This window comes from Leiobunum rupestre, chromosome 2 (genome assembly GCF_980474605.1).
Source record: "Leiobunum rupestre chromosome 2, qqLeiRupe1.1.hap1, whole genome shotgun sequence".
NCBI classification, from domain to species: Eukaryota; Metazoa; Arthropoda; class Arachnida; order Opiliones; family Sclerosomatidae; genus Leiobunum; species Leiobunum rupestre.
Genome location: NC_143385.1, coordinates 52,745,989 through 52,817,469, shown reverse-complemented (window position 1 = coordinate 52,817,469; position 71,481 = coordinate 52,745,989). Strand labels below are relative to the sequence as shown.

At 38.3% G+C, this 71,481-nt stretch overlaps 5 protein-coding genes across 8 annotated transcripts; 2 read left to right on the top strand and 3 right to left on the bottom strand.

Annotated features, from left to right (window-relative positions):
• Positions 1-12,952: 12,952 nt before the first annotated feature.
• Positions 12,953-39,925, top strand: LOC149958363 (potassium channel subfamily K member 18-like). 3 transcript variants are annotated; one of them, XM_090165797.1, is made up of 5 exons: positions 12,953-13,179; positions 16,081-16,133; positions 17,409-17,782; positions 31,687-32,116; positions 36,439-39,925. In XM_090165797.1, exons 3-5 carry the CDS (start codon positions 17,491-17,493, stop codon positions 37,073-37,075), a joined length of 1,359 nt encoding a protein of 452 aa, XP_090021923.1. In that variant the 5' UTR covers positions 12,953-13,179; positions 16,081-16,133; positions 17,409-17,490; the 3' UTR covers positions 37,076-39,925. The 3 variants fall into 3 exon arrangements, with proteins under 3 accessions (XP_090021923.1, XP_090021922.1, XP_090021924.1); XM_090165796.1 differs by lacking the exon at positions 16,081-16,133; XM_090165798.1 differs by lacking the exons at positions 12,953-13,179; positions 16,081-16,133 and adding an exon at positions 17,213-17,337.
• A 1,535-nt stretch (positions 39,926-41,460) lies between these two features.
• Positions 41,461-43,556, bottom strand: LOC149958362 (nucleoside diphosphate-linked moiety X motif 6). Of its 2 annotated transcripts, XM_090165794.1 has the most exons (7): positions 43,371-43,556; positions 43,262-43,303; positions 42,807-42,945; positions 42,550-42,744; positions 42,383-42,487; positions 42,103-42,305; positions 41,461-41,969 (listed from the first exon to the last, which is right to left on the bottom strand). In XM_090165794.1, the coding sequence occupies exons 2-7, from the start codon at positions 43,280-43,282 to the stop codon at positions 41,805-41,807; spliced, it is 828 nt and encodes a 275-aa protein (XP_090021920.1). In that variant the 5' UTR covers positions 43,283-43,303; positions 43,371-43,556; the 3' UTR covers positions 41,461-41,804. The 2 variants fall into 2 exon arrangements, with proteins under 2 accessions (XP_090021920.1, XP_090021919.1); XM_090165793.1 differs by lacking the exons at positions 43,262-43,303; positions 43,371-43,556 and adding an exon at positions 43,006-43,207.
• On the top strand, positions 43,546-46,420 carry LOC149958361 (uncharacterized). The gene is made up of 4 exons (XM_090165795.1): positions 43,546-43,824; positions 43,899-44,178; positions 45,659-45,717; positions 46,084-46,420. The coding sequence occupies exons 1-4, from the start codon at positions 43,777-43,779 to the stop codon at positions 46,288-46,290; spliced, it is 594 nt and encodes a 197-aa protein (XP_090021921.1). The 5' UTR covers positions 43,546-43,776; the 3' UTR covers positions 46,291-46,420.
• Positions 46,421-51,213: 4,793 nt separating this feature from the next.
• Positions 51,214-52,119, bottom strand: LOC149958360 (uncharacterized). Its single transcript, XM_090167156.1, has one exon. The coding sequence runs from the start codon at positions 52,117-52,119 to the stop codon at positions 51,214-51,216; it is 906 nt and encodes a 301-aa protein (XP_090023282.1).
• A 9,334-nt stretch (positions 52,120-61,453) lies between these two features.
• LOC149958359 (uncharacterized) lies at positions 61,454-65,264 on the bottom strand. Its single transcript, XM_090167155.1, has 6 exons — positions 65,164-65,264; positions 64,208-64,757; positions 63,453-64,145; positions 62,982-63,380; positions 62,741-62,902; positions 61,454-62,683 (listed from the first exon to the last, which is right to left on the bottom strand). The coding sequence occupies exons 1-6, from the start codon at positions 65,262-65,264 to the stop codon at positions 61,454-61,456; spliced, it is 3,135 nt and encodes a 1,044-aa protein (XP_090023281.1).
• Positions 65,265-71,481: the final 6,217 nt, after the last annotated feature.

The window sequence follows — 71,481 nt, the reverse complement described above, 5'->3', positions numbered from 1 at the left end:
AAACGCACCTGTGGTTCCCTCTACAGAGTGCTTACGATACGACCCGGGGTTTTTTACATTGTCCATGAACGGATATTGGAATTTTACAAATAAACAAAAAATAAAAATCTTGGAAAATACATTACTAAAATACTAAAAAAAATACTATTACAATACACTGAAAATAGCTCACTAACAATTGTAATGGTTAAATTATGATATATTAAAGTGTTCAATAACACCAGAAATACATGAACCGAAATTATCAACGACCTCCTTTTTATTAAGGGGCATTTTCCCATAGTACAAGGAGAGGGATAAAATAAAAACCGAACGGATTTCAGGAGAGGAAAAATTCTAGTGCATCACAGGTAGATTACTTCGACAACTAGTGAGAGGAAAGAGGCAATTTTTTTTTGATTTTATGTTTTAATTAATGGAAGAAAGCTCAACCCTACATAAAAAACATGTGGAGAAACTAATTAATTATTTAAAAAACCTAAACCGTCCTTTTGTTTTGGCAAGAAAAGAGTTGTTCGGTCAATATTGGAATCTCACAAACCCCAATCTATGTACTGGAACACAGGGGTCAAACCCCGATCTATGTACTGGAACACGGGGTCAAACCCCGATCTATGTACTGGAACACAGGGGCCAAACCCCGATCTATGTACTGGAACACGGGGTCAAACCCCGATCTATGTACTGGAACACAGGGGACAAACCCCCATGTTAAGTCTATGGAGAGATCCCCATGTTATAAGTCCATAGAGGTGACCCCCATGTTAAGTCTATGGAGAGATCCCCATGTTATAAGTCCTTAGAGGTGACCCCCATGTTAAGTCTATGGAGAGATCCCCATGTTATAAGTCCATAGAGGTGACCCCCATGTTAAGTCTATGGACGCGACCCCAATGTTATAAGCCTAAGTATGTTACCCCCATGTTAAGTCTATGGACGCGACCCCAATGTTATAAGCCTATGGATGTTACCCCCATGTTAAGTCTATGGACGCGACCCCAATGTTATAAGCCTATGGATGTTACCCCCATGTTAAGTCTATGGACGCGACCCCAATGTTATAAGCCTATGGATGTTACCCCCATGTTAAGTCTATGGACGCGACCCCAATGTTATAAGCCTATGGATGTTACCCCCATGTTAAGTCTATGGACGCGACCCCAATGTTATAAGCCTAAGGATGTTACCCCCATGTTAAGTCTATGGACGCGACCCCAATGTTATAACCCTATGGATGTTACCCCCATGTTAAGTCTATGGACGCGACCCCAATGTTATAAGCCTAAGGATGTTACCCCCATGTTAAGTCTATGGACGCGACCCCAATGTTATAACCCTATGGATGTTACCCCCATGTTAAGTCTATGGACGCGACCCCAATGTTATAAGCCTAAGGATGTTACCCCCATGTTAAGTCTATGGACGCGACCCCAATGTTATAAGCCTAAGGATGTTACCCCCATGTTAAGTCTATGGACGCGACCCCAATGTTATAAACCAATGGATGTTACCCCCATGTTAAGTCTATGGACGCGACCCCAATGTTATAAGCCTATGGATGTTACCCCCATGTTAAGTCTATGGACGCGACCCCAATGTTATAAGCCTATGGATGTTACCCCCATGTTAAGTCTATGGACGCGACCCCAATGTTATAAGCCTATGGAGGTGACCCCCATGTTAAGTCTATGGACGTGACGCCAATGTTTTAAACCTATGGTGGTGACCCCAGGTTAAGTCTATGGACGCGACCCCAATGTTATAAGCTTAAGCAGGTGACCCCATGTTAAGTCTATGGACGCGACCCCAATGTTATAAGCCTATGGACGCGACCCCAATGTTATAAGTCTATGGAGGTGACCCCCATGTTAAGTCTATGGACGTGACCCCAATGTTATAAGCCTATGGAGGTGACCCCCATGTTAAGTCTATGGACGCGAACCCAATGTTATAAGTCCATAGAGGTGACCCCCCTTTTAAGTCCATGGCGAGACCCCCATGTTATAAGTCTATGGAGGTGACCCCTATGTTAAGGCTATGGACGCGACCCCAATGTTATAAGCCTAAGGATGTTACCCCCATGTTAAGTCTATGGACGCGACCCCAATGTTATAAGCCTAAGGATGTTACCCCCATGTTAAGTCTATGGACGCGACCCCAATGTTATAAGCCTATGGATGTTACCCCCATGTTAAGTCTATGGACGCGACCCCAATGTTATAAGCCTATGGATGTTACCCCCATGTTAAGTCTATGGACGCGACCCCAATGTTATAAGCCTATGGATGTTACCCCCATGTTAAGTCTATGGACGCGACCCCAATGTTATAAGCCTATGGATGTTACCCCCATGTTAAGTCTATGGACGCGACCCCAATGTTATAAGCCTATGGATGTTACCCCCATGTTAAGTCTATGGACGCGACCCCAATGTTATAAGCCTATGGATGTTACCCCCATGTTAAGTCTATGGACGCGACCCCAATGTTATAAGCCTATGGATGTTACCCCCATGTTAAGTCTATGGACGCGACCCCAATGTTATAAGCCTAAGGATGTTACCCCCATGTTAAGTCTATGGACGCGACCCCAATGTTATAAGCCTATGGACGCGACCCCAATGTTATAAGTCTATGGAGGTGACCCCCATGTTAAGTCTATGGACGTGACCCCAATGTTATAAGCCTATGGAGGTGACCCCCATGTTAAGTCTATGGACGCGAACCCAATGTTATAAGTCCATAGAGGTGACCCCCCTTTTAAGTCCATGGCGAGACCCCCATGTTATAAGTCTATGGAGGTGACCCCTATGTTAAGGCTATGGAGAAACCTTTATTGGGTCAGATGATACACTAAAATTCATGATAATATGATAGACTCAATATGAATATAAAGAGTAAGCCGCCAGGATTTTTAACTCATTTCAAGACCAGCGTCACGTCCTACAGATTCAATACAAGAATAAAAAGGTGGAAACCGTATAATAGTGAGACCATATTTAAGAAGTTCACCACCCATGCCCCGATTCTCAATAACCATTATGGATTTAAGCTTACAACATCCTATGAATGGGCTTGTAGCCTGGCCAACCCAATGTGGAAAGTAATTCCTGGTAGGACGCTTGATTCAACATAGGAAGACCTGCATATCCCCTCCACCGGAAAGAATAATATGGTGTTATACCGAGTATCAACCGAACTTTTTTCAATCAATATTAGAACATACACCGTCAGTTGAATTCGAGGGGCTGATCACTCCGCGTAATCGGTGTACAGAGCCGTACCTTTGACTGTACTAATGGGATTACGCGTAATCTTTGAAGTCCCTGCCTTTGACAGTGCTAATCTAAGCGTAATCCGGTGTACAGACTTTCTAAGAGTGGTTAGCCCCTCGGTTGAATTTCATGAGGGGTTACTTGACGTTAATATATTATACTCACAAATTAGGAATTAGTTATTTTGGACGATTCATTATGTGAGATATCTAATAATAAAGATGTAACTAACTTATTTATTCGTGGATCTCATCACAAAAGCTATATTACCCTGGAAAAGAAATAAGAACCTTAAATTTAAATGCCCATTATCTATTTATTTTTAAATCACAACTTGACAAATCAACAATTTATCATCTCGCGAGACAGATATCCCCAACCAATAGTAAATACGTTATAGATGCGTTCCAACAAGCTACGTCGCGGAACTTTAGGTATTTATTAGATGATTTAAAACCACACACTCCAGAACAGTATTTTCTACGAACAGGATTAATATCGGGTGAAGAATTTGCAGTCTTTATTCCGAAATGAAGTGTATTATAGAAGGAAATTTATTTTAAGAGTTAATCGAAAGTGGATTATTAAAGAATTAGCGTATGTAGTATTAGAGACAGAAGAATCAGTCGTGTTCACTTTCAAACCTCCATACCCTTTCAAAGGCTTTTCATATGAAGATAAAAGGCGGTGCAGATGGATAGCCCATAACATTTGTTATCTTCGATGGGATGACGGTGAACGTTCTTACAGCACGAGACACGAAATTTGTAATCAAATAGTGGAAAAAGCAGCTTCGTTTTTCACAAAAGGCTTAGAAAAGGCTGCAGTTTTATCAATACTTTTAGGTGTTTCAGTTACTAATATCGAAGATATCGGTTGTCCTAAACTATCAGAACTAGAAGACGTTGAATTAAACCACCGTTTACATTCCAAGACTGTTCATTGCGCTCTAAGAAAGGCTAAGAAAATCTCCAAATGGATGTCTCATAACGGGTAAAGGAATATACATATAGACTTTCTACTTTTCCTGTCATCCTGTAATATCAATCAAAGAAAGGCGACTATTAAATATGCTAGCAAGGAAGCTATATTAGCCCTCGTTGAATGTTGTATAAATGTATTACACGGGACAATTGAACTGCCAGAACGTCTTCGTAAGCGGTTAAAGAAACATAGTGCCGTTATACGAAACGTGTCAAAGGAGAACGTCATATCAAAACGACGAAAGATTCTGGTTCAAAAGGTGAGTTTCTACCATTTTTATTAGCACCGCTGCTATCCATCGTTAGCTCAGTCGCCGGCAGCGCAATAAGCCGAGCTATAAACCGATAACGGCTCGAAAAATGCTTCTAGTACCTGAAGATGTGTTAGAGAGATGAAAAAATACTGCACCATTCAAAACTGAAGAAACACCTGTACTTCAAAAGGAGGAGGAGACACTCGATGATAAAATTAAATCTATTCTAGATAATGCAGATTTAAACGAATCAGAGAAATTAGCATTATACAATCAAACTTTACAACGACGACTGACATTCATGCGTAAAAATCAAACCATACCCGATATTGAAAACTCTCAACAGCCTAAAACCTGGTTTGCGCAAATATCTTATCCCTACCTGCGTCCTATGTTAGTGATGTAATTACGTTATACCGAGCGTCTACGGAAGATCCAAGATATATTAGATGGGCCAACTCAGGAGAACTTTCTATTCGAGGGCAGGTGATTAGAGGATCTAATATAGTTGATCTACTTTATGATGCTGTGAGAAAAACACCTGGTGTAACGAATGACCTATCGGGGTTACGGAATTTTATGAAGGCATTCATAAGTCAAATATTTCAAAGCGTTTAATTAAAAATCCTGTAAGATTGTCACTATTAAAAACATTTGCTGTATTTCATACACCACCAAGTAGTTCAACATTATCCACATCCTCATCTAGCCCTCTGAGACCTTGGATGCGTACTAAATAAAATATTTGAACCCAATAATTTTGTTCTCATTTCGTAGCATAAGCTTATGATGGCAGGTTATATTGAAGCGAGATCCTTAGGGTTTTTAGCGTATTTATCGCAATCGTTATCAAAAGCACCGAATACTGTCACCACTGTATTAATTATCATAGTTATTATTATATTACAATTATTTTCTTTTCTTTTTTGGCATTACATACCATTACATCAAAATACAACGTATTATGGAGAAAGAACTTGAGAAGATCTATACTAATCCTGCAGACCCGGGGTCATACGCGGGAGTTCGAGCGATCTATCGTTCGGCTCGACATAAGGGTTTAAAAGTTTCATTGGAAAAAGTGAAACAATTTCTAATACAGCAGGATACATATACATTACATTAACCTGCTAGAAGGCGGTTTCTGCGGAATCGAACTATGGTTTATGGAATTGACGAACAACGGCAGGTAGACTTGTGGGATTTTCAGAAGTTGTCGGGATTCCGCTACGTATTATGTATCATTGATATATTTAGTAAATATGCTAGGGCTGTAGCAGTCAAAAATAAGAAAGGCGTAACAATTTTAGAAGCGTTACGTAAAGTTTTTGAAAAAGGTTGTCAACCGAAAATAATTAAAAGTGATCATGGAAACGAATTTGTTTGTCAAGAAGTGCAGAGTGAATTACGGTGAACGGGCATTAATTTTTTCGCTACTCGATCCGAAATGAAAGCGTCCATTATTGAAAGATTCATTAGAAGTTTTAAATCTCGTTTATATCGCTATTTCACACATAATATATCGACGTTTTAGATGATATAATAAACGCTTATAGCAATAGCTTCCCCAGATCAATTCAATGTAAGCCTGTGGAAGTTACTCTAGAGAACTCTGCTAAAATATGGGAAAATCTTTACGGTTCAGAAAATTTTTCTCCTCCGTTAACATACGCATTTGAAATTGGAGATATTTGTAGAATAAGTAGAAATTTATCAATTTTTGATAAGAAATATAACCAGAATTTTACTAGTGAATTGTTCAAAGTATCTGAGAGGTTACCACGTGACCCACCCGTATATAAGCTTATAGATTTAAATTCTAAACCCATTTTAGGTATATTCTATCGCGAGGAGGTTCAGATTGTTGGTCGTGATCTAAAAGACTGCTACTTCATAACCGACAAAGTAATAAAAAAGAGAAAAAAATCAGATGGTATCTTCAATATCTGTTGCTTTAAAGATGCTAATCCCACAAAGCTACCCTTTTGTAGAATAATTTTTAATAATCAAATATGAGGTGAAAACCTTTCAGCAATCTTAAATAAATGTCGTTTTGTTCAGAAATCCATTTACTAGTCATTATGCAATATTAATAGTTAGGGTTACTACAAAAGGTTTTTTCAGATGAAAATTCTCAGACTTTCCAAGGTTTACCTAGAGCAATTCCCCAACTTTATTTTGGTACGATTTGGCAAATTTTAACACGTTTTTCACCAAACGTTGTCGGAATGGCTCATGAATAAATTCGGTTTTTTTTGCAAAGTTTCCTCGAAAGTTTCATTAAATTTGATACACGGTTTCACAGACAGAATTACATCTGAGTGGCTAGTGAGGATGTATCTAAAAAATATCTGAGCAAATTGCTGTTTATTTAGATCGAAAATGAACATTGCGTAAAAGCCCTTGAAGAGAAGGGAATATACGCTTCTCAACTTTTTATTCGGGAGAGCTAATATTTAGCTAATGTCCTTAACTCGGACTGAAAGCCGGGAGTAGTGGCTCACTCCTGTAATCCCAGGCGTCCGGGAGGCAGAGTTTGTGGATGGCCGTGTGAGGACGACCACCAATCCCCCAACGGGTGGTCGGCATACTTCCGCCACGGGTGTCCCCACCCCTGTCCCCAAGTATCCCCCCGTTGGCGTGGCTGTTACACATATCTCGCCCTGATTAATCAGTTATTGAGTGCTGGTGTCTAAGGCCTTGGGTCGACACCGATGTGTGGATGTCAAAAAAAAAAAAACTCGGACTGAAAACAAGTTAAAAGAAGTTTATTTTAAACGCGCCTCCATTACATCCTAAGTTTTAGGTCAGAAATGAAAACTACTTTTTAGTTTTTTTTTGGTTTTTTTTTACCTTTGTGGTCGCGAAATAGGTTTATTCTGACTTTCTCAACTTTCTGGACCTCCGAAGGAAGCTCAGTTAATCTGGTAACAAAGCGGGGGATAACATGAGGCTTCAATATCCGATGTATCGATGGAATGTTACTGACGCTCGTTTCCCAGATTTCCCCGAAACAAAATAATTTTTGGGCTTGTCCAGAGCAAAGGCAATACAAATTCATATAAATAGCGACAGCTTATACAGGGTGTTTTCCATTGCTTTGACTGGGCATTGATTTCAGAAACTGCATGAGATATAGTTGCGAAATTTTCAGGGTATTATTTCCAGTGTGAGATCGCTTTAAATCCTAAAATTCAGAAAAATCGGAAATAATTTCGGGTTTTTGTAAAAAATATTGTTTCACCGGTAGGTGCTAGAAAAAACGTTTCAATGATAAATTGGTAGGGTGCTGTCGAAAATGTTCAAAGAAATTGGTTTCATTGGAAAAGAACACTTTCTCACGAAGATATAGCTGATGAAAATAAAAACAAGCTGTCCATAGAGGCCAATAGCCTTCGCATTTTTGTACCTAAATGAAAGAAATCACGTTAAAAGATTAAATTCCTTAAAAAAAAGTACACGTAATTTACCAAAACGCCGATTTAAACCTACTACAACTCTATCGCTTTCAGTTTCTGAAAAAAATGCCCAGTCAGAGAAAAAAAAATACGCTCTAATCCCTGTATAGTCTTCGCTCCAGAAAGCGTCGAAGGGATTAAAAAGCAATGAAACGACATAGAGTCAAAGTGTTTGCTTCGAGTTTCACAATCACAATCACAATATTTTACGTTATACATTTAGAATTTTAGGGTTTTTACAGATCTAAAGACTTGTTTCTAATTACTTAAGTTTATAGTACATTTAATTTTACATTAAGATTTGTTTAATTTTACAGCTCAATAACTTATTAAATAACCCCTTTTATGAAAAATTTGGAGGCTCCTTAGATAGACCAAAATGTTTCAACGTGGTAGAAAATAACTCTTAGTTTATTAATGTTTAAATCTCCTCTTTTGTTAATGTACAGGGTGATTTAAAATTTAATGTACAGGGTGATTCGGATAGCGTTGTAATGGAATTTTCTTTGTGGTAAAGTAACTCTTAGGTTGTTAATGCTCGAGATAATGTATGTACATGGTTAAAATTAATAATTAAAATTAATAAAATATGTACATGGTGTTTGAGCCTCCCTTCGTTAATAATACCCTTGGGTTGTTTTAGGGCGCTTATCAAATTAATGTACAGGTGATTCGTACCGAATTCATATTTAATGTCCAAGATGTACTTATCACATCGGGGATTTTGTGTATGAAATTTTCCCAAACATTATAATGGGTAGGAGGGTGGTGGCAAGCCCTTCATGCCACGCGTGCCAACAGCTCCGTACACTTACAATACTGCTAAGAATGTAAGCGCGCTAATTATACAAGTACAGGGTGCTTGAGATACTGAGTTCAGTATCTCAAGCACCCTGTACATTCTTAACGTTGTGATGAATAATTACCGAAGTCAAAGGTGAGAGTAAGACCAAGTGGCCCCTGTTAACATCTCCCAGTGCCCAACCAACCAAACTGTTCTCAAGTTCCGAACCCCGATACTCTGGTTAAGGGCCAGAAAAGATCGTCACTCGTTGTGGTCGGCTTTGTCCACACTATACGGCCGCTGGTGCTCCAGACAGTGACGTTACTACGACTTATCCTTATGAAAGAAAATTACAATCAGCAAGGCACAACCTTAGGCCCAAGTCATCGAGAGACATTTAATATCATTAATTCAGGTGGCCGGGTGACAATGCGTATGAAGCAGAGGGGGAAAACCCTTCACGACACGTGAAACAACAGCTCCAAACACTTACTATTATCGTTGAAAGGGAGAAACCGATTTAACCAGTGGGAAGAGAACTTACTAACTCAAAGCGAAAGGAATTGTTCCGAGTTTTAACTCAAAGTGAAAGGAATTGTCACAAGTTATAATAATCAGCTAGGCTAATACCCAAGGCACCATCTTAGGCCCAAGTCATCGAGCGACCTTTAAAGCCATTAATTCCGGTGGCCGGGTTACAATGCGTAGGAGGGTGGTGCATGGCAAGCCCTTCATGCCACGCGAGCCAACAGCTCCCTACATTTAATATAATCATAAATTCATAATAATTATGAATGGCAATTATTTAACTAATTTTTGCACTTCTTTGGGTGAGTGTCACCGCTAAATTATGCAAAGAAAGAGTTATTATCGTACGAGTGGCAGAAATAGCAGCCATAACTGAAACCTGGCCTACTAGTGATATCCCTGATAGTGAAATAAGTATTAAGCGATTCTCCCTTTACCCTCGGGATCACGACTGTAGCAAGCGTGGTGGAGGCGTGGCTATTTATGTCTCAATAGATTACATTACATGTGCGAAAGTTGAGAACCTCACGTTTTACTATTTCGGAAATGGCACTCGGTGATTGTTCCCTGACCACTGATATTCTCACATTTGCAGATAAGTTAAACGACTATTTTGCTGATGTGTCCTTCAACGTACCTCCTGCTCCTACCGTGGATGCTCTAACAGTTCCTAGTCAATCTTTGCATATCTTCAGCTGCCCTCCTCAAGATGTCATTCGTTTACTACGAAATTTAAACATCCTGTTCTTATAAAAGCCTTTGTCTACGCTGTTCAATCTTAGTTTTTCCTTCGGGAAAGTACCAGAAGACTGGAAAATGGCCACTATCACACCTATTCATAAAAAGGGCTCACGAACGAAGAAGGAAAACTATAGGCCTATTACCCAAACCAACCATATTTCTCGTGTATGTGAGCGAATATCGAAAGCCCAAACAGAAGCATTTCTCACGGAATCAATTTTTCTATCTGATGCCCAACACGGTTTCAGGCCCCGTTACTCCTGCACTACCAATCTTCTATCAGCAACGCTAGAGTACGTTAACTGGCTATGGCGCTGCCATCTGGTCTCCCTCACTCGCTGGTGACCGTGAAATCCTATCGAAAGTTTTTCCCCCACGTGACCGTAACTCTTCACTGAAACGTTTTGACCCAGTTGACCGCCATAAGGTTAATAATCTTGTTCATATTTTTGAAATTTTGAAAGGCAACGTTTCCCTAAATGTTTCAATTTTTTTACCCTGAATAAAACCAGCCGTACGCACGGTTATTCTGCGAAACCACGTGTGAACTCCACCGTGCGAACATATCACATTTCGGGCTCTAAGCGATTGGAACTCGATCACTGCCTCAAGATATCATCAACAGTCATTCAAAGGGTTCTTTTCGAGTTAAGTTAATAGATTTGGTTAAGGATAAATAACTAATTCCTATTGTTTCTTATCGTGGTATTGTGTATATATACAGGTTGTCTTGTCTCGGGTACTATCATTTTTCTTATTTTCTTCGTCGCTTTTAATCTACCTAGTATTTACATTTATCGATAAATAAATAGAGGTGCTTACTATTTTCGACAATGACCCCGAAAGAAGTACCCGGCAAGAGGGAAGGCAGTTGGGAGTCAATCATGTCATGGTGTGGCGAATACTTCATGGCCATCAGTATCACCCTTACCCTCTGCAAAAGGTCCAGTCCCTGAACAAAGCAGACTATCCTAGGCGAGTTGAGTTTTGCCAGTGGATTGTGGACAGAATTGCTGGAGGCAAGCCCTTTATGAAACGCGAGCCAAGCGCTCCCTACACTAGAAAATTTTAATTTAATAAACCATTTTAATTTCTTCAAAATTACAAAATCCTCCAAATACGCTTTTAAATCCACAAAGTTTCTTCAACCATTTTTTCCAGCTGAGTTTTGTTTTGGTGTTAGTTTTACTTCGTTTTAAGATTATTCTAGAAAAATAAAAGTTTCGGAATTTCCATCGCATTATCCTTTGATGGCATCGAAACTTAAAAGTCAGGAAAAAACCCGCGGTTGTTTGACCAGATTAACTATTTGAAATAGCAAATAGTTTCCCCTCCATTTTTCGAATACTTGATTATTTGATCAGGAAAATGAATATTAGCGAATTCGATAGAATTATTTGGTGTGTACCAAATATTTTTCCACCCCTAAATTTTAACAGATTCTTTCACATAGTTTACTCTACTTCCAAAAGATGATATTTTTGAAATTTACGAGTTACAATATTTGTCATTTAAGGTTTGAATTTTTCGAATAAATTTTTTTTTCAAATTTAAGAGTTAAAATATTTGTCAAATAAGGTTTGGAATTTTCGATTAATTTAAGTTTTGAAATTTACGAGTTATAATTTTGGTTTGAGTCTATTTGATCGATTCCCAAATGATCGAACGGGTCCCATTTGATCGAATTTCCATTTGATCGAATTGCATTTGATCGAACGAAATTTGATCGAAAGCTATTGTAGGGTAAAACTACTAGTTTTTGGGAGTACCTAATTTTTAGCAATAGAAGGGCCGTGAACGTGGTCAGACCCCTCGTATACAACGGTGCATACGCGCCTACGGCGCGCGTACATCATCCTAACCTAACCTAACCTAACCTAACCTGACCCTATTTATATATATCAAAAACAACGGGCCGTTATCGTCGATGTCATAAAAAAATTCCATCGTATAGTGTATAAAGTAAAAATCTCTTCATCTTTGTGGCTTAATACAGTTAAAGCAATGAATTATTCCATCATTATTCCGTCTGCACTTAAGCAATGAATTATTCCATCATTATTCCGTCTGCACTTAAGCAATGAATTATTCCATCATTATTCCGTCTGCACTTAAGCAATGAATTATTCCATCATTTGAAGGTTCGATCTTATGAAACAAATGACAAATGGGATTCGATCAAATGGAATTTCGATCAATTGCAACGTATAATGATCGACTGTCGATCACATATTTTTCGATCAAATGGACCAACACCATAATTTTGTCATTTAAGTTTTTAATTTGACAAGTTATAATATTTGTCATAGAAGATTTGAAATTTACGAGTTATTATTTTTGTCATAGAAGTTTTGAAATTTTAGAGTTAGAATTTTTGTCATAGAAGTTTTGAAATTTTAGAGTCATATTTTTTCAAAATTACGAGTCACAATTTCTGTGATATAAATTTTGAAATTTTCGAGTCATGTCTATTTTCAAGTTTGGTAGCTGTACGAACTGCGAAGATGTACTTCGAACACCCAATTCCCTGTTGACGAAAATGCATTCTGATCCACGAGCCACACCATCACCCCGTATAGGCCTTAGATCTAAATATCATCTCCCCTTTACAAGCATTTTTACATAATAATAAAATCACTTGAATGTCCAAAGAGGAACCGTTTCCCCCCGAAAGAGAACGTTGACGGCTCGTCCCAAGACGCGACCGAGAAAAGCAGTGCTCTAAAAATACACCCACGTGTCTTCCGTAAGACAGTGAAAAACCTGTAAAAAATTTGACGACTTTGAGCGGGAAATGAAAGAAGTAGCGCGCGTGGCTCCACCCAGCGGACGTGTCAGGAAACTGTGTCGTCTAATTCGCTCTCTTTTACTTTTTTTTCGCGTCGCGTCTGAACTTTGAGGAACTTAGCTGTTAGGTAAAACTTGGCAAACGTAGTGCGACTGTTCCCGCTACGAGACGTCTAACGCGCGCTCGCGGGCTGAGAAGGACTCGAGTTATAATTGTCCTAATAATAGAAAAGTCCCCAAAGGCTTGTACCTAGCGCGACGTTGTGGTCTTCGCGATGCGGTGCTTAGTCTAATGCGTTGTCTCGCTCCTGGACTGCTGGTTTCGCGCTTTGACCATGAGGAGAGGTGATTCGCCGTCCAGATGTGCCAGGTCAGTGGTCTTTGTTCTTTTAGAGGTGGTATAAGCGGGGTTCTTACGGTACCTGGATAAGTCAGGGATCTCCAAAATGGAGAGGGAAAGCTCAGGGATTTAAATAATGTCGTAAAAGGTCAGGGAAAAGTCAGGCATTTTAATTAGTCAACCAAACCATGCAGTCAACGTTTTTCTCTATACAACTCTGTGAAGCAAAATTCAATTTAAGTTTACAATAGCCTTTAATGATCTGGGAATACTTTTATAACGTGTACTCAAGTTTACCAATAACAGAAGTACATAATATATCGTACACGAGATAAGTGTTCATTTATTTAGCTTGCTAATGTAATTCGTTTGAAACATGAACCTACATGTACGCAAACTCCCGTTGATTTTTCAAAAATTGTTTGGGAAGAAAAAATGTTTTGGGTTGAAGACCGTCGTATAATGATTTTCTAACAATAGTTCATTGATAAAATATGGTTTCTCAATAATTAAATATCCCTACGCGGTTTAATTTTTACATTTTACATTTGAGCCGTATTGCGGTGTACACATCATTTTATGATCTAAATGGATGCTTATCTCATAAAAGGTATAATTAAACTTCTGTTAACAGTAATACGCTATGCTTGGATCGACTGTACTCGGCAGCAATAAGAGATGAACTGGAAGTCTTACATCAGCCCCGAAAGTTCGATACCAGTCTACTGTTGAAATTTCTAACTCAATTTCTTATAATTCGCGACCGAAACGAGTCTAGCTTCTCCGAGGTATCGCCTACGATCTAGCGTCGGCTACAGGCAAATTAAAAATGCATAAGAACGTTTTTTCTTTAATTAACTTATCAATATATAAGCAAACGATGCAAAAATTATATTAAAATGCAAGTATCATTATTTATGAAGTCAAGTTTACGAATAACGATGAGGAAAAACTATATTCTGCTTTAGCCGCTACCTTATCTAGGTTTCAATGTCGAACCAAAGGGGGCGTTGCGATAGTTTTCGTTCGTTAATTAAAATTATGTTATTTGTGATAGAAAACAATATGGCTTAAAGATCAGGTATATTAGCATGAATTGGTCATAAATAACCCGAAAAAGTAAAATATTTTAAAACTAAACATTTCGACCATTTCTGGTTAGCTACAAAGTGATTGTCTCGAAACGTATTTTGATAATGGCTATATAATGATCTAAAAGTTAAAATTTTAACAGCTAGTTAACAAAGTTAGGCGAAGTAATACCCGCTTTAAATCTTCAGCCGTGATGAAGTGTAAACAACCGTGGTGTGGCAGGAAATTTGCGTTCATTGGAGTCTATGTCGAACTTGCAAATGCTAGGGATATTGGGCTATCAAGGTATAACTTACAAGGAGACATCCCGAAGTGTAACCCACCGATTTTGTTCAAACTCGGGGGATTGGTAGACCTTCATGTATCATGAAAAATCCTAAAGGGAATTTATTCAATGGGCAACCGTTTTGCCATGGCAACGAAAAATGTTTTTGACAACACAAAATATTAAATTTTCCCATTAAAAATAACATGGGATTTTGACCTCAAATTGATCAAAAATTGATCAATTTTGATGTTTTTTTTGTCAATTTTTATCTATTTTTTCTATTTTTGGCATTTTCGAAATTTTTAAATTTGTTCAAATTTTTCACAGGGGGGTCCTAGGAATCGGTCAGAATCCCATGTTATTTTCAATGGGAAAATTTCCATTTGTTGTTGTCAAAAACATTTTTCGTTGCCATGGCAAAACGGTTGCCCATTGAATAAATTCCCTTTAGGATTTTTCAAGTTACATGAAGGTCTACCAATCCCCCGAGTTTGAACATAATCGGTGGGTTACACTTCGGGATGTCTCCTTGTTAGCAGTGGCGTAGAGGGGGGCAGTGAGGGCAGGCACCGGTGGCCAGGGGGCGCCAACTTATGACTGATAATGATTAGGTTTTGTTTGAAAACAAGGTATATACCTACGCGATAGGGGCAGCCGGGGGGGGGGGGGGAGCGCAACTTTGGGAGTTTTGCCCTGGGCGCCAAATATCCTCGCTACGACACTGTAGTTCAGCACAGAATAACGATCAGTTATAATAATTGCAGAGGCACCACCTTAGTCCCAAATCGTCTAGCAACTTTTACTGCCTTTTAATTCGTTGGAGGGTGGTGGCAAGCCCTTTATGCTACGCGAGCCAACAGTTCCCTACAATTACTATTGACGTTTACCTCAACAAGTTTTTATGGAAAAGATCTCTGGGGAAAGCCCCTTTGATCAGTGGGGAGAGAACTTGCACGCTCATCGCGGAAGGAGATCTTCCGAGTTCTCACCCAGTGCCACAAGTTGGGATCGAACCCGGTTCCTCTTGCTGCGAGGCGAAAGTGCTACCATAGTTAATGAAAATGTCATATCAATTGTTATCGTGTTGCTTATTTTTTAACTCATAGATAACAGTCAAGTGTCGGGATAATTTAGTTCAAATAAAGATCTTATTTTGTTTGTCCTTAATTATTTGTGTGTTTTGGCAATGTGCAGAGGGATTTGTTCATTTTGTTCATATGGGTTTTCTGGTCGTTAGACACCACTATATATGTACAATTAAATGCACATAGAGGTTATATTCAATATAAGCGTTGACATTTTATTATATTAAAAAATCACAAAGATTTTCTATTTTAAAAAAATGCCAGTCTATTAAGCCTGTTCATTTAACAAAGAGTAACATAGCGGCCGAGAAGCTCACTTACATGTAGCTGCAGGTTTTTCAAAATGGGAAATCTTTTGTCTTAGCGGACGCAAAATCGATCAGCTAATGTAAAGTGAAAAGGCTAACTGTATTATATTTGATTACATAATTTATAGTATTTTAAAAATCTAAAGTTATTTAAATTTCAATTTTAATTTAAATATAGATACAAACATAAAGAAATGAAAAATACCACCAATTTGAAGGAAAACTAACGTGGTACCAGAAGTTAATAATAATATTCTTACGAGATAAGTATCCATCTAGGTCATTAAATTGAAATTTGTGCCTTCGCAGGCTCGACGTGGATTCCACTGCGCGTTAATTTCCCACCAATCGCGGAAGCGTACACCGCACCACGGTTCAAAATTTGCCGAATCTATTAATTCCCTTAAATATGTTTAATTTAAAAAATACACTGCGTATATTTATTTTAATTAATTCATATCTCAGCCGCAAAATAGGCAAATCAAAACATAACAGCTGTGGCGTGATTAGAAGCGTTGAAATTGCAATAAATAATATAAAACAGAATATATACGACGCTATAAGTATAAAAGAACAATGGCTAAAGTGGGAATTAAAAAAGCATATTTTAAATAATTATTATATAATAACAAGAATGTATTTATTTATACCTAAATATAAATAAATACATTCTTGGTAATAATTAAGAATCTGTTCCATTGCGCCGAATCCCATTCAACCGAAAAAGCCGAACTTTGGCGGATTTAGGATTCGGTCTAATGGGATTGTCCCATTCGACCGAAAAACCCACACTTCTACGGATTTAGGATAAGGTTTTATCCGTTTCAGTATCTGTCAGAACAGCATGCAGTGTTACCTAACCTAACCTAACCAGGCAATTTATAAAGTGGTCAACTCATTTGCCCACTACCACCACAATTTCGGTCGATTAGAAAAATACAAATCCCGCCTTTGGGCTAATATCATCAAAAACATTGGCGGAATACGGTCTAATGGGAATCGGCGCAATGGGAAAATACCATAATTAAGGGTCTAAGTTTAAAATTTAAAACCAATTTGATCCGATTATGTTAGGTCATCCTCATAAAAATGGTTTTAATAATTGTCGAAATGTATGGTTTAAAGTTTTGTTCGTCAGGTTTAAGATTTATTAAAATCAATAACGAAAACGGGTTAATAAAAATATTTATCGCAACAAATTCGAGAATGTATATCATAAAAAATAATTATTATTTAAGTCAGTTTTTAAATTCCGACCGTTATCGATAATTTCGAGCTCGTCGCGAGTTCTACCGCACCTAAAAGCTTTAAGCATTCCACCGGTGAGTGCGCTATAAAAACCGCCAGTGAAAAAAATTTGAAAGGTTCACTGACGTCGGAAAATTGCCAAACTTATTTTACTCCCAAGAATGATCATAAATGAATCTTTATAAGCGTGACTTTAGTTGTTTTTTTTGCCGTTTTTGTTCCGTAACCTCCGCCTTAAGGTTCGTTTATTTAATTCAGGTGTCTCTACTATTTCCGGGCTGGCTCGACCTTCCTGTTTTCGCACATAGGCCTCTGCGGGCTGGTCGTTGGCTACGCCATCATGGGTGCGTTCGCCTTCGAGGCCCTGGAATCCGTGAACGAAGAAAAGAAGCGAAGCGAGATGGCGGAAGCCGGCACCAAATTCGTCGAGTATATTTGGCAGTACACGTCCGAGAGCCCCGTATTAGCCAGGGAGAATTGGACGCTCAACATCAGTGGCGAGCTGAAGGCCTTTGAGTTGAAGCTGGTTGGGGCCATGCGCAAGGAAGGCTGGGACGGCAACGCCAATGGCACAATCCAGTGGTCGTTTTCGGGAGCCTTGCTGTACTCCATTATCGTCATTACCACAATCGGTCAGTGTTTTTTCTTGTTCTCGTATTTGTCGTAATGGCAGTGACCGATTAACCAAAATGCTGTGCACACTAAAGCCTAGGGCTCGGGATGAAGCTATAGGGGGATACTAATTAAGAGTTTAAGACCAGGTGCCCAGGGGGGTATTTAGTCTTGGGAAGAGCCTCGGAGTTATATCGTGGGTCGGTGTTTACATTTATCGGCCTTCGTACGAGACACCACATAATCAAATTGATAGTTTATCTAGGTGTCAACGAGGTTTATATATGGATTGGAATCCAGGAGTTAAGTACTTAATTACTTTATGAAGAGCCCAAGGCCATGAGTTTGATGAGTTTTATACGAGTTCCTACCATACATCGGCGATTCCCGCCTCCGGCCTCTGAGACCGGAGACCTGAGATTTCTGTGGAGACCGGAGGCCTCTAGTCGCGATGGAGACATGGAGACTGGATTTCTATGGATACTGGATGCCTGTAGTCGGGATGGTGCGTGGAGACCTGGAGACCGGAGGCCTCTAGTCACGATGGAGATTGGAGGCCCAACCATAGGTCTGCAACACTTTTGGTCTCCATTCTCCGGTTCTCCAGTTTCCAATGGAAGGTTGGGCCTCTAGTCTCCGGTCCTCCAGGTCTCTGTCCCGACTAGAGGTCTCCAGTCAGCATCCCGACTAGAGGCCGCCAGTCTCCATAGAATCTCAGGTCCTGGTCTCGGAGACCGGAGGCCAGAGCCACTGATGCATGGGTCGAACCTTAAAGTGGAAATTAGAGAACCGGAGACTGGAGACCAAAAGTTTGATAAATATGTCGACCCACCCTCAAAATTTTTATTTATATGAAAACTAAATTTCGCTCTTGTGGTACTCCTCTGCTTCGTCACATGATGTCTGAAATATAGACAATTTTAAACAGATAAAACTTCCAATTCTGCGGCGTGAGTCGATCTTTTACCCACTTTTTAATATAATAGCATAAAACTGATCAAACTCAGTGTCGTGTGGTTTTTATAACTTTGTTTTTAGATATCAGTTTGTCGGTTTCAATAACTTAAGTTAAGTATAATAGTCGTGGATTTTTATACGTTAAATTTACCCTAGTTTCATCGGTTTTAGACCTTTAATATTATTTTAGATAGGTTTTAATCTTATCGAAATAAAACTATGGTTTGATACTTTCGATCACGATTTTTTTACGCATTCATTTTAGTCGGTCATAGGCATTGAGTTTCATCGGTTTTTGAGCCTCGAGTTTCGTCGGTTTTCGAATCTCGAGTTTAGGGGTTTATGCTTATAATTTCGGTAACAGTTTGAAAGCAAACAGTAAAACTGGACCAAAGCCCGACTTTAAGGCACGTAACGTGTTTAGGCCTGTCTCCAGTGATCCGTGACTGATATACACTAGCCCATAAATAGACATGGCGCTTGGGAATCGACGATTTCATTCGTCCCAGGGCGCGTGAAATCAGCTCTGAGAAATCTTAATTACCAGCAGAAAGGAGCTTTTTCTTGTTCGCGAGTTTTATATCTCTTTGTTTTCAGGGGGACGCGAAATTCTTGAGATGAGTAGACCCGGATTAAAGCTCCGCTCATTTCCTCGCGCGAATACAAAACGCTCCGGCGATCCAGAATTAGCTACTCAATGACGTCACAATGCGTTCGCGCCAAATTTATTTTCTTATACTTTTTTTTCTGACAACAAAAACACAGTAGCGAATATTTTGGGTTACTACTGTTATCTTTTATTTACATTGCTAGCGATACTTAATTGGGAAACCATTCGTGTTGATCCAATTTCGACATTGGGAAATGCCATCTATATCTCGGATAGAACCAAGTAAAAAGAAAACTAAGTTAATTAGAGCAACTGGATGTAAAGAAACAAGCAAAACCCAGCTCGGTGCTATAAAGAAATAAGCAAAACGAGGCTCCTCAGTATAAAGAAATAAGCAAAACGAGGCTCCTCAGTATAAAGAACCAAGCAAAAACAAGGCTCCTCAGTATAAAGAACCAAGCAAAAAATCAGTCGATATTATGGACTAAAGTGAATCTGATCCCTTGATCGGGCACAAAGAGCCAAGTAAAACCAAGCTCCTCGTTATAAAGAATTGGGTAAATCAGATCCCCTGTTTATAAAGAGCCAAGTAAAACCAAGCTTCTCGGCATAAAGAACTAGGTAAAAATGATCCCTTGATCGGGCACAAAGAGCCAAGTAAAACCAAGCTCCTCGTTATAAAGAATTGGGTAAATCAGATCCCCTGTTTATAAAGAGCCAATTAAAACCAAGCTTCTCGGCATAAAGAACTAGGTAAAAATGATCCCTTGATCGGGCACAAAGAGCCAAGTAAAACCAAGCTCCTCGTTATAAAGAATTGGGTAAATCAGATCCCCTGTTTATAAAGAGCCAAGTAAAACCAAGCTTCTCGGCATAAAGAACTAGGTAAAAATGATCCCTTGATCGGGCATAAAGAGCCAAGTAAAACCAAGCTTCTCGTTATAAAGAATTGGGTAAATCAGATCCCCTGTTTATAAAGAGCCAAGTAAAACCAAGCTTCTCGGCATAAAGAACTAGGTAAAAATGATCCCTTGATCGGGCACAAAGAGCCAAGTAAAACCAAGCTCCTCGTTATAAAGAATTGGGTAAATCAGATCCCCTGTTTATAAAGAGCCAATTAAAACCAAGCTTCTCGGCATAAAGAACTAGGTAAAAATGATCCCTTGATCGGGCACAAAGAGCCAAGTAAAACCAAGCTCCTCGTTATAAAGAATTGGGTAAATCAGATCCCCTGTTTATAAAGAGCCAAGTAAAACCAAGCTTCTCGGCATAAAGAACTAGGTAAAAATGATCCCTTGATCGGGCACAAAGAGCCAAGTAAAACCAAGCTCCTCGTTATAAAGAATTGGGTAAATCAGATCCCCTGTTTATAAAGAGCCAATTAAAACCAAGCTTCTCGGCATAAAGAACTAGGTAAAAATGATCCCTTGATCGGGCATAAAGAGCCAAGTAAAACCAAGCTCCTCGTTATAAAGAATTGGGTAAATCAGATCCCCTGTTTATAAAGAGCCAAGTAAAACCAAGCTTCTCGGCATAAAGAACTAGGTAAAAATGATCCCTTGATCGGGCATAAAGAGCCAAGTAAAACCAAGCTCCTCGTTATAAAGAATTGGGTAAATCAGATCCCCTGTTTATAAAGAGCCAAGTAAAACCAAGCTTCTCGGCATAAAGAACTAGGTAAAAATGATCCCTTGATCGGGCACAAAGAGCCAAGTAAAACCAAGCTCCTCGTTATAAAGAATTGGGTAAATCAGATCCCCTGTTTATAAAGAGCCAATTAAAACCAAGCTTCTCGGCATAAAGAACTAGGTAAAAATGATCCCTTGATCGGGCACAAAGAGCCAAGTAAAACCAAGCTCCTCGTTATAAAGAATTGGGTAAATCAGATCCCCTGTTTATAAAGAGCCAAGTAAAACCAAGCTTCTCGGCATAAAGAACTAGGTAAAAATGATCCCTTGATCGGGCACAAAGAGCCAAGTAAAACCAAGCTCCTCGTTATAAAGAATTGGGTAAATCAGATCCCCTGTTTATAAAGAGCCAATTAAAACCAAGCTTCTCGGCATAAAGAACTAGGTAAAAATGATCCCTTGATCGGGCATAAAGAGCCAAGTAAAACCAAGCTCCTCGTTATAAAGAATTGGGTAAATCAGATCCCCTGTTTATAAAGAGCCAAGTAAAACCAAGCTTCTCGGCATAAAGAACTAGGTAAAAATGATCCCTTGATCGGGCATAAAGAGCCAAGTAAAACCAAGCTCCTCGTTATAAAGAATTGGGTAAATCAGATCCCCTGTTTATAAAGAGCCAAGTAAAACCAAGCTTCTCGGCATAAAGAACTAGGTAAAAATGATCCCTTGATCGGGCACAAAGAGCCAAGTAAAACCAAGCTCCTCGTTATAAAGAATTGGGTAAATCAGATCCCCTGTTTATAAAGAGCCAATTAAAACCAAGCTTCTCGGCATAAAGAACTAGGTAAAAATGATCCCTTGATCGGGCACAAAGAGCCAAGTAAAACCAAGCTCCTCGTTATAAAGAATTGGGTAAATCAGATCCCCTGTTTATAAAGAGCCAAGTAAAACCAAGCTTCTCGGCATAAAGAACTAGGCAAAAATGATCCCTTGATCGGGCACAAAGAGCCAAGTAAAACCAAGCTCCTCGTTATAAAGAATTGGGTAAATCAGATCCCCTGTTTATAAAGAGCCAATTAAAACCAAGCTTCTCGGCATAAAGAACTAGGTAAAAATGATCCCTTGATCGGGCACAAAGAGCCAAGTAAAACCAAGCTCCTCGTTATAAAGAATTGGGTAAATCAGATCCCCTGTTTATAAAGAGCCAAGTAAAACCAAGCTTCTCGGCATAAAGAACTAGGTAAAAATGATCCCTTGATCGGGCATAAAGAGCCAAGTAAAACCAAGCTTCTCGTTATAAAGAATTGGGTAAATCAGATCCCCTGTTTATAAAGAGCCAAGTAAAACCAAGCTTCTCGGCATAAAGAACTAGGTAAAAATGATCCCTTGATCGGGCACAAAGAGCCAAGTAAAACCAAGCTCCTCGTTATAAAGAATTGGGTAAATCAGATCCCCTGTTTATAAAGAGCCAATTAAAACCAAGCTTCTCGGCATAAAGAACTAGGTAAAAATGATCCCTTGATCGGGCACAAAGAGCCAAGTAAAACCAAGCTCCTCGTTATAAAGAATTGGGTAAATCAGATCCCCTGTTTATAAAGAGCCAAGTAAAACCAAGCTTCTCGGCATAAAGAACTAGGTAAAAATGATCCCTTGATCGGGCACAAAGAGCCAAGTAAAACCAAGCTCCTCGTTATAAAGAATTGGGTAAATCAGATCCCCTGTTTATAAAGAGCCAATTAAAACCAAGCTTCTCGGCATAAAGAACTAGGTAAAAATGATCCCTTGATCGGGCACAAAGAGCCAAGTAAAACCAAGCTCCTCGTTATAAAGAATTGGGTAAATCAGATCCCCTGTTTATAAAGAGCCAAGTAAAACCAAGCTTCTCGGCATAAAGAACTAGGTAAAAATGATCCCTTGATCGGGCACAAAGAGCCAAGTAAAACCAAGCTCCTCGTTATAAAGAATTGGGTAAATCAGATCCCCTGTTTATAAAGAGCCAATTAAAACCAAGCTTCTCGGCATAAAGAACTAGGTAAAAATGATCCCTTGATCGGGCATAAAGAGCCAAGTAAAACCAAGCTCCTCGTTATAAAGAATTGGGTAAATCAGATCCCCTGTTTATAAAGAGCCAAGTAAAACCAAGCTTCTCGGCATAAAGAACTAGGTAAAAATGATCCCTTGATCGGGCATAAAGAGCCAAGTAAAACCAAGCTCCTCGTTATAAAGAATTGGGTAAATCAGATCCCCTGTTTATAAAGAGCCAAGTAAAACCAAGCTTCTCGGCATAAAGAACTAGGTAAAAATGATCCCTTGATCGGGCACAAAGAGCCAAGTAAAACCAAGCTCCTCGTTATAAAGAATTGGGTAAATCAGATCCCCTGTTTATAAAGAGCCAATTAAAACCAAGCTTCTCGGCATAAAGAACTAGGTAAAAATGATCCCTTGATCGGGCACAAAGAGCCAAGTAAAACCAAGCTCCTCGTTATAAAGAATTGGGTAAATCAGATCCCCTGTTTATAAAGAGCCAAGTAAAACCAAGCTTCTCGGCATAAAGAACTAGGTAAAAATGATCCCTTGATCGGGCACAAAGAGCCAAGTAAAACCAAGCTCCTCGTTATAAAGAATTGGGTAAATCAGATCCCCTGTTTATAAAGAGCCAAGTAAAACCAAGCTTATCGGTATTATGGACTTAAGTAAATCGGATCCCTTGCTCAGGCATAAAAACAAATCAAGCTAGTCGGTATTAAAAAACTGTTAAACTTAGTTTGTCCATGGTAATATAATTATTAAGAAAATTATAAAACGGAAAGAAATGCGTGGTTTTAACAATACATAAATAATAATATAACTTTTGAATTTCAAATTTGATGAACCCCAAGCCTTATAAAAAGAGGGTAATATTTTAAAACGTCGTTTCATTAGATTATTAATTCAGAAAACAAATTAATTAACTTAAACAAAGGTTACGAAGAAGCAAAACATTGGGGTGTGACTGCTTAGAATGTTTTATTCCCAAAAATATATATTTTTGTGACAACGTTTTAAGGTTAATGACTTTAAATTTAAAATTTTTAAACTCAATTTTTTTAATGTTTTGTAACGCGTTATATAATTGTTATGTTTTTGATTATTGAGTTTTATTACTTCGACTATGACCTTCGGTTCGAAAGCTCGGCAACGTATTTATTGTGGGTCTTGTATACCCAATAAAGTAATATTGTTAAAACCAAGTTGGAAAAAACAATTTAAATAGTGCTTCTAAGTAATAAAGTCAAAAATAAACATTCTTAAAAAATTTATCTTTGCAACATTTTTGTCTACGATTAAGGCATTAGTTCTTGTTCTAGTTTTTGATAATTTCCCCGATTTAGTCGCAATTAGAGGGCGAACCTTGATTTCTACTCCAATTAGTGCACTTCATATTTCCCGAGTCAAGGTTTTGCGTCTGTTCACTGTCTTTCGTGAATGAGTTTTCGGCCTAGCGTGGCTCGGGAGCGGAGTTTTATTACTGATTAGGTTTTCTCTCGCTCCGAACTGAGCTCTATTTGTGTACATAAGGTTGAGTTTTTGGTAGTTTATCCTGGCTGCGTGTCCTGGTGAGGGCTGGCTGGCAAATTGTAAATCGTAGGGGGTTGTTTATTTGAAGGTGTTTTGACCCTCCTTCGAGGTCGATTTCGCCGTCGTGTTACCCGATTTCAAATGCCAAATAGAATACACAAATCTTCTTGACGGTAACTTACTTTCTTCCAAAAGATTTATATTTTTGCTTCTCGAGAATCGTGTTTTCTGGTATTGAACACGCTTTCGTGGTGTTTAGGGAAGTAGAATGTTTATTGTGAACGTTTTATTGAACCTCCAAATTGGGTTTATGTCGTAAGTGTTACGTATGTGCTTTTTTTCTATATTATGGTTTTGAACATGTACTACTATTCTTAAACATGCTATATACTATTGTTAGGAACTTTTTTTATACATGTATGCTATGGTTTTTGAACATGTGCATCTATACTAAAATTTTTGAGCATGCGCTTCTACTCTGTTTTTAAACATGAGGATATATACTATTGTTTTTGAACATGAGGATATATACTATTGTTTTTGAACATGAGGCTATATACTATTGTTTTTGAACATGAGGATATATACTATTGTTTTTGAACATGAGGATATATACTATTGTTTTTGAACATGAGGATATATACTATTGTTTTTGAACATGAGGATATATACTATTGTTTTTGAACATGAGGATATATACTATTGTTTTTGAACATGAGGATATATACTATTGTTTTTGAACATGAGGATATATACTATTGTTTTTGAACATGAGGATATATACTATTGTTTTTGAACATGAGGATATATACTATTGTTTTGGATTATGAGGGTATATACTATTGTTTTGGATTATGAGGGTATATACTATTGTTTTGGATCATGAGGCTGTATGATATTGTTTTTCAACGTGCGGTTACATACTATTGTTTTTGAACGTGTGGCTATAATCTATTGTTTTTGAACTTGTGGCTACATAGTATTGTTTTTGAACGTGTGGCTACATAGTATTGTTTTTGAACGTGTGGCTACATAGTATTGCTTTTGAACGTGTGGCTATAAACTATTGTTTTTAAACGTGTAGCTACTTACTATTGTTTTTGAACGTGTGACTATATACTATTGTTTTGAACATGTGGCCACATATTATTGTTTTGAACATGTGGCTATATACTATTGTTTTTGAATATGTGCTTCTACACTCTCATACTAATAATTAGATTAATTGAAGTTATTCGAACACGTCGAATTTATATGAACTCTTAACAAATGGTACTATCGAGAGTATGCAACATTTTCTTGAGTTTTGAGATATTTATGTATTTTACATTAAAATACTCATTTTAATAGAATTTTAATCGTGAAAATTCACGCGTTTATTAATTTCAAACAATTAGAGGTTTTAACTGTTTCTATTTTCGCAACGTTTCAAACCAAAGAACACTAATATGTTCAATTTGCTGCGTATGGGTAATTGTTTTTATCAACAAGACATTTTTAATCTTGCATAATGATCATTTTCCCTGCCCCTTTATAGAACGTGTTTAAACACTCTGTTCCATTGAACGTGTTCGAACACTGTTCTGTTGAACGTCTTTCAGCACTTGATTCCGTGGAACGTACTTGAACGCCTGGTTCTATGAAAATTTTTGTTCTCGTGGCTATATCGATCACATTTCCAAATGTGGCTGTAAGTTTATTATAGTTTAATTTATCGAAGCTTTGGGCTTTTTCCCTTAAAATAGCCCGCTGTAGAGAAACCCCCGGATCAACGTGAAGGGTAAACAGTCTGTGCACAATAAAGCTACGACTACACTCCTATACGGTTTCTCTAGGCCTTTTCTACCGCGGGCTTAACCTCTCAAATATAAACGCGCATTTTTCAAAATGTAAAAAAAATCAAAGAGGCAAGGAAATGTAAAAGCTTGGCGCGTACATAAGTAACATTTGAACTCGGGGAAAGGCGCAAAATATCTCATAATGATTATTTCGGCGACTGCTTCTCCTCGCCGAAAGAGCCATCTCCCCAAAAATAACGTCGGCAAACACTTCATCACATTTGAAAGCGAGCTTTGAGTCGCGGGCGTATTTCAAAGATCTGAAAAGCGCGTTTGGCCGCTCTGCCGATTCGGCGCTTTTTAATCAGGCGCTTTTCTAGACCGCTCAACGTTTTCCAAAACGCATTATCAACCAATTTGGACATTTTCAGTTCGAATATGTACTTTATAAAATAAATGGCGCTTATTTCGAATCTTAAATCCGTTTAATTATAGCCCTTATAGTTACTTATATACGCATAATAACCCAAATATTACGAAAATAATCCGCATTTCGTTTTCAGGCCTATTCCGCCAAAATGTTTGATTTCGCGAAACGTATTGCATTTTCGTTCACACGCTCCACGAAAAGTTGTCGACATTTCTCACGCTAATCGGCGAATTCTTTAACAAAATCCGCTACTACAACCAAAATAAATTAATTTACATTAATACCGGTATAATTATGATAAATATCACTTATCCAAAATATCTTAATTTGCATTATTATTATTATTATTAACATCACTTATCCAAAATATCTTAATTTGCATTATTATTATTAATATCACTTATCCAAAATATGTTAATTTACAATATTATTATTATTAATATCACTTATCCAAAATATGTTAATTTACAATATTATTATTAATATCACTTATCCAAAATATGTTAATTTACAATATTATTATTATTAATATAACTTATCCAAAATATGTTAATTTACAATATTATTAATATCACTTATCCAAAATATCTTAATTTGCATTATTATTATTAATATCACTTATCCAAAATATGTTAATTTACAATATTATTATTATTAATATAACTTATCCAAAATATGTTAATTTACAATATTATTATTATTAATATAACTTACTTTCGTTCAATCGAGAAGATGTGAACAAACATTATTACATTTAAATATTTGCACCTAAACCTCCATCATAAAAACTGACCGTTGTTCAAATTTGTCCAACAAACAATGTTTGGCAAAAATGTTGATAAATGCACATTTTAGGGAGTATTACTCCGCGTAAAACGTCATTATGTTCAATTATTGTGTAAATTCCCTATACACTCTTTTTCGCGGTCTTTTCGACCCCTCTTTTTGGCCGCCCGCTAGTCGGAAAATTACCTGGAACCACCGGTGGGGGGTCTAGGCTCGGGTCTTTGGTCCCAGGATATGGTAATGGGGGTTAAGGGGGTTAAACTCAAGATGAACGCGCCCAGCGAAATTCCAAAAAAAAAGAGTATATTGAAATAAAAAGATTGCTTAGCCTTTTTCTGAAAAGACGCGATAAAAACCTGATCAACGCCAGGATTTTGGTTCGGTGGGGGCTCATCCATTAAATAAAAATAAAATAAAACCCTTTTACATACAACCATCCGTTACGGGGTGCTTGTGCCTCCTGCGCTTCTCCCCTGGCTACGCCACTGAACCACTCATTTCTTATCCCCAGGGGTATAGTAGTTTTCTTATTTTCGTAACAGACAGATCAAACCACCTCTAGAAATCGCGAACGGGAAAACATGTAGGTTGTACACAATATGATAAAGCTACATCTACACTCAGCTACAAGTTTCCCCGATCGCGTTTTCTCCGATCGCGTTTCCCCGATCGCGTTTCCCCGATCGCGTTTCCCCGATCGCGTTTCCCCGATCGCGTTTTCTCGATCGCGTTTTCCCGATCGCGTTTTCTCGATCGCGTTTTCCCGATCGCGTTACTTAACCCGAGGGGTCGGACATTTACCAAAATCCCGTACACTTTGTCGAAAATCGCAAAATCTTTCAACTCTCTCTATGGTAAATTAACATTGAAATCCCAAAATCACTTCAAAAAGTAATGATAAAATCGCCAAAATCTCTACGAAATCCCGAAATCCCGTACAAAATAATGGCAAGTGTCCGACCCCTCGACTTAACCGGCCCCGATCGCGTTACTTAACCAGTCTATTTAAAAAAAAAAAAACATTTCGATTTATCTCAAAATCGCCTTTTTGCAGATAAAGCGTTTCTGAAACGTAGTGCGGTAGTATAACGCGCGACAGTTCTCCTGGTGGTGAAATGTAGAACTTAACTGAACCACCTCTTTTTGCGCGTAACTATAGCGTCTATCGGCGACATAGACAAACGTAAGCAATGAGGCTTTCCGTTCACTGATAGGACATGAAGTGCGGCGTTACCGAAAAAAAACCACTCCGGGAGAGTAATGGTGGTTTTAAAATAGTCCTTTGACGTCAGACAGAGACGGGACTGGGAGCAGGCAGGCCCGTCTCTTTGTCAGGGAACAGAATTAGCGTTGTAAATTGGGCTTATGAGGTGACTTCAATCGGCGAACACTCTACGCTCCTCATCTAATCTAGAACGCGCTGGAAATGGGAATTTAAAATTGATGTCGTTATTACTTTTTTAGATTCTGATAAGGAACCGTGATTTATAGTTCATTTAGCGTTGGTTGACTGGTTTACGCGAAACATATAAACCTATGTTTGTCGCGAGGGGCTAAACGACTTAAAACGTTCTGGTGTAGATGTAGATAAATATCGAAATAATTATTTCTGGAAATCTAAAAATACAAAAGAAATATAGAAATTTTAGAATTTCGAAGAAAGATTTAAAAAATTAGAAGAAATATTTGATTTTTTTTTAAATGGGAAGAAATATTTGAAATTTGGTAAATGGGAAGAAATATTTGAAATTTGGAAAATGGGAAGAAATATTTGAAATTTGGAAAATTAGCAGAAATATAGGAAATTTGGAAAATTAGAAGAAATATAGGAAATTTTAGATTTATGAAAATAGATTTGAAATTTGAAAAAGTAGAAGAAATATCGGAAATTTGAAAAAGTAGAAATATAGGAAATTTGTAAAATTAGAAGAAATATCGGAAATTTGGAAAATTAGAAGAAATATAAGAAATTTGGAAAATTAGAAGAAATATAGGAAATTTTAGAACTACGAAAAGGTATTTGAAATTTTAGAACTACGAAAAGGTATTTGAAATTTTAGAACTACGAAAAGGTATTTGAAATTTGGAAAATTAGAAGAAATATAGGAAATTTGGAAAATTAGAAGAAATATAGGAAATTTGGAAAATTAGAAGAAATATAAGAAATTTGGAATTGATGTCGTTATTACTTTTTTAGATTCTGATAAGGAACCGTGATTTATAGTTTATTTAGAATTTTATTCTTTCTAAGGTTGCTATGGCACTAGAAGAATATATTTTCCTTTCTAAGGTTGCTATGGCACTGAAGAACATATTTTCCTTTCTAAGGTTGCTTTCTCACTAGAAGAATATTTCCCTTTCTAAAGTTCCTATGGCACTAGAAGAAATTTACTCTTTCTAAGGTTGCTATGGCACTAGAAGAATATTTCCCTTTCTAAAGTTCCTATGGCACTAGAAGAAATTTACTCTTTCTAAGGTTGCTATGGCACTAGAAGAATGTATTTCCCTTTCTAAAGGACCCCGCACGTTTTATATGGAAATGTAATCTCCACGAATATTTCTGAAAATCGGCTTGTAGATAGATCTCGATACGTTGAACAATGTTTCAATGGAATGAAATGTTCAAAAATCTACCGTTCGTCCTCTAGCGGGTCCTAAAGTTGTAGTCGCGAGTATAGTCTAAATGAATTAATACCATCTTTAATTAAATGGTTTTTTAACATATTATCGTAAGAGGTTATGTCGGCCGTGTGGTTTTTTACTGCGCGTTTCGAGTTCGATTTTCGACGGCACTGGTTTTTTCTGTCGTTATTTACTTTGAACATCGCGACCACCTAACTAGGTTACAATAATGTTCTAATGCAAACATTATTCTTAAAATATATATTACCCTAAGATATATGACAATCTTCTTTAGGACTTTAAAATAAAAAATAATAATAATCGAACTCGAAACGCGCAGTAAAAAACCATGCGGCCGACATAACTTCTTACGATAATATGTTAAACAAGCATTTAATTAAAGATGGTATTAATTAATTTAGACTATACTATACTCGCGACTACAACTTTAGGACCCGCTAGAGGACGAACGGTAGATTTTTGAACATTTTGTTCCATTGAAACATTGTTCAGCGTATCGAGATCTATCTACAAGCCGCCTTTCAGAAATATTCACGGAGATCACATTTCCATATAAAACGTGCGGGGTCATTTGCTGTATCACTAGAAGAATATTTCCCTTTCCAAAGTTGCTATGTCACTTAAAGAAAATATTGCCCTTTCTAAAATTGCTATGTCACTAGAAGAAGATATTTCCCTAAAAGGTTGCTATGGCACTAGAATAATATATTTCCCTTTCTAAATTTGCTTTATCTCTAGAAGAATATTTACCTTCCTAAAGTTGCTATGTCACTAGAAGAATATATTACCCTTTCTAAGGTTGCTATGGCACTAGAAGAATTTTACTCTTTCTAAGGTTGCTATGGCACTAGAAGAATATATTTCCCTTTCTAAGGTTGCTTTTTCACTAGAAGAATATTTCCCTTTCTAAATAAAAGTTGCTATGTCACTAAGAAGAAAATATTTCCGTTTCTAAAGTTGCTATCATGTCACTAGAAGAATATATTTCCCTTTCTAAGGTTGCTTTCCAAGGTCCAATTTTCTAGGTTCACGATTTCTCTTTTAGAAGTTTCCACTTTCTAAGATCTGCGATTTCTCTATTAAATGTTTTGCCCGTCTAAAGTTGCAACTTGAATCTTTTGGTCTATCACATTAAGACTAATTTTTGACTTAAAGACACGCAAATTTTCCTACGGTTATTTCATTGAGTGTTTGCTATTTTAAAAATTGGTTTGGTGTACTTATGTAAATTACAATAAAATGTCACCCCATTTAATCAAATCGTTGGCCTCTTTGGAAATTCCTGGTAGCCTATAACCTACCTCAGCCTACAGTTAGCGCCGTTACTGGTGCCTACGCCCCTGTAGACGCGACAACAGTTGGGATATTGAAATGGCCTCCAAAAGTAGGAAAATTTGCGGAGGAAACCATTGGCAAAGCATAACAAAGTTCCAATTAAAGACTTTCTGTTTTATGTCTTATGTCTATTTACTTTTGGTAGAAGGTGACTTTCGTTTTAACGTTGTCTTAATTATAGTTTCCGAATAATCAATTGCAGGTTATGGCAACATTGCCCCTAAGACTGACTACGGGAAGATGGTGACCATCTTGTACGCCATCGTGGGTATCCCGCTGATGCTGCTCTGCCTGTCCAACATCGGCGACGCCATGGCGCATTCTTTCAAGTTCATGTACTGGAAGATGTGCTGCTACTTGTGCGTCAAGCCCAAGAAGCGGAAACGCAGTCACCACAAATCCTTTCGCCATCAACAGCGCTACGACGCCCGAGATCCGGACTCGATGGTCTTCGAGTACGGGGGCAAAAATGACTACGCCCACCCACCGCCAGGGGGCGGTCCCGGAGGACAAATCCCGCCCAATAGCGTCACCTCCAACTACGGAGCGGCCAGTATGGGACCCGCGGGACACCTGCCCACCATGCCTCCTTCCAGCTTTCCTATGACCCATTCCCATTCCATTTACGATAGGTGAGTCCGTTTTGGTTCCTTTGTTTATTATCCATGTTTTCTCTGTAGCGATTCAGTAGGTAATATTGGTGCACCGTTTGGTCCATTTCCTAACGGTATTACATCTATAATTGCTTGTAAAGCGCGCTAGGGAATTTAATGTTTTGCTAGGTGGCACTAGAACCAAGGATCCTATATGTTAGAAGGATATGAGGCGAGGAACGAAAAATGGCAGCGCCGTCGGTGGTTCATGCGCGATAGAGAATCCGTCTTTAGATTCCGTCAAGGACAAAACATGGAGGAAGCACCGCCAAAATTTGTCCTTGAGGGAATAGAAACAAGACGTCTTAATATCGACGGCGCTGCCGGCGTTTTGAAAACACGGGCTTGCCGGAGGGCTACCTATCCTTCTAACATGTAGGATCCTTGCTAGAACCAAGAACAGAGAATAAACATTTTTTTAAATCGGTTAAGGGGCCATATCGGCGTTTCAATTTGACCTGTTTAACGTGCTAGTTTCCCAAATATGATTGGTCGTATTTGCTATCACGTGCTAAATTCTGGCTGAATTTTTCAAACGCCGGTGTGGCCCTGTAAGCGCGCTTTCAGTTCTATGGCTAACGCCATTTTAACAAATTGAACACGTTTTGCTAACCCAGGGTACACGAAAAATTAAAAACGTCGTTTGAGCAAAACTGAAATAGGCGTTATGTATGGGTATAAGTGCGGTCGAAATACAATTATGTTTCTTCGTGTGCCCGGGTGTACTGCAAATATATATCTTTTTACACACAATCATAAGGATTTTTGTGTATTATTCTCACGTACAGTGTAGCCGTAGCCGATGCCGCCGTGTCGCGCATATCTCTTCAACGGTTAAGGCTAGAAAAGTCAATGATATCTCGTTCGAGTGTACATACATCGCTATTGATAGCCTTTCATAAAGTTTTCAAATCGGAGCCCTAGAAGTTGGGCATTTGCCCAATTTACTATTTTCGGTGGTTTCGCTTTATGTGGTAGATATTTTATTTAAAATTAAGTCCGATAACGTTAAAAAAATAGTATTGGATGGGTTAGGATTCAGCGGACCAACAACTTCGGTTATATCAGTAAATATTAAATTTAAGTATAGTTTTCAGGGTAATTTACGGGACCCCAATTTTCGTGGTTTTATATTTTCGCCTAAAAATCTACATACAGTTCCTTTATTAAGTCAGATTTTAATGAAAGTTATATTTTTGAATAGCTGTGGTTTACATATAACCTAGAGTTGCAAATACGCTCCTTAATTTTAATTCTAAGTAAGGTTTTTTGGGCAGTGTATACGGACCCCCGCAATTTCCAACATTGTAAATCCGCGTGTTTATAGAGGTGTACGCGCCCGTGTCCTTCTAGCGTTTTTCAAGGCCGTTCAGAGTGCGCCGCTCTTTCACCGTATGGCCAGAAGTAACAATTAAGTATGACACTGATCGAACTAGTCTTTGTCGTAAAACCAGAAAAAATAAGAGTGACACTGATCGTAGCCTCGTAGGAATCTTCGATGCTTTCAAAGTAAGACTAGAAGTAACAAATAAGTTTAAATACAATTATGTGTGACCGTGGATATATATTGGTTGTGCTACCGGCTTTGCAGGTTGCTGTGAATAGCTGAAACAAACTTAACACATTAGAAGGATTGTGTGTATTCTGACCGTCGTACGTCTTGTTACTCTCATAATTGTACAAGGCCTAGGCGAATTTGAATTCAAACAAATATTTACGTTTTTTAAAGGGACTTTCAAGGGAGGTGTGAGAGGTCGGGAAGTCCATTCAAAAACGTCACTGAAACGTCATCAGTGTGTAACTTCTTAAATGTGACGACCGTGACCGATTGACGTATTTTAAATGGACTTCACCCCCCACCCCCCCAGCTCTTCATTGAAAGTCCCTTTAACAGAAATATGTCGTCGTCTTGATTTTCTGAAATATTCCAGTCCGAAACTTGTACAAACGGGCAAGAAAAACGTCAAAAAGTTCACGTGACTCCCGACGTTCTTGTCCTAACTTCTAGAGTGATCTGCTTAACCTCTCTAATGTATTTATTTATACTTTGAGAGAATGACTATAGGTGAATACTTTTCGCTTGTTCTCGAAGAAAAGTGTACACCATTGACGCTAAACTAACTAAATTTTATCTTGTTCTGGTGTAGATAATTACTCTACAGTGTCTACACCGTGAACTATTCGTCAAATTGGAGCTACACTTTTTACTCCTCCAGAAAAGGGGGTGTAAACTGATAAAATCTCCTGCTTATCGATAGTTTATCAGATAAGATGAATCCAAAGACAGCCATTTTGGCTAAACGTTTATACCCCGACCAGTGCCGTATTTCCGCCTATGGGCCCATCCTTTTAAGGGGCCCTCCAGTGACTGAAATTACTGTATTCGAAGGCATAAATCTATTATATCAATCGTAATTTATATTGGAGAAATTCCTAGCTAGAAGATTTTGTTTTAAAACTACCAAAATCTCTGCCTGGCAGTTTACGGACGCAGCCTTAAATCGAAATGTTGCATAATTATCGCATATTTAGTCGACCATTGTTAAGAGCTTTTATTTAGTAATATAACCGTAGAGCTCACACTTCTACGCTGAATCAGGGAAATTCAGGCACAGCCTAGTTCCAGGGATAAGAGAAAATGCAGCGCGTGAAAAGGGGGCCCAGACTCTTTATCTGCCTATGGGCCCAGGATCTCTAAGTCCGGCCCTGACCCCGACTCGAACTATTAGCCACCGCAGAATTAGAGTAAAAGGTCCTCATAAGGTTACTCTTCTTACCGTTCTTCGAAATCCCAGAACAAGCGAAAAGTGTTCCCCTTCAGTTGATACCATTTTTTACAAAGTGGATCTATTTGCGATCTAAATAACTGTGTCTAATTTTTTTAGAGAACGATTCGAGTTTTCTTTATAAGCATTTTCTGGTATGTTTATTGTCTGGTGTACGGCATCTGTTCCATGTCGGCTGGACGAACTCAGCGCTCGTTTAACAGGCAATCAAAAGCTAGATCTATGACGTAATAGTTTTACGTCATTTAGTCTGATAAGCAAACTTAGTTTTCTTATGGATTCCTATTAACAAAACGGGCTTGGTGGAACTATAATGACCTAATCTTGGAAGTTCTTGCAATCGCGGGCACGTTTATACCCCTAGGTGCAATGTGAATTTGGGACCCTTTTGGCACCCTTTCGAGAAATAGTACAAAATGTTACAATGTTAGCTTATGCACCTCCGCCCCCTCCTCGAGTTGTCAAAAACTCAAAATAGAACCTTTAAAATCGCCCCAGGTTGTAATCTATAGTGAACCACGAGCTGAGTTCAATAGGCGAGTGTAAAATTTTAGTCAGTTTCCCAAATGAGCGGGGGGGGGGGGCTCTGAGTTCTGAGCTACGCCACTGGCACAAAACCAGAATTCTGTTAACGCGAAATCTTTCTCATTGGACCCGAGCCTGACCTAAGCCTATGCCATACTAACGAGGAAGAATAGCGCTTGAGATTACCGACACAAATGACAAATATGCAATAGGAATAAACCTGTTTATATAATGGAGGCACTTATTAACTAAACATTTAATTATTAAAACAAATAATAACTCTAGTTATTAAGAGAGATAACGAAGTAATCGTTGCCAAATCCGAGAGTATTTTTAGGTCTAAAACCACGGCCCTCGGGACCCTATTCTGTAAACAAACGAAAACCAGATTTCGAGAAATTTAAATAATAAATTCGAGAACTCTGCGTAAGACATTTTGTAAGATTTTCGAGTGAGCATAAATCTGACGATATTGAATTCGACTTGGTTCGATTGTTTGCAGAATAGAGCCCCCTGGTCGGGGATGTTCTCCGCCAATGTTGGAACTGAACTGAATCGCGGGAAGCAGCTTGCTGACAGGGTTGGACATAAGGCACTAGTCACGGCATTTAACTACTAAAATTAATCGAAACCTGGGGCTCACTAGTCAATTTGATTAGTGAAAAATTTACCTAAATATTCATAAATAATGGCGAATCATTAATTCATCAATCCCATTTTATTTAAAAAAAATTGTGATCGGCCAAAGTCATGTAACTCAAGTGATAATAAATAATAATAAATTTTAATTCTGACGGGTAAAGTAAAATGTTGGCTACCCTTTTTGTTTTATACCCCCACTAGTCAGTGACAACTAAAATAAATTAAGATGGGAAGGTCACTAGTCAGGCTGACTACAAAAAAAAATTCCTTATGTCCAACCCTGCTTGCTGCCGAAGATGCGTGTCAAAAATACAACACTCCTAATATATTTTTTTTGACATTTTGTAGGTACAGCGACCACGTGGACGCGCGACAAGTGCCGATCATCTCTAACAAGTACATACTGAGCGACGAAATTCCACCCCAAGGCGGACACATGGACCACCACTCGTCCACCATGCCCCGGGCAGGGCACTCGGCATCCGGGCTGGGGCCATCCGTGTCTTACGGGAGGTCCGAAACCTTGCCGTATCGAAATCGGAACAGTAGTCGCTACCCGAATAAAGGTGGCCGCGAGTGGCAGGACGAGCGAGTCGACATTGACTTCGAGAATGACTCGGAGTCCGACGACAGCGACGAAGAGGAACAGATCAGTGTCCCCATCTGGTTGTGTCTCGCGATTGTTGTCGGGTACATTTGCGGGGGAGCCTGTTTGTTCATGATTTGGGAGGAGTGGGGCTTCCTGGACAGTTCTTACTTCTGCTTCGTCACCTTGACCACGATCGGTTTCGGTGATTTGGTGCCGGGGACGGCTGTGTTGTCCAACGATGCGCAATTGACGCTGAGCCTTTGCGCGCTCTATTTATTATTTGGAATGGCTCTTTTGGCCATGTCCTTCAATTTGGTACAAGAAGAAGTTACCAAGTCTGTTAAAAGTGTCGGAAAACGGCTGGGTATTCTGTCCGATGATGATGAAGATAATTGATTTAAAAAATATCCCCAAAAATCTGGCATTTTTGTTTTGATGGCGTTTCTGGTTACAGCGTTCATACCTACCCGTTGCAACCATAGAAATAGAAATGAGACTAGAACCACGATCGGATTGGGGTGAGATGTACCAGCTAGAAGGCCGCCATTAGAGTGGAATCGCGCATATCCGCGCCATCTAGTAAAAAAAAATTGAAACTAAATATGATCACGTGGCATAACGCCGTCTGGCTTGTTTATGTTCTTCGATCGTTTTACGACATTGCAGAGTTGTAAAAAAACTGATTTATTATTTTAACGACTATAATAAATTATTTAAGCAACTATGCAAATAATTACGTTCACAAGAATCTAAATTAACGTAAATTACATGTAAGCCACTTTTATAAACGTGATGATGGCCCATCCCCAACTGAAAGTCAAACATAAGTTCGCTGAAAATGAAAAACACTTATATTCCGAGATTTGTATAAAATTATTCCTATATTATACATACTTATGAAATGAGCATTTTATTTCTTGATGAAATCTGTGTTTACAGTCCAAAAAAACACGCAATTTTTTACCCTTTTTATTTTCCGCGGTTATGCATAAACCACAAAATTTTCAAATTCAAATTCCCTGACTATTCCCGGTTTTCCCTGATCAGTTTACCCTAACTTTGTAAAGGCTAAAATTTTAATTAGAAGTTACTAAATTTAAATAGACTTGTAAAAAGGTTATTGCAATGTTGAAGAAATTAGCCAAACTTTCAAGGAAATAAATGATAATCATAGAATTTGTCATAGATCTAGAGTAAAATTACCTTCAAAAAGTGTCAAGAGAAAATTGAATTCCCTGACTTTTGCCTGACGTTTTACAAATTATTAAAATTCCCTGACATTTCCGTGATTTTCCTGTTCTCCCTGACAAAAGTACAGTCACTGCACACGACGCACGACTTCAACATTTCCTCCGTAACCATGGCGACAACGTTTAATGCGCTTGTGAGATGGCGCTGATAGCCCTATTCCACCCTAATGGCAGCCTTCTAGCTTGCCCGTTTCCCTTGGGATTGGCGGAAGGCGCAGTGGTTTTAGTCTCATTTCTGGTTGCAACTAGATTACTAGAATGTTAATTCCAGGTTTTTAGGAACCAGGAAGGGGAGGCGCAGGTAATTTCTAATCCCAAATATTATAATGGGAGGGGCCGGAGGGCCAACTAATATAATTGAACTCTCTAACCTTAGTTCAAAACTTTAAAGTGATTAATTAAAGTAAAAAACGCTACATTCGATTGAGCTTATCAACGATTTTAACGTATTTTTCGCTTGGAACGCTCTTAATTGATTTTTAGAGGGAAAGTCTGTAGGAGCATCTATTCCTACTGCAGTATATAAAATCGCAACGCGTGTACCTTTCCCCCTAACCTAAGTGGAAAATAAAGAAAATTCTGCTTAACATATCACTGCGAAAACTTCGGTAAAACTCCTATCTTACTATAAATGAATGCATATTTGGCCGCTTGAAAAAGGGATTAGAAATTAAATTACCGTAACAATTTTCAAAACATTTATACTCCTACTAAACCACGGACTGTAAATTAGGACCGGTATTCCCGAGGTATTTTACACCTCGTTCACCGATCAGGCTGACGGAAGTCGCTCAAGGTCATTAAAAAAACTGAAGTAAACAAAATGGCGCGTGTCTTTCGGTCGGCCAGATTTCCAGATAACATGCGTGGGGGGGGGGGGATGAATTTCCCGGTCAAAAACAGGGGTGCCTTAACGCGGTAATCTTCCCTCTATTTCTTTCTATCTCTATGCGTGGTACAAATGACCTCAGTGGCGTAGCGTGGGCCATTGTTGCCCGGGGCGGAATCATTATTCCAAGGAGGATAGGAAGAGAGGTGAAGTAGAAGGGATGAACGCGCCAAAATCATCCTTGTAAAAAGGGGCATTTTGGCCGCCCTCCTAATGGTGGCGCCCGGGGCGGTCCGCCCCTCCGCTCCCCCCCTCGCTACACCACTGAATGACCTTGACGGACTCTCTCTCTCTATTTCGAAGTGATTGATGCGCGGGGAAACCAAAATTCTACAGGGGAAGGCTACGCTTTACTCGTCCTCTAAAATTTACAGTCCTTACAGCAAAGAGTATAAAAACTACGTAACCTAGAGATATAATGACGGTCGAAAGCAGGAAAGGAAGTTGTAGCAACCGGGGGGGAGTCACTCAGTGAATTTGCACTTCAAATTTCGGTACCACAGCGCCACTACGGCAGTTTTAAGTGGCAATCATTTTGATTTAGTTCAACATTCTTGAAAATTCCTTAAGGAATTGGTTACCTTTAGGACTTGGCAACGTTTGAGAAAAAACGCCTTATTCTTCACTTTTTGAAAATAAACAACGAATCCACAAATTCTAACCAAGAAATTCACGAAACAGTAACCAATTACTGTCACTTTTTTGAATTGACAGATATTAGACAATTAAATATCCAAAATGCCAAATTTAGCACCTCCGCAACACCGTAACTGCCATTTTTCTCCGGTTTTATTATTTATTGTACTAAATACTGCCGTAGTGGCGCTGCGGTACCGAAATTTGAAGTGCAAATTCACTGAGTGCCTTCCCCCCCGGTTGCTACAACTTTCTTTACTGCTTTCGACCGTCATTATATCTCTAGGTTACGTAGTTTTTATACTCTTTGCTTACAGTCCGTGATTAAACATAAAATGCTTCATGCAGCAAAAATGCATTCCAGAGGAAAAAAGATCAAACATTTGGTAATTTTATCTCAGCTACTTCTCCTTTGGAAAAAAATGTTGCATTTGTATCAAATTATACTACACTACTTTATGTGAACTGGCTTATTACAGATTTATTTAAAATTTAAAATATGTTGTTACGCTTGGTCCAATTAAGGACCAAAATTGTCCTTTGCCATAAAAAATGGTTTAATGAATAATTAATGTATATGGATATTTATCACGCATATTCCGATTTATTAATTATTTCTTACTTATTATAGTTTCTTTATAGCATTTCTTATGTAAAATATTTCCAAATAATTCCACGTACGAAAATTCATCGAATAACAAGTTAAAATGAATGAAAAATAAGTAACGTAGTTTGGATTTTAAATATGGAAAAGTTAATAATGGCTACGTTCAGTGAAGCTTAACGGTCTTACGTTTGCGTTAATTCCGTTGAGACTTTTGCTGAACGCTTTTTTACGATTGTTGTAATTTTTTTAAAATATCGTCTGCTGAGTCGTCCGCAGCTAGCCTTCCCGTGTGCTGTGATGTCACGATTCCGTAAAACCACGGATAAACCTGCTCTTTCAATCGATGAGATTGTTGAGCCAAAGATAATTTAAACTCGTACCTTAGATTCGAAATCACTCTCTCGCGCATTGCCGATAGCGTTTACCCACTTCCCGCGGGAACTCAGAAAAAATTCGCTCCATGGTTTTCGCCTTACCGCAACCGATGGAGCCCGATTTTTCTGAGGTCACGTGCCGGAAAAGGGTAAACGCTTCGTAACAAAACCGTCAATGGGAAAGCTCTCAGAATTCGAATCTAGGGTACGAGTTTAAATTATCTTTGGTTCAGCTAACGTTGCCAACGTGACGTCAAAACCGTTCAGTGAAAAAAAGTTGTCAACGTTGAGCTTCACTGAACGTAGCCGATATGTCAGTCAACCTGAAAACGCGACGCAAGAGACTAAAACGCGAACCTACATAAAGTTAATTTTTTTTAAATAAGTTTTGTCCAACTTTGACCACTGATACTGGACAATCTATAGGACCCAACTAGAAAGCAGTGTAAAACTGAGTTGGATATCCTATAATAAAGCCATATTATTATTATTAAAATTAGCAATGGACAATTTAAATTTGAAATAAATAGAAAGCCATTTTTCATAAAAGAAGTGCGATGTCCACCCTATTTTAGCAGGGAAATTTCCATAAGTAAAAAAAAAAATTATTATTATTCAATAATAATAAATAATTAAATCTGGGCAATTTTTGATTTGTAAGAATAAAATTTTGTGTCCTTGTCCCCTCCAACTTTTAAAGGGTACCTTCGCCCCTGGTTGATTCCATTTAAAGATATTGCAAGTTCTATCAGGTTGCCAGATTTGAATCGGTGTTCTAATCTAATTTACAATTTATAATTTTCTATACTGGTGGTGTGTTTGCCGAAACATGTTTGTTATGTAATCCTAAAGTTTTACACAATACTGTTGGTGCCTGGTTCTCTAATTTTTATAATCAGTGGATTTGAAAGAAGCAGGTAGTATTTGATTGTGAAGTGCCTTAAAAACTAGAACAAAATGACCGAAATGTACAAAGTTTATATTCATTAAATAGGAAGTTATTCGTAAATACAAACGATTGTATAAAATATTTAAGACATAAGTGTTTATTTTTTGTTGGAAATTCTTTACTTTTTATTAAATTCAATCTCATTTGCTCGAGTTTATAGAGATTAAAAAAACCGTTATCTACCTAAAATTTCCTTTGAAACTGATTTGCGTTCAGCGGATGCATTTTGGACATTGCACTTTAGGCAGTGCCCTCAGCCTTAACAACATGGACCAATCGCAGTTAAATTTGAAAAATAAAAACTTTATTGCGTTGTAAATAAAGAAATTATTTGTACTATAATAGGATAGAGTATCTTAATATATTCCATAAACTCTGTGAAAGTTGTAACAAAAATTGAGTGCCTAAATTTCAAAATTGTTATTGCGATGGTTCTATATGGTAAACTGTTTGATTTTGTTTAGCTATTTTCGAGTAGCATTGACTGACACCAATTGCCATCTTACTTTTTTTGGATTTCTCATAGGCTTCGATGAATAATCTATTTAACCTTGCAACTTGAGGATGCTGCTTAAACGTTTCAATCTATAACAAAAAATTAAAATTGAAATTCCCGCGGTTTTGTAGAGCGTGAAAAAACAAAGAACGTTAGATGGCGCTATGTATTCTAAATTATTGTTAGCGCCATCTAGTTTTTGAATTATAGTTAAACTTTCACCTTCATCCATTGACAATCCGAAATTTCGTGTTGACAAGGCTTGATTTCTTCGCTTAGCGGCTTGAGCTGGCAAACAACGTAAATATCGCTGCAACCAAATTGGACTTTATGATTATGCCGCATAGCCAGCAACGAAACAAACTCAGTTTTGATTCCAGTTTCTTCAAACACTTCTCGTATTGCTGTTTCACCAAATTCTTCTTCTGTAAGTTATTAAATGGATACTTTGATAATAGTAACAGAAAATTACAAAGTTTAGAATTTGCAATTATAACTTTACTGGGATTCGCATAACCTCCTGGAAATTTCCAAAATTTTTCCACATGATATTTTTCTTGTATGACTAAGACTTCGTTCTTATTGTTCACAGCTAACCCAGCCACTCCTGCAATTTATGTAATAAAGTTAACATTTGGTTTACTTTCATATCATTTATGAAATTATTACCAATATATGTAAATGGATAAGGGGGTAAAGTATTTGGGCTTTTACGTAGCCATTTAGTCATCATTACGTAGTTTGTTTTAGCGTGATGATATTTGAAACCTTGCTCAGCCAGTAATGGAACGTATACAGCTTTTTCTAATGGTACTTTAAACCAAATTGCTTTGCATTTTGCTATGTGCCATTGCATTAACGATTCTGCAAATGTTATTCGTTATAGTTTTGGTTTTTTTATGTTATTTTCTATTTTTATATGAAACCTTTTAGTTTATTAGTAAAGTCATGATTGCTTAGCTTAATTTCTGCTGCATTAACAGTAACACCCTCAAAACGATCAGTAGTGCCTTGAAATACATCTAACAAAGTTAACGGAGTAACTTCACTTTCCATCGTATGAACCTTAAGATAAATTGAAGTAGAATTAGTGGTATGATAATTCAGTATTGGTTATACTCTTACTAGTTGTTTAGGTGAGATTTGTAAATTAACTGTATTCAGCTTGTACCTTATAGACTTTGTTATATAAGGGGTATGTCTTAACGCACAAAGTTTCAAAAGCATAAATAATTGGCTCTAAGCTTTAATAAAAAATTTAATTGGCAGTGATAAGTTTTATTGATCATATATTAAAGTTGAATAATTAAAAGGTAATAATATTAACTCTTCACAATCATAAAGACATTTATATTATGATTTCTCGGAAGGAAAACAATACCTTTCGTTTGGGAGTCGCCATTTGTATTTGAAATTTCCAATCCTAGACATAAGCTAAATTTATATTAATAATATTTACAATTTAATTAGTCTAGAAAATATATACTAACCGATTTTATTCAATAAAATTATGAATTGTTGATTTCTTGGACAAATTAGGTAAAATTATATGAATACCCTAGCCAAACAGAATGCAAGTGGAACGATGTACAGCCCGTTTACTAGTCCTTTCTGACGTCACTTTGCGTTCGTCTGCAATCTGCATACGAATTTGAAGTGGAAGTTGTGCCAGATAGGACTCCTAGGAGTATGAATGTTCCACGAGTATTATATTCCTAGGTGCCAGTGATTGCTCGTTTTCAAGATAAAGCGCGTAATCTTTCAAACGCGAATGTTACGAGTTTCCCTGGGATATGTTATCACAATGAATCATTTCAAATATATAAGACCATGTAAGACCCGCTGGTTGAAAATTCGATTAGATTTTTACTATTTTTATTAATGTGCTAGTACAAAATGGTTGTATCTGAGAGTAATAAGATTTGGCTTAAGCAAACTTCAAGGGTAAACCCCCAGTTTTAATATTACCAAATATTTAAGTTTTTGGTGTTTTACATAAATCGATTTTCAATTTTCAGGATGAGTTGAAAAAGCTGTTGGATGTGTATATTGAGGTTAAAATAAAGGATGTATCATATTCATGTGATTTCAGTGATTCATGCCCTGACTGTGGCGGTGACACCCCAGACACATGTAGTATTGCGAAAGCTCAATCATTTCAAGAAGTAGTTTTTACAGCAGAAAGTCTTAAACCAGCTAAGGACCATTGGATCCATGTTGCTCAGCAGCTACGAGACATATCGGATACATTCCATCTTCAAAGGGTTGATTCCAATCAAATAGATGCAACTTCACAAGGTGAATAATACTGTTGGTGTTTTTGCTTGATTGTTTGCTACAAGTTCAAACTAGTGCTAAGAAATGCTTAGAGCACTTGCGTTGAGGCTTTGCTTTAAAAATTGTTTGGAGTTCCTAGTCCGCACTGCTTTAAGAAGGAAATACTGAAATACTTATTATCTATTCAGAGGATGCTTTTAAAATGAAAATCGAAGTTAACTTCTTTACATAATTCTGAATGAAAATTAAATTTCGGTGTACAAAACCAAGAACGAAGATTGAAATCTTTTAAAAACTACTTCTGACATCTGTAGTAGTTCTCCATCTTCTCCATTTAATTTTCTTTATAATTATAATATAAATAATATTGTTTCCACATCCAACCACAGGTGGTATCATTTCTCATAATTTAGCCTTTTATGTGAACTTAGAGCCATGTAATGATCAATGAGAGAAATTAGTAACCTGCTGGATTTTAGACTGGTTCTATTGTAAAACTAAAGCCTATCAGAAAGAAATTGGCGAGATTGAGCTTTATGTAAACTGAAAAGGCTAATTAGATCCTCAGTAAATTTTGCCTACCCAAATCAATTTTTATGATCTATCATCTAAACACTACCTGACCGAAGATGATAAAAACCTTGTACCCTAGATTTGAAATTACTCCCTTGCACATAGTCAATAGTGTTTACTAACATCCTACCGTAACTCTGAATAAAATAGCTTCATAGTTACTATAATTATTATTTGAGGGTTTGGGTAGTCAGGTGAAAACTCTACCTAAAACTCTGACCAGAAATTTGAAAAAGTTTTGTCTCTGGAAATAAGAGTTCAATCTTTTTAGCCATGATTTTGAATGGGTTGTGAGTTTCCAACCTGTGCATTCCAAGACTCTATAACCTTTGAGTTGCATAATAATTGCAACTACAAAGGACCATGGAAACCAATTTTATATTGTGCACTACAGCAAATGATTAATCCTGACTTTTTGGAGGTCTCGCGTCAGTTTGATAAGTGCTTCGTTACAAAATCATCAAACAGAAAGCTCTTTGTATTCGAATCTAGGGTATGAGGTTTATATTATTATTAACTTGGTGATAAAATATCTTACCTGTGATGCACTGGAATATTTTCCTTAAGGGCTAACATTGTGATGCAATTTTTTAAACCCCTTTTCAGCTTTGAGATAATGTACTTCATGGAAAAGGCCATTTATAATTTTGGTTTATGTATTTCGGGTTCTTTGCCAATGCTATATTTCCAGAGCTTAAATGCGTTCCAGAATTTTACCATATTCAAGCCTTACCATAAGACTATCAAGGGGGCCTTGAGTCTTATGGCCTTATTACCTTGCTTATAAGGCCTTATCCTATACGAACTTTTCCTTTTTCGTATGTGCATCGGTGCGCTTCATGGTGTTGCAATTTTCGACTGCATTTTTTTTTGGTTTGCTAATTTGGTTTAAAAGGAAACTAAGAATTACAATTAATCCTCTTTTCAGGTCTACAACTGGAGGATCTGTCCATTTTGAATGAAATTTTACAGCTACAACAACCAAGCGTAAGTTTGTCAATAAATTAAATAGGTTGCTATGCACTACGTTGTTTTCAAAAATTCTTAGTATATTCGTTTTCTTTGTTGAGCTTCTCACATTAGTGGCTTTTCCAAGGTCAATCATAACTATTAGGCCCTTATTAATTAGTAAAGTAATTTTTTTAGTCATTGCCGTAAAAAGGATGTTACACGCTTTTAACATAAGAGGAATAGGGTTTATTTTAATTATTATTCATAATTTTTCCGGTGACACTAGACTCGTGACGGACATTTGTATTGGTTTGGATTATTCTAATGACTTGTGAAAACATCGTAGCGGCTTAATGCTTGTACTTGCACCTAAATCTAACGCAATATTTTCCGTTACACCAGGTCAGTGACATCGCCAACGTTGTTTTGAAGAATCTAACTCCCGAGACGCTGGGAGGTGCCTTGGACATTTTAATTAAGAGTGTCGAACAGCGGGAACTGCAAATCGGAGTGTCTTTCGACTTGATCGCAGCCATGTACGCCGCCAGGGGAGCCATGTATGTTCCTAGTTGGGTCCGCACACTCTGCCTCCAACGACTCAGCTTCTAACTACGAGGTTAACTAAGTCAAGTATTCTCGGTTAGAGTGTTATTTGTGATCAATACATTGTCTATACCTGGTGATTTTTGAAAAGAAGAATTTATAATAGGAAATAAAGCTATTTTCGTGCAATTTGAAAGTTTGGATAATTTCCATTTTTACCAACTCTTAAGGCCTATTCACATAGCCAACATTTTTACAAAACAATTAGGGTTATTAAAGTGATGATCACTCCAATTATTTTGTTTCTCACGGTTTGAAGAATGGCAACAGTTCGGTTACTAGAAATCGAAAGTTAGTAGCATTAACCAGAAATCACGGCTATTTAGTAGAAATCACTAATAATCAGTAATCATTGGTATTTAGTAGAAATAACTAATAATCAATTATCATTGGTATTTAGTAGAAATCACTAGTAATTAATTATCATTGGTATTTAGTAGAAATCACAGGTAATCAATTATCATTGGTATTTAGTAGAAATCACTAGTAATCAATTATCATTGGTATTTAGTAGAAACATAAGTCTATAGTACTGTTCCATTAGTTTGTCACTTTGGGGAATATTTTACTGAGAGCTACTAACGGAGTGACGCCACCGACTAATGCTAGATGTGAGCGTAGAAAACGCCATAGAAACATGATTTCAAGAAAGTGTCCCTCGAGACTGCAGATATAAATTAAGGCTCTAGAAGTACGATCTTCCCTACTCAATGTCTCAATCTGTACTTTGAGGGGTTCCAGTATGTGGGAACTTAAGTGATAATCAGTGTCAGATTGAGCCCTATGGAGCAACCTTGTAAATGAGGTTTATTTTCTAACTGGTCTTTATGAACTGTGACCCCTAGCTTTTTGGATTTTTAAACTGGTCCTGTAGACCTGTAACCCTTTGCGCTATTTATTTATTTACAGGTCCTGTATTAAATTTCTTTTTGGAACGGTACTCAATAGGCTACTGAAAATCTAAAAAGCAAATGATTTCATATTAATGTTTAATATAGTAACTTTAATTTCATTCAAGTATCACAGGAATTATTATCACATTGTAAGTTATGTGATAGATATGTAAATATAATTGAGATAAAAATATTAATTTTAATTGTTGTAGAGTTCGAAAAGCAAGACAAAGATCATATAGTAAAAGCGTAATAAACATTATTTATATTTAGTTAAATGAAGATCAGAATCATACTGCCCTTTATGTATACAGGCAAATCGTATTTATAGGAAATCATACGCCGCCCCAAATTTGATCACACGATTGATTACATTTTGAGCGTCATCTAGGCATTATACAACAACTTCCCTTTTTTTTAAATGTTCAGGAGCACTGTCACAGGCAAGGCGTGGTTATCTTCCCAGTGCTCATATGAAGCCAGTCTGTGCTGTCGGCATGGGGCCTGGGTGGCCGTACGAATACCGTAACAGGTTCAGAGTGGCTGCGTGGGACGAGGCCTCAAGTGTACCCTCGTCCTCCGCAATAGTGCACCGGAACCAATCCTGATAGCATACGAATGTGGTTCAGTCACCATGTTTTTGATTTGGTCGGGTTTCCAAGTTCTGTGGGATTCCTGGTAATATACGTTGTCGCTAAACTTCAGCTGAAGTGGTCTGGGATGTCGGCGGTTCTCTTCCTCTTTCATCATGGCCTGCCACCTGTGATCCAATTGCTCCCTTAAATGACCAATTGGAAATTGCGGTTAAAGGTTGGCAGTCGTGGTGGTATTGCTTGTTCGTAGTTGACATCCCAAAAGCATCTGCGCCGGTGTAGGAAGTTTACCCATAGGTGTAGTTCTGTATTCTAGAAGAACGTAATGTAGATCGTGCCCTTATTTTCAGTACTTGTGCTTCTATGAACTTCAAGAAGTAGTCCACCAGGATTATTATTTTAGAATTTCCAAGCTGGGACGGGTTCGTGGTAATGTTTGTTCATATTATCATAAGTAACATAATACCCCTAAGTATGACATTAGGAAAATGTTCTACTACATCCTTTCTTCACAGTGACGTCAAAATATTTTCGAAATAGCGCCACTCGGTAGCGGCGGAATGAGCTAATCTAACCCAACTTCCGGGAACGTGATTCCCGCGGTTTTGAAAACGGTCATTTTTAGGCTGTTATAGCCGCACTAATTTCGTTTTCGCCACGGAAACTTTAACAACGGAAGAAATTAAAGAATTTGTATGTATTTTCCCCAACAATATTAAATCTTTATATCGGGCAAATGGTATTATATTAGAAATTCACCAACAACTCGAAATTTGTGGATCACTAGTGTAGTATATTGAGAAGATCAATCTCAATGATGTTTATCAATGTTATGCACCAAATACTGTAGACGTTAAAAAACCTTCAGCTTGTTACGTTTTTAATGTAAAAAGGTTTCTCATTTAGTTTACGAATATTTTATTACAATTTCTTCCAGATTTTTTCTATTATAATTTGAATATACTTGTATTTTGTACCTGGATGAATGCCTGGTTTTGTCCGCTGTGATCAAAATAAAAATGAATTGATGAATTAAAATGTAAAAATTAACCTTTTTCAAACTTCTGGAATAACTTTTACGATTGTTAATTACGCAATAAAAATATTTTTTTTCAGTTCAAACTTTGGAAATGACCCTAATAATATTTAGTATTTAGGTATAATTTTCCGATAGAGTTAGGCCTAATAAGCCGACTACCATAACGGCCATTTTATTCCTTACATTTCATACCTCATAATATTTTGTAGCGCTATATGATTGACTAAATTTTATCTCTGACTCCATTTCGATGACCAAAAAAAAATATATATATATATATATATCCGTGGTTCTGCGGTAGAACGCTCACCTGTCGTGCAAGAGGGCTCGGGTTCGAATCCCGGCTGGTTAAATAATTATACTACACCCAATGACAAAAAGAGGGCGCTTTTGGAAAAACCTTTTCCCTGATTCTAAGAAACTGGGTACGCAGTGATTACCCTTTGCCCCGAAAATGCGAACGCGTTCGCAGGCCGACAGACAGACAGACAGACACGGTGGTTGTATAACCCCTCCTAGGGTACAAAGTCCCCTCGGAGAGGTAAAAATGCATGAGCAAGGTTACAAGTTTCATACTTAGGGGTACTATGTTACTTATGATATTATTAATAGTGACCTCTGCGATTAAGGAACTCACTACTTGCTGATTTCGTAATTAGCTAATTATTCAACATACTTTAATTTTTAATTTTTTTTTGGAATTAACCTACACTTTTATTACAGCGTTTCTTTCGAATGGTACGCCCATAGAAATCTCATAGGTAACTAGAATGCTGCCGCCTACGGCCGAGCTTGACGCCAGTTCGCCTTGAACCTTCAGCCAATGAGAGGCCGTAGAGTGGTTCCGCCAAGGAGGATAATAATCCTCCTTGGTTCCGCTACTATAGCGGGAGATAGGTAACGTCATTCTCTCTGGTGACATTAAATTCTTGGCAGAACCACTCTTTGAGCTCTGATTGGCTGAGACCTGGCTATCGTCTGCCACGGCGTTTGGCCCATTTGCCAGTTACACGGCAGCATTCTAGTTACCTATGAGATTTCTATGGGTACGCCAGTCATGTGGTGGTGGTGAGCAAGGATCGAACAAGGGTCGAAAAACTGCCTCGGTGCCGAGGCCGAGGTCGAGGCATCAGATTATAGTATTTATATACCCCCAGTTCCGCTAGGCATTACTGGGGGTACCACAAGATATACAAACTAGTTAGTATCTTTCCACGCATGTTCATCATCACGCATCCCGCAATTTCTTTTTATTTTTTAAAAAGTAAAACCACAGCTCAAGGAACATGTATAAAAACCCAGTTAAAGAAAAGGGTGAGGAAATAAAAACTAATAAAACGGCGAGTAAAAATAAAACCATTAAAAAACTAGTATCAACCCGGACAAATGTCCTCGAAGTTACTAGTTAAGAACCGCATAACTTTCTCAAAGACAACCATCTTTTCAGTGAGATTCCTATCTCCAAGGTTGCCCCTAGGGACCAGATGGAGAGTGAAAGGACAATAACTAGATAGTGCTCAGAATTGCCTGTGTCTGACCCACAAACACAGGCAGGACTGAGCACATGACCTAAACTATGCAAGTAGCTAGGAAACTTGCCGTGACCACTAAGAATCTGCGTTGAGAAGTGGTTAGGGTTGATCGCATTGTCTAATTAGCTAATTATTCAACATACTTTAATTTTTAATTTTTTTTTGGAATTAACCTACACTTTTATTACAGCGTTTCTTTCGAATGGTACGCCCATAGAAATCTCATAGGTAACTAGAATGCTGCCGCCTACGGCCGAGCTTGACGCCAGTTCGCCTTGAACCTTCAGCCAATGAGAGGCCGTAGAGTGGTTCCGCCAAGGAGGATAATAATCCTCCTTGGTTCCGCTACTATAGCGGGAGATAGGTGACGTCATTCTCTCTGGTGACATTAAATTCTTGGCAGAACCACTCTTTGAGCTCTGATTGGCTGAGACCTGGCTATCGTCTGCCACGGCGTTTGGCCCATTTGCCAGTTACACGGCAGCATTCTAGTTACCTATGAGATTTCTATGGGTACGCCAGTCATGTGGTGGTGGTGAGCAAGGATCGAACAAGGGTCGAAAAACTGCCTCGGTGCCGAGGCCGAGGTCGAGGCATCAGATTATAGTATTTATATACCCCCAGTTCCGCTAGGCATTACTGGGGGTACCACAAGATATACAAACTAGTTAGTATCTTTCCACGCATGTTCATCATCACGCATCCCGCAATTTCTTTTTATTTTTTAAAAAGTAAAACCACAGCTCAAGGAACATGTATAAAAACCCAGTTAAAGAAAAGGGTGAGGAAATAAAAACTAATAAAACGGCGAGTAAAAATAAAACCATTAAAAAACTAGTATCAACCCGGACAAATGTCCTCGAAGTTACTAGTTAAGAACCGCATAACTTTCTCAAAGACAACCATCTTTTCAGTGAGATTCCTATCTCCAAGGTTGCCCCTAGGGACCAGATGGAGAGTGAAAGGACAATAACTAGATAGTGCTCAGAATTGCCTGTGTCTGACCCACAAACACAGGCAGGACTGAGCACATGACCTAAACTATGCAAGTAGCTAGGAAACTTGCCGTGACCACTAAGAATCTGCGTTGAGAAGTGGTTAGGGTTGATCGCATTGTCGCCCACGTTAGGAATAAAATTCCTTGTAACATTGCCTTTATCGCTGTCGCTCCAACTACTCTGCCAATGCCTCTTGGTAATGCCCCTCAAAATATTTTTAATACTGCCCTTATCGGGTTTAATAGAATGGATCACCTGATTCGTTAATGCGCTCTTGGCCAACGCATCCGCTCTCTCGTTACCTAGAATACCACTGTGTGCTTTAACCCAATTAAGGGTGATTCTAGCGCCGTGATTATTAATCAACTCCCTAATGTTAGCACACATACCATTAAGGTTGGAAGGATTTCCAATGGCTCGCAGAGAAGATAAACTATCACTAAAGATAGATACCTCTTCGTCGTGGGGTCGCTCCCTAGCGAACCACTTAATGCTCTCCAATATGGAGTAAAGCTCTATATAATATATACTAGGATTATAACTCATGTCTAGACGAAATGTCTTTGACATGAGTTCCAATCCATTAAAGAAGACCACAAATGCCGCAGAAGCGGCATTCTCCGTTAGCGAACCATCGGAAAAGATCTCTAAACCTGCATTAGTGGGAAGAGCGTCCCCACTTGAAATCTCTACACGAGAGGCTGGGTGCCTTACCCAAGGGTCGCCCGGGTAAAGAAAATTTCCACCTATGACATTGTATTCACAGTGTTTAGCGCACATCTGTTGGTAAAAAGACCTAAAGATGGTTGCTTCCTCACTTACAACGTTTTCTATCGGGGTTAAGTTGGTAATTACCAATAACGCATCGGTCGATATTGTACGATATGCACAACAGACTCTGAGAGCCGCAATACGTTGGATTGACCTGAGCTTTCGAACCATCAAAGAGTTCTCAATCTCGCCCCACCATGCGCCAGCGCCGTAGGTGACAATACGCTCAATACAGCCTTTATATACCACTCTTAAGGCTCTATAATCCAACATGCAACGGATTGAACGAGACGAGTTACCTTATTCTTAACCTCCTCTAAGTGAGGCAAGAAACATAAAGTTTGATCCAAGGTAACGCCCAAAACCTTGACGGTTTTGACATTAAGGATTATCTCATTACTAAGAGAAAAAATAGGAAGCCGATTCATCACCTTTGTTTTCGAAAAGGTGATTGCAACAGTCTTCCTAGCGCAGAACTTCAATTTATAAATTGAACTCCACTGATTGAGAGTATCCAGAACTTCGTTACCAAGAACCTCAAGGCCCCGCCTCGAGGAACTCCAAACCAAGGAGAATTAGAACTGGAGGGGACACTTAATGTAAAATTCCTATGGACTGGATTTTGGTACGGCGTGTGCTGCCATCTGTGTTTAAAAAGGAAAAACTATTTTTTAATTCTGAAGATCGTCTGCTAGTTAGTCTTACAAGATAGCTGTTACTAGAAAGGTGGGAAATATGAACAGGCAATTGAAAAGAAAGAAAGTTGCTGGAAATAGTATTTAATAATTATCATTTTGTTTATCACAATATAAAGTTTTAGATTTGAAAAATACTTTTTTGGTAACACATTGTAGAAGAATACATTAGTAATACACTTTTTTAATTTCCCAAATTTATGTAGAAATATATTAATTTCTATTAATATATTAATTTCTATTAATATATTAATTTCTATTAATATTATTACATCTGAAGTATAAATATTCACTCTATGAACGCAGGTAAAAATTTGCATATTGTTGTGCTAAATGTGACGAAATTTAGCCAACCTCTTCTCTATTGAGGTTTTTTTTTCAAAATTTTCAGAGTCCAAATCTTTAGTTGCCAGTTTTCGTTTTGCCGCTTCTCGTTTCAATACTTTTTCATCTTTCGCTTGTCGATTCATTATCTTCACAGAATGATTGATCCTCATTTTCAAATAATGTTTAAAGACCATGGTTTTAATTCCGTTACATAGAGTAGGCATTGTCACATTTGAAAATTTTTTAAGCATTTCAGAAGCTATGTTCTTTTCAGAAAGCAATTTGGGAAACTGTTCATCGTACATTTTTTCAAGTTGCAAAACAGCTTTGAAAAAAGCTTCACTAGGCAACTTTAAACTCCCAACATCACTGTTTTCTTCAGTTGTGTATGCTTTCAAAACAGTCAATGTTTCTCGTGTAACCGTTATATGTTTGTCTTCTTTGAGGAGTGCTTTTGAGCATTCCAAGCAATCGCGATGTCTTTGCATTATTTTTTTCGCAAGATAACCGCTGATATATGTTATGACATTTGATCTTTTAGAGTCTTCAGGTTCAGGTATGTTGGTATCATCAAGCGTTTCATCTTCATTGTGGTAAATATCTTCAGATTGTATCGTCGTAACATCTGGTTCTAGGGTTGCAGCATTTCTATTTTGTCCAACCGAGTTAAAAATATTGGTAAGGTACTCGTCAGTCATAGAAGAAACATCAGTGCTACAGTTAGCAGATTCAGAAACTTTGAACAATGAAGAAGCCATGACTTTTCTTAATTGGAATCTAAATAACTGTGGTGTCGGATTGTCATTACATGCACCAATTCTTCTGACTGCAGCATATGTGTTTTCCAAAACATCTTGACTAAGGCGGCCTGTTAGAAGATATTCTAATCCTTCATTTTCAAACAAATCTTTTGATAATTGTATTACGCACGCGATGGTGAGTTTGAAGCCATACAAAACAGGTGGTTGTTTCAATCCTTTTGTTTGAAATTCAACTGTGGAAAGCCAATCCAGCTTTTTTTCTAAGAATGCAATATGGTCTGATCCTGGTTTTATCGCCCTGCGCAAAGGTTTGGTATCGTATAGACTCTTCGAATTCAGGCAATCAAACAAACTATCAAATTCTCTAACAAAATTACAAGTTTCAATAGCTTTGCCAGGTAGTTTATCTTTCGTAATGTAAAAGATAATCATCATAGCCACTGCATAGCTCAACACCTGTACTGCAAGTTTTACCCGCATTTTTGTGAAACCAGGTAATTCTAAATGTGTCCTAGTCAATTTTGGAGCAATCCTAAGCTCTTCCTCAATGTCAGCTTTATAGGCTGCTTCAATGTGTTTCCAAGATGCAACGGAATGATCTTTTCCAAAAGTAACATTATATTTTTTAAAATTGTTCCTTATTCCCTTGATTTCATGTGATGGGTCATGCATAAAGAATACTTTTTTCCCCTTGACAAATATGTATGGCGATTCTATTGTTATATTCAATCGAGAAAACACGCTCTGATTACTGCTACCCTGATCACATACAACAACTTTTACGTTGAATCCGATGTCAATCAACTTTTCTAGGACTTTGAGAAGAATGTCGTGTAAAATGTCTTTGCGCATTGCATCTTTAACTAAATAGTATGCAAAAACTTGTTTCCATTTGGCAGCAATTCCCGACACCATAAAGACATTAGCGTGATTGGCTATTTCATAAGTACGGTGGGATCCAAGGTCAACAAAACCCTCGATGTAATCTTCATTATCGTTGTATTTCAATCCCTCCATCAAAGCGATCTCATCAAAGGTCAGAATCGCAAGTCTTTCTTTAGTTGACATACTATGGACTTTCTTTTCCAAAATTGAGCATAAATCTGGCATTATTCCAGGGTGACAGGGAATATTTTGCAGCCATCGACTAAGTGATCTCGATGAGGGCAAAGTGAACATTTGTGAAAGAAGTCTATACGCCTTAGGACCATGATAATGAAGTGCTAAACACAATTGTCTTTCACTATTTGTATATCTTCTTCCATTCTTCTCTTTTTGTCCGGATTCAATTTGCATTCGAATGAACTGTACACCCTTTTCTGGCAAATACTTCGAAATTTCTGCTAGCAGCAAATTTTTATCAATTTTCGGACTAAATCTGCGCGTTAATCTCCTTTTTTTGCTATACTGCAGTCGTAACAATTTTTTCAACTTATAAACTCTATTAGTAGAGGTTTTAGCGAAAATGACAGAATTATCTTGAACATTTACTTGGATACCGATTTCTTTAAATTTAGTTTTGCAAGATTCATGTACTTTAACATTGTAGTTCGATAAATCTATAGACGCTTCTTTATGAATTAATTCGCTTTCTTCTTCTGATCTTGGCATTTCAATAGAGTTAGATGGTATTTCAATAGATTTTATTACTGTGTTTAGAAGTAATTCGCTTTCTTCTATATTTTCTTTGGATCTTGGTATTTCAATAGATTTTGAGGCTGAAAACAATTCTAATATTTTAAACACTTAGTTCCTAAGTCCTAGTTTTATTTCTAACAAATGCAAAAGCCAACTCTTAAATTTTTTTCACTTAAGTTCCTTAGTATTTTTATGGTTGTTTCTTTGCCGAAAGTTATCAAAAGGCAAAATTTTGATATTGATTTCCCGCACTAGAGAGTACACACCTGTTGTTTCGAGGAATTCTGTTGCGACCAACGCGGCTTCATTTCTCACAACTGATACCGATACATTAGTTTCATTTACCCGATCACTATCCACGTTAATGGCCTCCTCGATGATGATTGACCCTATTTAGTTACATTTTGTCAGGATCTACATCATAATATACAGTTTTTTGACTGTCTTTTGTTTATTTTGCACGCGCAAACCTGAACTGGTTGACTTGTAAGGAAGAGGCACGGCTATTTTGGTCAGTCGATGCCTCAAGGATGGATTTAGAAAGCTGGATAGTTCGAAATGTTCGCCACAAACCTTAAGATTTCTGTTACCTAATTCATTTTCTTTCCCATCTAAATCTTTTCTTCCACTTTGAGCTATCCACATTTTACACCTAAAAATAAGTTTTTATTACCAAGGCTTATAGTTCTAAAAAAAGATAATTGTTTACCTTGCACTATCCTTGGGATACGTAAAATATGAAATATTTTTCGTTTGCGCCTGTTTATTATCACAGTTTACAAATGAACAGACATTACCTCCATAATACCTATATATTGGACGCTTTAAGCAATTAATTGACATTGTAGACCCTAAAGCTTTCTTAGACGCCGCCATGATTGTAAAAGAAAATTTTATGACGAAACCGATTGCGAAACCTCGTGAAATGGCGTAATTTTCCTTTTTATTTTCAGATAGCGCCACCGTCGCACAGTCGGCAAATAGAGGCCCTAATGTCCCCTCCAGTTCTAATCCTCCTTGTCCAAACCATCGCCTGCAGGTCATCTGCAAAGGCCTGAATAGCACTCACAGCCGGGTAAACCCGACTAAGAGCACCATCCATGACTAAATTGAAGAGGAGAGGTCCGCTACAAGAACCCTGTGGACACCCCTTGGTAAGTGACTTACTAAGAACACTACCGCCTACATCAATCGAAGCAATTCTGTTACTTAAGAAACTTTTGTATAAATAATACAAGTTCTTTGGACAAGCAACCTGTCGGAGTCTTGATAGAACCCCCGGAACCCAGACATTGTCGAAGGCCCCCTCTATGTCTAGGGAGATTAGACTGGTGTGCAGACCACTCTCTTTGTTATGCTTAACGCAATCGACGATGTTATAAAGAGCATGCGTCGTGGAGCGGCCATGTTTGAGCCCATATTGGGCTGAATTCATGAGACCTCTCTTATGAAGAGAGTAGTACAGTCTTCTTGATAGGAGCTTATCAAGAACCTTACCCACTACTGACAGTAGAGAGATTGGTCGGTACGATCGAGCGTTCCGACTATCTCTCCCCTCCTTATAGATCAATGCAATCCTTGCCACTTTCCAAATTTTTGGGAAGTGCCCAAGAGTCAAACATGCATTGTAGAGGCGCACGAAAACCAAGGGACAGACCAAGAACATAATCTTAAAAAATTCGATAGAAATGCCATCAAAACCCGGGGCTTTGCCCCTTTTAAAGGAATCAATGACATTAAGTACTTCCTCTTCTTTAAAATCTACGTCGTCTGGCTCGACGTACGGAGCTTCGACTGACTCTCTGATTTCCTTGTGTACTTCAAGGTCATCAGCCTGCGAGTCGTCTAAAAAAAGAGAATTAAGAATAGTTTCATATATTTCGGTAAGTCCCTCTGTCAGCGTGCCATCCTCTCGTTCCACACAGGAGACAGCATCTTTACGTTTGGCCTTGCCAGTTGCCAATTTATAAGGAAGAGAGTAAGGATCCTCCTTCGACACAGAAGAGCAGAAGTCCCTCCAAGACTCCAACTTAGAAGAAATGATGAGGCTCTTGTACTCTCTTTGGAGAGTCAAGAATTCATGTTTGTAGCGTTCTCTCACCAAATATTGTAGATGTTTCGTCCCTCCAAGCAGGCACGCCCCCGCACGTTTCGCTTTTCGACGGTTCCCACGAAAAGAAACTAAAACAAAAGTTACAAAACTAAAACTAAAACTTTCGAGTATTGACTCCTCCTCCGCTCAAGACAGGGGAAAAAGCGTCCAAGGTGCCGGTAGCCGGACGATCGTCTCCACATATTCATTCTCCTTAGATATAAATTTTACGGTAGAAAATGGGCCAAACTTTCAGTTATTCATGTTTTTAATAAGAGCGAAAAAATCCTCGGTTCCGAGGCCGAGGCTCGGTTCGATCCTTGGTGGTGAGGACCACCCAACTCCTAATCATTTTCTGTATGTGTACAGAGTACTTTCTGTTGTATTTTATGATGAAAAAAACAAGCTGTCCATAGGGGCCAATAACCTTCGCATTTTTGTACTTAAATGAAAGAAATGTCTGAAAGATTTAATTGAACATTTTATTCGAATAAACATAAGAATTGTACAAGTGAGGTTCTATGATACCTCCGTTTTCCGCGATACATGTTTGGGCACGATGAAGCATGTTTTAAAACGAGCGTCTGATAATATCCGGAGTGACAAGTTTTAAGGCTGCAATGATTCGGTGACGCAAATCTTCTATGTTCTCAACGGGCGTCACGTTCACTTGTGCTTTGATGAACGCCCACAAGAAAAAGTCCATCGGAGTTAGGTCCGGGGAAACTCGCAGGCCATCGAACGTGACCGTTCCTGCCAACCCAACGTTGAGGGAACTCGTGTAGTGGAGCATCTTAACAACATCTAGGGATGTGGGCTGGTGCGCCGTCATGTTGGTACCACATCTGTCTGTATTCTTCCAGCGGAATATCTTCTAAAGCGTCTGCTATTTCGTACTGCAAAAGCGCCAAGTAGCGTTGTCCATTAAGACGAGCTGGGAGGAAAAATAGGCCAATAACTCTATCCCCGAGCAAACCCGCCTGTTCGTGTATTAACGAATGCAGACTGAAAAACTATTTATTACTTAAATACAATTATTAAAAATATTATTACAAGCGCGAGAATATTTGATGCATTCAGTTTAGTTGTTTACCGATTCTGCCTTTTTATTTCATTGCCTCACATAAATGGCAATGAAATTTTGTAGAGGGTCACGCCGCCGCCGCCACCGCCGCCGCCGCTCCCAGCTTTAGGACCGATTTTGGGGCAGGAAGGGAAAAGGGGGACCACCAGGGAGGATCCCCTACCGGATTTAACCAAAAAAGCCAATTATTTAAAAAACCGTCGTGACCGAGATCCGAACTCACGGTCCTCCGCTTCCAGAACTGACGCCTCAACGATTTACGCCATTCTCTACTTCGTAGAATTTGCTTTAAAACTTCTAGTTTAAAATTGTTATAGATTGGAAGGCCTAATTGATAGGTGGCGCGAAGTGACATCTTGACCGCGCGAAAATTTAAATACCATGTCATATTTTTAGTCTTGAGAAATACTATCCTGACCGCGAAATTTTAATACCATATAATATGCTGCGTTATTTAAAACACTTCTAATGTAAAATTGTTATAGATTGGAAGACCTAATTGATAGATGGCGATGCTTACAACGTATGACCAAAAGTACAAATAAGTGTAACACTTATCGGAGTAATTCGCGATGCGTACAACGTATGACCTGAAGTAACAAATAAGTGTGACACTTATCGGTGTAATAATAAGTGTGACACTTATCGGAAAAATACGCGATGCTTACAACGTATGACCTGAAGTAACAAATATTTTTACAGATTCCTTAATCACCTTGTTTTTTATAATTAATGTAACCAGAATAATGATCTTTTTAGGTATATTTGCCAAATTATGTTAAGCCACATTTCTAATGATAAAAGAAACTTTAGTGATCTTTTTAGGTATATTTGCCATATTTCTAATGATAAAATGCTTTAACATTGAAGCTCTAGTTTATTTAATAAAGAAAAAATATGTACATAGGTTAAATTAAATAGTGTCAAATAGAAAAATATATACAAAGGTTAAATTAAATACAAAAAATCTTTACATATACATATAACTTGCCAAAAGTATACGGAATTTTTCTTCGCGGCTTGGTCGTGGGGATTACACAGCGTGGGCTTCTGGCGTTCAGAAGGTTGCGGGCTTTAATTGTAAAAACACTCTATATTAAAAACGTTTGTACTATAGAGTTTTGTTAAATAAAATTTTAAAGAACCCATTTTAACACAGTTAAACTTGATATCATAGGTCGGGGGGCTCTGGGCTTCAAAGATCGCCAATGCCCTAGGTTAGGCTGGGGCTCACGAGCGCAGTCGCTCTCTGTTGTATATTAGAATGCCGATCTCTGCTTGATATATAACGGTTTAATTGAGAGCCGTGCAATGAAATAATATCATCGCCTTCTTGGCGAACTTGTTCCTCAAGCAAAGCTTTTGGTTTCGTTTTCAATATAGAGGCGAGCGTTTATGGGTCAAAGGGCGAAAGGCCGTAAAAGCGCGAAGAATTTAGCGGGTGTAAGACGTACAAAGGGTGGCTTATGTATTTGCCATATTAGTATGTCTTAATTGAATATAATTAAATGAGCTTTAAATATTTAACGTTCAAATTGGCCGGAATTACTCTTATGAGTTAAATTCGTCTGAACATCCCGCCCGCCTTGAAATACTGATTTTCAACAAACAATGAAATGTAATATACCATGCATAAATATGAATATGAAACCGAACACATGATTATTAGTCTAATGGTAGTTGACAAAGTTTCGAAATTGATCTCTTGATGTCTCTGTCAGTTGTTTTTTAAAGTCACTACACGAACGCATTGATCTTCTCCTGGATGGACAGTCTGAATGCGCCCCATTTTCCACTTAGTTGGAGGGAGGTCTGGTTCCTTTATGATGACAAGGTCCCCGACCTTTAGGTTAGGTTTAATACTTGCCCATTTAGGACGCTGTTGCAGGCGTGAGAGATATTCATTACTACATCGTCTCCAGAAATGCTGCAGGGTTTGTTGCCCAACTTGCCACCTGGAAAGTCGGTTGGTTGGTGTCGTGGTGAAATCTGCTTCTGGGATGGATGTTAGTGAGTCTCCTATTAGAAAGTGTCCGGGCGTAAGGACAGCTAAACCGGTAGGGTCAGAACTTAAGGGTGTTAGTGGTCGAGAGTTTAAACACGCTTCGATTTGGCATAGAAGAGTGTTCATTTCTTCAAACGTCAGATTTGTTGATCCAAAGACTCTTTTTAGGTGAAATTTTACTGATTTTACTCTTGCTTCCCACAGGCTCCCAAAATGTGGTGCAGCGGGTGGGTTAAAGTGCCACGTTATACCTTCGTCTGCACCTTTTCATTGTTAGTCGTAGTGGTCATGAATTTTAAAAATTCCTTCATTTCGCGGTCGGCGCCAATGAAATTTGTACCGCAGTCGCTGTACATTACAGTCGGTTTTCCTCATCGGGACACAAATCTTTTAAGTGCCGCTAGAAATACATCCGTAGTCATGTCGCTGACTAACTCTAGGTGAATAGCCCTGGTGGAGAAACAGAGGAAAACAGCGATGTACGCTTTAAACATCTTGTGTCCCCTTCCTTTTATGACTCGTAAAAGGAACGGTCCCGCGTAATCAACTCCACTTTGTAAGAACGCTCTTGGTGGGTTAACTCTTGGTGGAGGTAAATCTCCCATTGAAGATTGTTGGCGCACGCAACGAACACATTTCCGTATGTGAAAGTGAATAGCGTCGCGGAGACCAACAATCCAATATTTCCTTTGTAGTATTGCCATAAGTAACTGAGATCCACAATGAAAGTTCCTCTCATGTTCATGTAAGATGACTTTTCTTGGGTAAAATAATGGGATTTATTTGATTACCGGGAAGATTCGCATGTCGTAAACGACCTCCGATGCGCAGAATTCCTTTTTGATCCAGAAAAGGATTTAACGAAAGAATTTGACTCTTGCTTCTGAGTGATTTGTTCTTTTCCAATCTCTGAATTTCGTCCAAGTATTTCTCGAATTGGACTACTTTAACCCACTGATTCAAGGTATCAGACAACTCTTCTTTTGTCAAAGGTCCTGTTCGTTTCATATCTGGAATACCTTGCTCCTTCCTACGTTGCGCCGCGTTTCGTAAGTTATGTTTGTAACGAAGAATGTACGCAGTGACATGTATTAGTGGTTTTAACTTCGACTTGAATTGAAGTAACGAGTTGTCAAGGTAGCAATGAAAAACCGCGTATTTAACCTTTTTCTCTTCCATTAAACACTCCTCGGGTTCACTTTCAATCGAAAGCTGGTCGATCGGTGAGTCCATTGTCAGCCAATTTGGTCCATTCCACCAAAGATGGTTGTCCCGAAGTTTCGATACAGATATACCTCTTGAGGCACAGTCGGGCGGATTTGACAGTCCTTGTACGTGATGCCACTCGATTGTAGGAAGAATAGAGAGAATCTCTGATACTCTGTTGGGGACAAAGGTTTTCCATCTTTGGGGTGGTGATGCTAACCACGCTAAGACAATAATTGAATCCGTCCAGCCATGTACGTCTTGTATTACGACCTTTAAGGACTCTTGAATTAACTTGATTAATCTTGTCAATAAAAGCGCTCCACACAGTTCGAGTCTGGGAACTGACTCCGATTTTAACGGAGCGACTCTTCTTTTTGCTGCGATGAGTTGGACTTGCGCTTTGCCGTTGATATCTATGCTTTTGAGATAAACCGCTGCGGCATAAGCTCGTTCCGACGCATCGCAAAAGCCGTGAAGAGTGAGCTCATGAACTTCTAGTTGAGATATGTGACGCTGGACGATAATTTTTTGTATGTCTGGTAATTCTTCTCTGTACGATATCCATTTGTTCAACAACCAGTGGCTTTCTGGTTTACTGTCTAAGGGTTCATCCCATTCTAGTTTGCACGACCAGAGCTCTTGAAGAATAATTTTGGCTACTGTAACGATTGGAGTTAGTAGACCTAGGGGGTCAAAGACCTTGGCGGTGTCTGATAGAATTGTTCTTTTTGTAATCGGACGTCTGGCTTTGGATGGTGTCACCTTGAAAGTGAACTAGTCTGAAGCTGGTTGCCAGTATAGCCCCAGTGTTTTAATTGCTTCATCGTTGTCTATTCTTAGAGGACCTTGAATTTCTTGTAATTCTCGAGGTATTAACTCTAGAAGAACAGGGTTGTTAGACGCCCACTTTCTGAGCTCAAATCCTCCTTTTTCCATTAACTTCTGTAGCTCTGTTTGAATGAGTAATGCTTCTGTCAAAGACTCCAGACATCAGATTATCGACGTAGAAATCGTTGGAAAGAATTGGCGCCACTTCATCGTGTGCTAATTGTTTGAGTACCTTTACTGCTAAGTACGGCGCAGATGCGGTTCCGTATGCGACAGTGAGAAGGTGGTAGTCTTGAATGGGTGAAGTTTTCTTTTCTCTCCAAACGATTGTTTGAAAATCCGTATCTTCTGGGTGTATTAAAATTTGACGAAAAATTTTCACAAGGTCAGCTACCATGACTATGTCGTCGAAGCGAAATCGAATTAGGAGATGAACGAGGTCATCTTGGAGCTTGGGTCCAACGACGAGAATGTCGTTAAGAGAGACGTCAGTTGACGTTTTAGCGGACCCGTCGAAAACAGTTCTCAAGCTTGTGGTTGAACTTGTTTCGTTGATTACCGAATGATGGGGTAGGTAGTATGTGCCTTTACTTTTTACCTCGCCAGGCGAAATGGATTCCATGTGACCCAGCTGAAGGTATTCGGCCATAAAATTGTGATATTAATCACGTCTGGCCTCCTCCTTGTCGAGTTGGCGTTCTACGCATTGTAATCGTCGAATGGCTGCTGTTCTTGAGTCTCCTAGTACGTCTGGATTGACCGTGAATGGTAATCGTACAATGTATCGTCCTTTCTTATCTCTTGAATGGGTTTGATTGAAGATTTTTTCACTTTCGAGTTCTGTTGGTGACAGAATGGCAGGTGTTGTTATTTCTTCAATCTCCCAAAATCGCTGAACTTGTTCTTGAATTGAGGTGTGATAAACTTGAGCGACTGACTGGTTGTCGTATGTTCCTTTTGGACCTGAAATGACCCATCCAAATACCGTGTTAATCGCACCTGGCGTATTTGGAGGTCCCTTTATTATCCCTCCGGAAATGATTTCTGTGTAGATGTCAGCACCGAGTAAAATGTCTATTTCACCGGGTGTATGAAAGTTCGGATCAGCCAATTGTAGGCCCTTGATATGTGGCCACTTGCTAGGGTTACATGGTTGCTGCGGAAGATATCCGGTAACCTTCTTCAGAATTAGTGCTTCTACAGACAATTCAATGGAACTGTCCACGTTTGAGCGCATATGTAGACTAACGCTGGTTTGGCAGGTATCTTTTCCCTTGTTTCCAATCCCTCCGATTGTCAGGGCTAAATGTGATCGTTTTAGTTTTAATCGTTGGGCGCAGGCTTCACTCATGAAACTTGGCTGCGACGCCGAATCCAAGAGAGCTCTTGCGTTTTTCTATCCACCCGTTGAATCCTTGACTTTAAGGATAACAGTAGATAAAAGTACGCTGGACTTGCCGCTTGAATTTTGTACAACGTGTGACATGGCTCCTGAGCCCTGCAGGATCTTGTGAACGGTTTTTTCCTTCGATTCATCTTGGTGAAGAAGGGTGTTGTGATAGGAGGTGCATTTTTGGCAATGCCTCCATTGCATTCAGTGCTTTGATGATCTGATCGTAAGCAGTTGAAACATAGAAAATGCTTTTTGACTAAGTTCCAACGCTCATTTACAGAGGCTTTCAAGAATGTGCCACATTTGTAAATGACGTGGCCGTCGGTCGAACAAATGACGCATTTCTCTCTTGCTGTGCCATGGTGCGACATTGTGGATTTCTTTGTAGTTTCTTGAGCTTGTTTGTGTCTGCTATGAGTACCCTCTGTTTGAGCAGCAGCCAATGCTCTTGTTCGAGTTTCGAGGAAATTCTTTAAATCTTCGAATAGAGGTAACGGACTACCTTTTAGACAAAGCTCCCATTGGCGGCGAGACTCTGGATCTAACTTTCCTTTTACTATGTGAACCAGTATTGCGTCCCAATGTTGGACTTGTTGTTTTAGAACTTGTAATGACCTTACAGAACTAACTATTTATTACTTAAATACAATTATTAAAAATATTATTACAAGCGCGAGAATATTTGATGCATTCAGTTTAGTTGTTTACCGATTCTGCCTTTTTCCTCAAGCAAAGGTTTTGGTTTCGTTTTCAATATAGAGGCGAGCGTTTATGGGTCAAAGGGCGAAAGGCCATAAAAGCGCGAAGAATTTAGCGGGTGTAAGACTTACAAAGGGTGGCTTATGTATTTGCCATATTAGTATGTCTTAATTGAATATAATTAAATGAGCTTTAAATATTTAACGTTCAAATTGGCCGGAATAACTCTTATGAGTTAAATTCGTCTGAACACCGCCCAAACATTCAGTCGGAGTTGTTGTTGATGATGGTGAGGAAAGCCTAGTGTAGATTTTCGTCACACCACATGCGGGTGTTTTGATGGTTTAAAGGCCCATCTATCCCAAAAGAACACTCGTCGGTCACGAGTATTTGATTGATGAAATTATGGTTCTCATTAGACATGGTTATTAGCAGAAATAAAAATAAAATCTACGTTCCATATCTCCTTCGTGCAGAGCTTGAAGACCACGGGGATCAAAGATCCCTAGGGGATCTACACGGATCCCTAAGGGGATCTACACGGATCCCTAAGGGGATCTACACTTATCCCTAAGGGGATCTACACGGATGCCTAAGGGGATCTACACGGATCCCTAAGGGGATCTACACGGATGCCTAAGGGGATCTACACGGATGCCTAAGGGGATCTACACGGATGCCTAAGGGGATCTACACGGATGCCTAAGGGGATCTACACGGATGCCTAAGGGGATCTACACGGATGCCTAAGGGGATCTACACGGATGCCTAAGGGGATCTACACGGATCCCTAAGGGGATCTACACGGATCCCTAAGGGGATCTACACGGATCCCTAAGGGGATCTACACTTATCCCTAAGGGGATCTACACGGATCCCCAAGGGGATCTACACGGATCCCTAAGGGGATCTACACGGATGCCTAAGGGGATCTACACGGATGCCTAAGGGGATCTACACGGATGCCTAAGGGGATCTACACGGATGCCTAAGGGGATCTACACGGATGCCTAAGGGGATCTACACGGATGCCTTAGGGGATCTACACGGATGCCTAAGGGGATCTACACGGATGCCTAAGGGGATCTACACGGATGCCTTAGGGGATCTACACGGATGCCTAAGGGGATCTACACGGATGCCTAAGGGGATCTACACGGATGCCTAAGGGGATCTACACGGATGCCTAAGGGGATCTACACGGATGCCTAAGGGGATCTACACGGATGGCTAAGGGGATCTACACGGATGCCTAAGGGGATCTACACGGATGCCTAAGGGGATCTACACGGATGCCTAAGGGGATCTACACGGATGCCTAAGGGGATCTACACGGATGCCTAAGGGGATCTACACGGATGCCTAAGGGGATCTACACGGATGCCTAAGGGGATCTACACGGATCCCTAAGGGGATCTACACGGATCCCTACGGGGATTTACACGGATCCCCATGGGTTATTGATCGCCGTGGTCTTCAACTCTCATTTTCCTACTACTGATACGACCTGGTCCATGAGATCTGCGTAAGTCTGAGAGTCACGAACAGCTCCAAGAACGGTGTTGTGGCTTGGTCTTCGATCTGGATATCGAACGGTGAACAATTCACTAACCTTATGCGCGTTACGATTAGCTTCACCAAAAAATAACTCAACCATAAAAGCACGCTGATCACGAGAATAATTTAGTGGCATGTTTATTAGACTCAATAAAAGTTAGGGAATGGTTGAAAACAAAAAGATTTTACATTAAATACTTGTGCGTAGTTGGCCGACTGATACGATTTACCAAAACGCCAATTTAGGCCTACAGTAGGCCTAAATTGGTGTTTTGGTAAATTACAAGTACTTTTTTACGGAATTTTATCTTTTAACGTGATTTATTTCATTTACATACAAAAATGCTATTGGCCCCAATGGACAGCTTGTTTTATTTCATCAGCTCATATCTTCGTGAGAAAGTGTTCTTTTACAATGAGACCAATTTCTTTGAACATTTTCGACAGCACTCTTCAACTTTTTCATTGAAACTTTTTTCTAGCACCTACCGGTTAAAAAATATTTTTTACAAGAACCCGAAATTATTTCCGATTTTTCTAAAATTTAGGATTTAAGCGATCCCTCACTAGAAATAATACCCTGAAAATTTCGCCACTCTATATCTTGCAGTTTCTGGAAAAAAATGCCCAGTCAGAGCAATTCAAAACACCCTGAATATTCGGGGTCTCCAAAAGTGACTAAAATCACTTTTTGGTTTCTGGTGAAAAAATTTGGTTTTCAGCGACCCTTTGTAATTCACCAAAGTGGTAGACAGGGTTAGCTTTTATTATTAAATTGATATTGGAAAACATAACTGCGGTTGTAGGGCGCTGCCTGTTTAAGTGTATTATTATTTCAGCTCCAGTTAAGAGTGATTCTTCTACATTTAATTTCTTATTAATATTTTTATCTAATGCAATTCATTTAGATATTGTCTGTTTTTACCGCCCGCGTTTCTTTATCTCTTAGTTTATTATTTAAACTCTGCTCTGAGCTCCGTGATACGTAATAGAGACTATGATAGATCGCCACGTAATCATCTAAACCAATTTTCAAAGAAGATGACATTGATACGCTGCAAATTGATGACACACGTGCTGTACATGTGTAGTTGATAATTTTAAATACTCTGCTGAACCACGTTACCAGAAACACGCAAAGCATTTGTAGACGACACAATCTATGAAATTCTGCCGGATTGCGAGCTATATCTTTAAATTCATAAATTAGAATTACCTCTAGGATAGAACTGGTTCAACATTCTATTGCATTAGCCTTGTAAAACCGATTTGATAGCCACCTCCTTAATTATCCTCACGCGTAGAATTTATCAACTACATTTCAACCTTGTAAAATTGGTTTGGATTTTTCAACCATGATATCACACTTTCAAACGCAAAAATGTTTATTATCATCTGGCATCATTGATCCTACTCTATTTTTACTCACTTTCGCATCTCCGCGCTAAAACGATAAAATTATAAACGCAGATAACGTTTCTCCAGGAGACATTCCACAGAACCAATGAGAAGAAAAAACGTTTTTTTTTTCAAAACAAACGCTAGATATTAATAAAATATCAATTAATAAATCCTCTAATTTGAAACAAAATTATAAATAAAAATGATTTGTTTTATAAACAAAGCTTATTAAAAATTTACTTTTAAAGATACAATCTTTTATAATACTAAATAATAATAATAATAATAATAATGTTTATTTCGCAAAAGACAAAATTGGGAGACTCCCACAAAAAGTCTACATGTAATGTCTAACAGGATAGTACAAAAAACCTTTGTATTTTTATATTGTTAGCATAGTTTCTATACATCAAATATCTGTACAAGCTTTTATTATAATTTCAGATAAAATATATAAGAATCATTATTAAAAAATAGCAAGATTTCACTAGAATAAAGTGAATTTTCTCAAAAATACTTTTGTCTTATAAGTTAAGGCTTAGCGAGTTTGCAAGTTCAATATGTGTTAGTAAATATATATCAATTTTTATTAAATATGCAAATCTAACGAAGCTCTTACTTTTCCCTCATAATTAAATAAGTATAACCTTGGACACAAATATCGAGGGTTAATTATAAAACAATTAAATTTTCTTGTATATGCTTTTACATAGATGGAATTATTTACGTGTTTAAACAGGCAACATCATTTGTTGATCTTGTGTGCTTTTTCGAACGTACGGGCGCAACCGTCCTAAATTTTGTTATTGTAATAAAAAGGATAAAAACCAAAATTTTATTTAACATAAAATTTTATCCGGTTTTCAATTCGAGTTATCAGATGAAAACAATTTAGCTTAAATTATTATTTACTAATTAGACGACATAATATTGTTTTACAAGCTGTATTATATAACCGTTTTATTTATGGATTTCAGTTTAAACAGCAGAACAGTTATCATATTCCCAATCACAAAGACAATTCAACTGTTAAAGGCCTAGGTTTTCTTCTGCCTGTCACCCTGGATATTTACTTGCCCTCAACGCTCCCCTTGCATATACGCTTACCACAGCACACCTTTTTGGAGAAGGTCCGGCGGCGAAATGCGCCTTTCGAACGCGTCGTTTTCTGCCTGCCAGTTGGTGGCCTGTGGAGATAAAAAAAAGTTAGCCCCTTCTTTTGACCCCCATCTTTTGTCATCGGCCGCTATCGTGTAGATTAGGTAAATTCCCGGAAAATCAACCTTCTCGGGACGAAAAGATAATCCACTAAATTGGCTGAGTGCGTACCAACGCTCACTATATAGTTAAACGTCCAAGGCGTTACCTTTACATTCAGGTGAGGGTCGTCCCTCCTTTGCGCGTAAAAAAGAGAACCAGATTTGGGCTATCGCTGTATTATTTCGGTTTTCTAAATATTTGAACTAAAACTAATCAGATGAAATACATAAATTAATAATAAACTTAAAAATATTTTCAATGACAACAATGTTTATCGAATCTATTCAAAACTATTCTTATATTCATTTAGGCTTTAGAAGCCATTATATTTCTCCAAATCTTATCAACATATTCAAATTTTTTATTCATCTACTTTCACACTGGCCACGTGACTGTTCCAGTCTAAAACTGCCAAATTGGTCCTCATCTAAGCAATATCGAACTCTTTTGTCAACATACACTAAACACGTGTTGTTGAAAGATTCTACAAAATAAGTGTGGTGCGCAAAAATGTAATCAAAGGGGGTACACGTTACTTTTCAAAATGAATTTCTTTAGAAGGGAAGCCGCGACGGGGTCTTTGATTATTTTCGTTTTCATAGAATAGTTGTCTACTTTACACTTGGATGTTTCGAAGCATTTATCGTGACGGTTTTGAAAATGTTTCACTATATTGAGCAGCAAGTCCTGGATCACCTTTTCATCACATTTCAATTTTCCATGGACCAGTAAAATTTATTTCTAGTAGGCGCTGATTTATCAGTCAACTCGATGTGCCATGTGATCCCATTGTTCTTTTTGGTTCCTTTGGTTATCGCCGTTACATCTTTCCCAATCGCCTTTGCCACTGGCCAGCGGTCATTTGAATTGCGCGTATCTTATCCGTACAAAAACGTATTTCATATGATGAATTTATCCAAAAATATTATTTGTCCTAACGAACTGGGACAAAATGGTACGCTGGTTCGAATTCTAGGAATCTCTTTATTGTATGTAAAGGATTGCACTTTAGATGAAGCCACATCAGCCTTTATAATCACAGGACCATCCCCCCCCCCCAACCCCACCTCACCCGTTTTAGTGTGGATCCCAGATATTCGTCGAAATTTTCCAACGAATCTATCTGGGCACGGCCACTTCTTTGGCGACTCTTGGCGAGAACACCGGCCCGTGACCTTCCCAACGAAAGGTATAATCGAGGGGTGGAAAACTCGAAAATCCCAAAAAGGGATTATCTCGCCTTCCACCTTCGTCTAGTTTATCAGAGAGGGTTTCTAATAGCTGACCTACCGAGAGGGAGCTCTCAAGCAATATTTAATGAGTCCTAAATTTATTCACAGAATATTTACTTTATAACAACATTTGGTAAACCGAATAATGCACCGATAAACTTAATTATCGCGTCAGTCCTTATTTCTAAAATATTATTCATCTGATAGTTAAATGGAAGCATAGTTTCTAATTAACTCACCTGAATGTAAAGGTAACGCCTTGGACGTTTAACTATATAGTGAGCGTTGGTACGCGCTCATCCAATTTTGGGATTATCTTTTCGTTCCGAGAAGGTTGATTTTCCGGGAATATACCTTATCTACACGATAGCGGCCGATGACAAAAGATGGGGGTCAAAATATAGAAGGGGCTAACTCGCGGACTTTTTTTTATCTCCACGGGGCACCAAATGGCAGGCAGAAAACGACGCGTTCGAAAAGCGCATTTCGCTGCCGGACCTTCTCCAAAAAGGTGTGCTGCGGTAAGCGTATATGCAAGGGGAGCGTTGAGGGCAAGTAAATATCCAGGGTGACAGGCAGAAGAAAGCCTAGGCCTTTAAGTACATGGAATTCAAAATAGAAATATTAATTGCAGAAGCATGTTCCTTAAAAAAAGAGAATATTTAAATCGAATAATTTTTGAATTTTAAACCTTAATTAACGTGCCATTATTAATTCTGTTTAATTTAAAATGTGCGTCTGATTTGATTTGTTTGTATTTAAAATTTAAATATTCCGATTTTTATGTTTGCAAAGCAAATTTTGCCAAATAAAATTAAAAAAATACTGGTAAAGATAAAAATATTAAATTAAAATTGATAAAAAGTAAATTAAATCTTATAAAGAATCTGGAGACTTTAGTTGATTGAAGAGTAGGTTGGTTTCTTCGTAATACACATCTGACAGGTGGGTCAAACGTTCTTCCTCTTCTAGCAAAACGTATTCAATTAATATTTCACACATGCTTTTCAATATTAATACAAAATTACTCTTTCGTGTTTGTAATTTCAATTCTTAAATTACACAACTTAACAATAAAGAACCGATATCATATTAGTGTTCTCTTCGGAAATGTGGTACTGTAGAACTCAGTATTAAACTTTTAAAGGTTTAGACTACATTACAGTAAAACCCAAAATTTATTAATAGGG

What these genes read in the sequence shown, in the direction of transcription:
- LOC149958363 (XM_090165796.1), top strand. Translation starts at nt 13,145, where the DNA reads ATGAGGAGAGGTGATTCGCCGTCCAGATGTGCCAG. An exon ending in TCGCCGTCCAGATGTGCCAG is followed by an intron (nt 13,180 to 17,408) that starts GTCAGTGGTCTT and finishes TATTTAATTCAG; the next exon opens with GTGTCTCTACTATTTCCGGG. An exon ending in TATCGTCATTACCACAATCG is followed by an intron (nt 17,783 to 31,686) that starts GTCAGTGTTTTT and finishes AATCAATTGCAG; the next exon opens with GTTATGGCAACATTGCCCCT.
- LOC149958362 (XM_090165793.1), bottom strand. Translation starts at nt 43,107, where the DNA reads ATGCTTTTGAAACTTTGTGCGTTAAGACATACCCCTTATATAACAAAG. An exon ending in AAATCTCACCTAAACAACTA is followed by an intron (nt 42,946 to 43,005) that starts GTAAGAGTATAA and finishes ATTTATCTTAAG; the next exon opens with GTTCATACGATGGAAAGTGA. An exon ending in CGGATTGTCAATGGATGAAG is followed by an intron (nt 41,970 to 42,102) that starts GTGAAAGTTTAA and finishes TTTTTGTTATAG; the next exon opens with ATTGAAACGTTTAAGCAGCA.
- LOC149958361 (XM_090165795.1), top strand. Translation starts at nt 43,777, where the DNA reads ATGGTTGTATCTGAGAGTAATAAGATTTGGCTTAAGCAAACTTCAAGG. An exon ending in AATAGATGCAACTTCACAAG is followed by an intron (nt 44,179 to 45,658) that starts GTGAATAATACT and finishes TCCTCTTTTCAG; the next exon opens with GTCTACAACTGGAGGATCTG. An exon ending in TACAGCTACAACAACCAAGC is followed by an intron (nt 45,718 to 46,083) that starts GTAAGTTTGTCA and finishes CCGTTACACCAG; the next exon opens with GTCAGTGACATCGCCAACGT.
- LOC149958360 (XM_090167156.1), bottom strand. Translation starts at nt 52,119, where the DNA reads ATGTGCGCTAAACACTGTGAATACAATGTCATAGGTGGAAATTTTCTT.
- LOC149958359 (XM_090167155.1), bottom strand. Translation starts at nt 65,264, where the DNA reads ATGTCTAATGAGAACCATAATTTCATCAATCAAATACTCGTGACCGAC. An exon ending in CGTTGTACAAAATTCAAGCG is followed by an intron (nt 64,146 to 64,207) that starts GCAAGTCCAGCG and finishes ACGGGTGGATAG; the next exon opens with AAAAACGCAAGAGCTCTCTT. An exon ending in CGCCGTACTTAGCAGTAAAG is followed by an intron (nt 62,903 to 62,981) that starts GTACTCAAACAA and finishes TGATGTCTGGAG; the next exon opens with TCTTTGACAGAAGCATTACT.